We start from the raw sequence: 72,089 nt of genomic DNA on the forward strand, positions 1-72,089 counted from the left end.
ATACATTACTTAATTTCGGCAATTACACAGATGTGTCGCATGCAAAGGGTGACATACAAAATAATCAATCTTCTTCAGTATAGACAATCTCAAGTCTCTGCTACATAGAGAGTACAAGCGAAGAAACCAGAATTGAGGCCGGCCGAAGTGGCCGTGCGGTTAAAGGCGCTGCAGTCTGGAACCGCAAGACCGCTACGGTCGCAGGTTCGAATCCTGCCTCGGGCATGGATGTTTGTGATGTCCTTAGGTTAGTTAGGTTTAACTAGTTCTAAGTTCTAGGGGACTAATGACCTCAGCAGTTGAGTCCCATAGTGCTCAGAGCCAAACCAGAATTGACGCCGCTATCTAAATCGCGAATCTTTAAGCTGCTCTTGAACTGGGCCGTCACCAGTCGGTCGCGGCTCTTATGTCCTCTTCACATGGGGTCGCTTCTGTAGCGTTGTCGTCCTGGAGGAAGGTCCGGTCAGCGTGCGATTGGCTGACATCTTCTCATAGCCGTCTCTTCTCTTCTGTTCGTAACTGGCGTGCCGGCGCTTGACTTTACGCCGTAACAGATTTTGTAGCTCATTATTATTTTTATGATAACGTGCTAATATTTAGAGTGGCCACCATTGACAGAACACACAGCAGCTGAAAATAACTTATTCTCTTCATGACTGATATTTTTGATTGGCTGGAGCCATGCATTCTACAATGTCAATTACGTTGTTGAAGCGTGCGTAGAGGAAGGATCTCATAACACAGGCCTACTCGTTGATCGACGTGGTTCCACATTTGTTCAGTATCGTTAATGCCTTGAAATTACGAAGCCAGCGAAGTATTTTGATGTTTTTATCTGGGTCTGTAAAATATGTTGTTTTGTGAAAGATACCGTTGTAGCGTTTTGAGTGATGATCTATTACAACGTGTCCGACTGCTTAAGCCGCAGTAACTATACGAGCCGGTGAGAAAGAGAGTTTACCCACTGTTGTGTACATAGTTCCGCGTAGTCAGTGCGTACACAACTTTCCCACTAGAGCGCGCCCCGCTAAGCACAACAGCGGAGGCGCAGCGCTCGTCCGTCTCCGCGCTACGAGATGGCGCTGCCTTAGAGACGGACAAAATTCTGCTTCCGCCGATCCGCGTATTAATATGTAACGCAGCCAATGAGATTGCTGCTAATGTAGAACCTTTTCTCCTCGCGGATCACACTCGCGCAACGATACTTGAACGCTCGAGGCATTATAACGAGTGTACAGACCTCCGATTAGTCAGTCTGCATTTGTCTGCACCAGTCTGTACCAGTCTGTACCAGTCTGCATTAGTCTGCATTTGTCTGTACCAGTCTACAGTCAAGTTTCAGTCTGCGCCTAATAAGATTATCATATTCCTGTACATAGCCATGAAGATAAATGTATAGACACTGTTGTCAAGTATCAGAGAGATGTGAGAATACGATTAACATACCAAGATCAAAGGAGCTTCAGATTGTCAGTTGTAAATAGCATCCAGAACCAAGTTAAGTTATTTTTATGCTTGTTATTATTTTAATAAATGTCTGTCAAAATTAATCAAGTCCTGTTTAAAGTTGGTCACCGTCAATCTGCTACACTAAGCGTGCAAGTGGCATTTCTATCGTCTGACCGAACGGCAGAAGATAAACACGCCACGATAAGACCACGAGACATATTGCTGAACTCGCCTACTTCGTTAGAGCGACAAGTCAAATAATCTGATGGTGTGTGTACCGAAGGTCTTACAGTACGCACACCACACCCACCCCACAAGTAATAGAAGTTCAGGGAGTGTGGGAAACATATGAGATTATGCCGCGTTGTCCTGGATCATCGAGAGATAGCAGGGAATTCCCCATCAGATTTTGGGCTAAGGCGATAACTTATAGTATTAACATGTAAAGGTGAATACATCAACACACTATTCTGATAATGCTGAAGACATTATCCACGCTGGTTTCTATATAACTACAATTTCAAATATCTATAGGCGACTTGCAAGGAGTTACTATAGAAGTTATTGAATGTTACAAGTAACTGGCGGTCTTCAGTTACCAAACACGAAAGAGCGCTTAGTGGGCAGACAGGAAGTAGTTATGATAGGCCTCTACCGAGTCTAAAATTAGCTTAATCCAGGTAATACATGTGCTCTGCAAGTGGTTACCTCGTTTAATTGAAAGTGAGTTACACTTTAACTCTGCCTCATAATACGTTTCGACCTAGTCTACTTCCCTCATCAACACCGTGAAGCTGTTTTAAAGGTTATAATCAAATTTCGCCATCGTTATTGTGATTACTCATTTTGGACTGAATCTCTTATAAGGTCGATTGTGAAAACGCATTTCCCTCATTTTGGATTTAATTAATAAATGAGGTGGCATCCCAGCCCTCGGAGATGAATCTTCGTTGGTACATGCAGACAGCATTAGAAGAGACAATGTAAGCAATTGTACACCAGATGACATAGGGAATCATCGAATGAAACTTGCTACAATTTACTCATGTGGTGCCTTCAATGTAGCCCTCTCTGCGCAACTTTCGTACATTACAATGTGCTTTGTTAGTGGTTCAAATGGTTCAAATGACTCTGAGAACTATGGGACTTAACTTCTGAGGTCATCAGTCCCCTAGAACTTAGAACTACTTAAACCTAAGTAACCTAAGGACATCACACACATCCATGCCCGAGACAGGATTCGAACCTGCGACCATAGTGGTCGCGCGGTTCCAGACTGTAGCGCCTAGAACCGCTCGGCCACAGCGGCCGGCGCTTTGTTATTGTGTTTGACGTTGTAATGTGTCATCGGAGGACCATATGATCTCTTTTATTTAACTGATAGGTTACGCTACATTGACTTTGAGTCCGGGATCACAAACCCGTCCATTTGCTGGAGTTGTCAGAAAACAAATTAAAACCAAGTAAAACATAACACAAAGTTGACTTTGACTCTCCTGTACCATTGCCCAGGAGTAGAACATTCGAAGGTGGTCAGAGTTGTGATCATGTACAACGATACGCTGGTGCACTCGTCGAATGAAATAATTATTTACTGCTTCCATTGTTGCCTGCTGAAGAGAATTAGAAGCAAGCACGAAGCGTTCCTGCATGTCCTCTGGAGTTGTTGGAATATCGCGATAGACAACGTCTTTAATGCATTCCCAAAGAAAAAAGTCCAGGGGATTTAAATCAGGAGACCTAGCAGGCTAAGTAACTGTTCTTCCTCGACCAATCCATCTGGCAGGATACCTTCGGTTCAGAAAACGACGTGCACGCAAGGATTTATGTGCTGGACATCCATCGTGTTGATACCACATGAGCATTCTGGTTCTTAGTGGCACTTCATTCAGAAGAGGAGGAAGAATTCGTCTGAGGAAGTTGGCATACGCTGTTACGTTTAGACTACCATTGATGAAATAAGGTCCAGTAATTGTAGTACCAAGCGTCCCACACGAAACGTTAACTCGCCATTGACGCTGATGTTCCACCTGTCCAAGCCATCGTGGGTTGTCGTTGGATCAATAACGCATGTACCTCGTATTTACCGTTTCTTTGTTTGAGAAGGAACATTCATCGGTAAATAGAACACTGGAGAAGAAGTTCGGGTTGGCGAGGATTTGCTGCTGTGCCCACTGACAGAACTGTACACGGTAATGAAAATCATTCCCATGTAATTCTTGATGTAGGTGTATATGGTAAGGATGGAACCGGTGACGTGTAAGAATACGATGTACACTGGTTTTAGGAATGCCAATATCGTGTTCAAGCAGTCGTGTGCTCACATGTGGATTCATAGCAACGGAAGCTAGAACAGTAATTTCGGCAGCATCCTTTGTTCGAGTGCTACGACGATTGCGTTGTCATGGGTTGGAACTTCCCGTTTCCTGAAGCATCGCAACAAGACTAGAAAACATCCGTCGGGAAGGTGGGTTCTTGTCAGGATACTTTGTACAGTTACGCTGGCTGCGTAGCATTTCGCCAACCTTTAACAACAACAATTGATGTAAACTTTGCTTTTTTGACATTTTGCAGACATTTTAAATATTGAATTAAAATTGTGACAGTTGACAAGGATCACTGAAAAATTCAGATGTGCTAAGTATTTCATTTGAGGCTCCATTGTGCCTTACAACATGTATGGTATAGAAATCGAGCTTTCCACATTTACTAGTGAACGTTCATGGTTTAACCACTGTGCGGGCATGTGTGTGGTTGTGAGGTTGTGTGGTGTGTGTGTGTGTGTGTGTGTGTGTGTGTGTGTGTGTGTGTGTGTGTGTGTGTGTGTGTGCCACTCATTTAATTTTGGAGAAATATTTTTGAATAAGATAGAGTAAAAAAATAGGCTGTTTCGTTTTAATACCACTTTAATATCGGCTGGAGAGGGGAGGGGTGTGGTGCATCATGTGATGCTGATGACATCGCTGACAAGGGGAGTGGTGTTTATTCCCTTCTTGGATTGGGACATGATTGCCCCTGTATGTTGACAACTCATACTAGCACTAGCATCTCAAGTCAGTGCTATCACAATATTCATACCCCATCTAGGAACATTGTGAACCACAACGGCTATATGTATACAATTCACGTCTTTCACAATATTTTTGAAATATAGTTTTGGCAAGATATAGTTAACAATGTTTTTAACAAGTTTTATGTTAGTTTCTATGGGGACATCGATCCACAATAAAAGATACACAATACACATATAATGAAGCTAATGAAAGAGATAGATTTTTTTAACACTCGGAAGACATAGAATTGAACGCGTGTTACAAACTCAAAGAAATTTCCTGTCTTCGTCAGTGACTTTTGTTTTACAATCGAAATAAGCACACTGCCACACTGCAATATGTCCCCATACCATGTGGTTATAAATAAACTGAAGGTGTTCCGAGAGCTGCAGCGTGGGCTCTATACGTCGCAGAACGCTGAAGCATAGTAGGTATGTTCATTAACCGGTGCTGAGCTGAAAACAATAATAGTTCCACGCTCTGCCACAAGATGAAAATATGACGCTGTAAGTAGTCACATTGTGGTGTTGATGCAAGAAAAGGGAAGGAAAGATCAAACACATGATATCGGTAGTTCTGGCGATTTTTTAAGGATTTAGTCCCAAGATACTACTTTAGTTCAATATCGTCTCTCAACTCATCCGTAACACAGCGTGGTCGACAGTACTCACCGCCTATTGTCTGTAATCAGAGCGATAAGACATTGTATGCTATTCTTCTGACCAGGAAGAGTAATCTAGAAGGCAACACATCTTGGAATTACTTAAAGGTGATGCCGTCGTTACAGAAAGCTTCTCAAGGCAAACCTTTTGCCTAGTAAGCGATAACTGGTGTCACAAAACCTTGAGAATAAATAGTGGGAGAAAATCCCTGTGCTTCCATTGTTGGCTCTATCGCTTGCTCTCCAACCCAAAATGATGACACCGTGTTTCATCTCCCGCAAAACTACGCGATAGGCATTGATGTTCTTCATCGTGATACCGTCCCAGCTGCCACAGTGGTGTCGACATCCAGTTCAACTTCTGCTCCTTCGTCAGACTGTGCGGGAGGCACTGTGCAATAGCTTTCCCGAACTTCAGATGCTCTGTCATTATGGTTTGTGTGGAACCGTAACTGGTGCCAAAATGATCCAAATGTCTTCTACCGTCCGTCGTCGGTCATTTCTCACGGCAGCATCCACTGTAGCGATGACAGGAGGCATAATTACAAGATGAGGCTGTCACGGTTGTCTGCTGTCTTTCAGTAGCACCCGACCTTATCGAAGTCGTTTATTCCACGTAAACATTCCCGCACGTGACACACTGTGTTCACCAAACATAGCGGAATTGCGCTTCCTGACATTCCTTGTGCATTCAAATACCGCACTACACCTCGCTGTTACTCTTTCCCGGCGCCATACTGCAGTCAGGAGCACATTCGACTCACTGACCTCACTTCGCCCACGTTTAACAGATACATCGCATACCGGTGAACGTTCGCGCTGTTCTTTTCTGAATCCCAACAGAGGACACTTATCTACAAATACACATACACACACACACACACACACACAAAACACACTCCTCTACACACAAACACACACACACAACCATACTCTCTCTCTCTCTCTCTCTCTCTCTCTCTCTCTCTCTCTCTCTCTCACACACACACACACACACACACAAGCGAGTGCGCTTGTTACTAACGTCCATGCCATGCTCGTTACATAGTGTCTGGTTTTCTTTCGACTGCTCCTTGTAATGTATTTCAGAACGTTACCTCTAAGGGCCACCTAAGCGCCCACTGATGTGAAACTTAAACAGGATCCGAGGCATCTCACCGCATGCAACGTACCAGATCCAGACCTATAACTCCATACACAGCCAGAAGACACTGACTCCATCTCCCGCCGGTACCGACTCCCTACGTCAAAATGCTGCTGGACCCATATGTAGATGGCTCGCCGGCCTCTGTAGCCGAGCGGTTCTAGGCGCTTCAGTTCGGAACCGTGCTGTTGCTACAGGAGCAGTTTCGAATCCTGCCTCGGGCATGGGTGTGTGTTGCGTCCTTAGGTTAGATAGGCTTAAGTAGTTCTAAGTCTAGGGAACTGATGGGCTCAGATGTTAAGTCTCATAGTGCTTAGAGCCCTTTCAACCATTTTTGTAGACGACCCAGAATCCATCTTCCGTGATCCCAATTTCCACACAATATCCATGTGTATAATCGGTCCTAGGTGCCGATTAAAGGGGATAACGCCGTTGTATCGCAGCCTGTCCTCTCCAACAGCCTGCCATGGACGAAGCTGCTGTAGGAGTGGTTTCATACCCTGGCAGCACGTCAAGCTTGCGACGGGAATGCTACCGTTGTTCATAAACACGCTATAACCAACGAGGCTGCAAATTAACACGACAGTTACTGTTGTCATATGAAGCCATTCCTGTCGCGACGTACGACCGTCGGTGAACGATCCTGTTCCCCCACGGATTTCTCTGGAAAAGTTTCTCGGAGTTGTTTCTTTGCGGCTGTTGAAGTTCTTAGCTACTGAAACGGATTTCACTTTGTAGCAGTATTCACTTCGTTAATGCCATTGCTCTAACCAAGTGCTACGAGCTACTGCACCGATCTCGTAAACACGAGTTATTAGTTTCCTGTCAAAGCATGACATAAAACACTTGCTATTTAATCTACGTGACCGTTTACCATTACACTGTGAATATGAAAAGTGTATTTCGACTGCTGAACAATGGAATCCCCGGTAGCTGAGTGGTCAGCGTGATAGACCGTCAATCCTAAGGGCCCGGGTTCGATTCCCGGCTGGGTCGGAGATTTTCTCCGCTCAGGGCTTGGGTGTTGTATTGTCCTAATCATCATCATTTCATCCCCATCGACACGCAAGTAGCCGAAGTGGCGTCAAATCGAAAGACGGTGTACTCGACAGGAGGCCCTAGTCAGACGACAATCATTTACTTATCACCCGGACTCCTCTATTGAAGTGTGAAAGACAGCTCACCGTTTCTACATACATGAAGACCTGGCCGTCAAGGTGAGCAGCAGTCTACGGCTGTATACGGATTAACTATGTTAAATGGGAAGGTGAAGTCTTTGAGTGACTGTAGGGGGATGCAAGGTGCCTTAGAAAAAAATTGTTGTTGGTTTAAGGAGTGTCACCTTGCTCCAAATGTAAAAACATATAAGCTAATTCAGATGAGTAGGAAAAACAGACCCATATTATTCGAATACAGCAATAGCTGTGTGCACATTGACGCACCCATGGCGATAAAATATCTAGGAGAAAAATTGCAAAGAGATACGAAATGGAACGAGCGCATAAGGACGGTAGTAGGGTTGGCAAATGTTCGACTTCGATTTATTGGGAGAATGTGTACTTCATCTGCTTAGGAGATGTATAAATTACACGCCAATATACTTTCTCATTCTCGGGTTCTGCTCAAGTGTTCCTGACCCCCATCAGCGCGGACTGAAGGAAGACACCGAAGCAATTTAAAGATTGGCTACTAGGTTGTTACTGTTAAGTTTGATCAAAACGCGAGTGTTACAGATATGCTTCATGAATTGAGATGAGAATCCTTGTTTGGAAGACGACGGCCCAGACTGGTGATTAAGACGGGCTCTTAATTGCCAGTTGGGCTGCTTCTAGCCTTCCCAACACCGGGCTGCCCTGCCATCATCCAGATGCAGACAAATTTTAAAAAAAGGGAATGTTCACTGAATAAACATCTTAACTAGGAGCCATGAGTAGCCATGAACTTTTAACATCGTTCCACCTGATGATGCGGCTTTAAGTTGCGAAACCGGTTGTGTATCAATAAAACAAGAAATTAACAGCTGTCTGCGGGATTCTTCTTAACATCATCCCTCTTGTCTGACGTGCGTAGAATATTTATTTTCTTCTTATCGTCTTCCTGTGTAATAATTGTATAATCAGAAAGACGCAGTATCTCTAACATTTAGGTAAGTTCCAGTGCCCTTTTGTTTTATCAATGCATTCTTTCGATAATATTTTGCATAATTCCTGGAATTCACAATACAGTGAGATAAATTGTAATAAACTAAAGTGAGCTAAATGCCAAACAAGTTCTATATTTAACAAACACGTCAACAAAGCTGCACACTGCCAAATATTTTGCCAAAGCAGTCAAGTTTGACAAACCGTTTGATCGTTTACCGGGGCCTTAAGTGGTGCCTGAATACCTATGGCTGGCTGGGCGTTGAAGCTTTGTGCACCTCCGACACACTAAGATTCTGTACGCTGTGTGTGCCTGTGACTCTAATAGACACTATAAATTCTTGGGACAGCGCGGGTACAACGGTCCTGTTGATATTATACATTCATGCCTTGTAGGAAGCCAAAAGAGTTCCACTTCTCCATTTACAAAGTCTTTTGGTCTGAAAGACAGGTCATAGTTTTGTAAGGGTTTGCCAATACGCTTCAGTTGTTCCTGATACTCCGTGTTCCAGGAACTCTATCAACAGCCCACTCTGTTGCTTCACATTCACAGCAACCATTCCATGCTTTTTCTGAATAAACACTTCCAGATTTCATTTTTATGGCTCTATTGCACGTATAGTTCCATAACTTCCACATGTATCTAAGGAACACATACTTCATGACAAGAGGCGAGATGCATCTGTCACTAAAATTACATTCGCTGATCGCTCGCTGTAAGTTTTGTGAATCTGTGCCATTATTTTTGGAAGGGAAATTGCACAGAGTTTCTCATAATGCGGTTTCTGCATGAAAATGCAATGGAAAGTCGTGCAGGACACCAGATGACACTCCGTAGAGGGTTGACTAATTGTAAAACGACAGTTATTCGCAATTTTGTATGCACACGCTCTGTGAGGTTTTCTGACCGCAACTTCTCTTTCCAAAGCTCGCATTTATACGTCCTATGCACGTGTATGACACTACTACCTTAGTTTTCCTACACATGTTGTTAAAGGCTCATAACTCCCATGGTGATTTTAAACCACACTACGAGGAATTACGAACCCAAGACAGAAAGCTCGTATCACTAAGGAACTTTTTTCGTGGGTTATTATTAATTGTGGTCCTACGTAGCGATTGAATGGCAGTGGACGAGAAGGCTATTACGCAAGCGCTCTCGTGCACCACTGGAAAAAGTCGTGTATGAGGACACTGAAGGAAGTTGAACTTAAAAAAAAAAGCATTACCGCTGTTTAAGATTTCTGTATTTAACGAAAACGTACAGTCAGTACGCTGCAGTTTGGCCCATTTCGCATTTCGCTGACGCTAGGATCCCTTGTCCTGCCTTCCGGCGGAGAGAAGGAGCTCTATCTCAGAGTTCATATATTTTAATGAAAATTCTCATAGAATAGGTAGCCTACACAATTCATGGCCGAAAAACTGTTCCGAGCCAAGACTCCACGACTGATAGTTTTGTAGCAATGTCAAAACTCTTAATTCTTTCCTTGCTGTAGTATACGCTGTTTTGCAATGGGAGATCAAATCACTGACAGTACCCTTCGCGCAACAGGGTTGTGTATTTTAACGAACGTCTTAACTCGTTGCAACATGAAACCAGAACAAAATACCCCCACGTTGAAGAACTTCATATTTTTGTATTACTGTTTTTTGGCGACCGAGAAATCAACAATGATAGAACACACACTACGATCCGGCCGAGATGTAGAATGAGCCAGCTGTGGCTACGGTGTGCGGAGCGTTCCGTCCTTCACTTAGAAAACTATGGGAAATGCAAATCAGAATAGCTAGCGTAGGATTCAAATTACGATGCTGGCGAGTCACGTGGCGTAACGCCAGCCGTAACAATTTCACCTGAGTGCGATGCGGACATCGTCATAGCAGGAGCTCGCAATCTGGTTTGCTGTTGGCGCTGCGAACTGAAATTGCCAGCGGGCGGTGGGACGCAGCTGCTCCGGCCGATCCAATACATGACCTCGTTAAGCGCCGCGGTCGTCACGTACCCAAAAATTAGCGGACGTTTAATTGCTACACTAGAGAAAGAAAGTTTAATCCCTGAGTTACCGGCTCCCGATATAAGCGCAACTCCTCCACCGTGTTCATTTACACATAAAGTGTGTCACATGGAAGAGTACACATTGTTAGCCCGTGTCCTTTTGTTCGCAATTCGGCATGCTCTCGTCCTCGATACTGGGAGAGGTGGGTTAACTAGCCTGCCTTAGCTCTTGTTACACGTTATAGAAGCAACATACTGGAATTTCTCCCTGCGTGTTCAACGGTATTCCAGCCATGAGATCGAAGAGATGTGAGCAGAGAATAGTTGTGCTTCTAAAGCCACCTTACGGTATTCGGCGCAGCTACTTTTTACATTGCTATCATTTCGTCTTTTAGTTTTCTAGTCGCGAATACTACGCGCGAACAATTACTGTTGGCAACCGTCCTTACGAGTTCACGTTTCTCTGATTCTGCCGTCATGCTTATTTCATTAGATTGTGTTGCTCGATTCATCTTCGGAATTGCCACTTCAGAATCATACAGTAAGTCTCACAGTGACGCTCAATGCATGTCTTGTAGAATCAGCATAGAGTCAGCATCTCCGTGGTGCTATGATGCTTAATAAGTGAACCTGTCACGAAACGTGATACATTTATTTTGATCATCGCTTCCTTCTGTACTAATCCTACAGGATAAGTATCCCAGACTGACAGTACTCAAGAATACGTGGAATGAGGGTCTTGCTATCTGGCTTCTCCAAGAGCCAGTTACATTACCTAATTAATCACCAAATACAGCTCCGCGGCATTTTCCACTCCTTTACTTTTTCCTGTGTGATCATTCCATTTTCAATTTCTCTGAACGCATACTCCTGGATATTGTACGGAGTGACTCGTTCGAGTGACAGAATGTCGCCTGTTTAATTGCAATACACCTGCAACAGAGACGCTATAGTACGAATATGAGGGAAGGCTATTTTCCATAATTTGCCCCATTCACTCAAACGTGTCAGACTAAATATTTATAGCTAGTGGACGCTTGCAACACAATTTCCTACATTTTACCACTTAGTATTGGCACTGTGTATCTACTGTGAAAGATTGTTCACAAAATTTTTGAAGTTCAACGGCTCAACTGCAACAAAATGATGAGCGACTGAGTGATAGTTCGGTTGGAGAAGGCTGGAAGAGGAAACCGTCTGTAGCATGTTTCAGAAACTGTCTCGGCATTCACCTTCAGTGATTTAGGGAAACCTCACAGTATTTTAATCTGGATCATCGTTCTATCATTTGAGTCTAACTCCTACCGAAAACAACCGTAGTCCCATATGCAAAGTGTCATCTTACTCGGGAATAATTTTCTTAACTTTATAGTTTTATTATTTTTGTACTCTTTTATGTGGAGTTATTAGCTCAATGGCGTGACGTTGCACATTTGTCCACACGTTTTCCACAAGTTTTATGCTAGAAATGTGACACAATATACAGACTAACAGCGCAATCAAATCACTTAATAAGCATAACGTTTACATCTGTAATAATAACAATAACAATAATAATAAAAATAGTAATAATAAAAAGTATTGGAGGACTTAGCGAAAGCAGATATTCGTAGCTTTAAAGCAACAAGTTGAAAGCTCACAGTTACGCTCAGTTCCATCGTCATACACAAAGGGCGTTAAGTTAGATCTGCATCTAGCAATAAACAACTTGTGCAATATGCTTCTAGACACTGAAAACGGTTCTCGAAGAAGCTTGCAGAGGATAAAGGATGCTCCACATCATTGGTCTCGACATACACAGCTGAACTGCCAACAAAGAACTCGTAAGAAAAATTTATTGACTGATTTTTCCTTCACCTTCTATGAGAACATACAGCTGACTGAAAGTCACCCTTATAGTATCTCACGGAAAGTATTTTGTACTTAACGACTAAGGATTACGATGGCAACTGAACTTAAGGAAATGGAAAAAAAAAGAGGGGCACATCCTGAAGATGGAAGCTACTGAAATATGCAGGAAGCGGGAGTCAGCAGCCTAATGTTGCACTGAACTTTTGGACACCACATACCTTAACAGACATTAGTACACCAGCATCCTATTATTAAACACAAATTATTGCAAAAGTTTATGTTTCAAATAAGATTTCTATCTTCGTGGTCCTTACGATAAATGTACTTTGGCCATAGTAGAATCGTTCAGTAGTCAGCCTCACACGCCATTTCTCATTTTCTCAATAGCCCCTCGCGAAAAGAAAATATTCTTCACTCCACCAAATCCCGTTTGAGTTCACGGAGCATCTTCGTAATACTTGCAAGCTGATTAATCCTACCGGTTACAAATCTAGCAACACGCCCTTGATTTTCTTCAAAGTCTTCTTTTATTCCGTCTTCATAGAGATGTTACACACATCGAGCAGTATTCAAGAATGAGTTGCACAAATGTTTTATACGCTATCTCCCTCATACATTGGCGGGTGAAAAATCGCAACACCAAGAAGTAGTTTCCGACATGAATGTAATATGATAGAACTGTTTCTACTCCTGAAAGATGATATGTAATCAGATTTCGCACCAGTCGCATAGGAGTAGCGCTAATACCATCACTATGAGGATGCAGATCAAGTTTGATTTCAAAACACGCTGTAACGGTCGTGAGCGTTAGTTGCGTTTGAGATTGGACGTGGTGAGTTTATGTTAGTGAAGGACGAATTTAAGACGACAAAAACGTCATTATCAACACTCACTGAGTTTGAGTGAGGTAATGTAACAGGACTACGAGAAGCTGGATGTTCCTTCTGCGGTATTGTAGAAACACTTGGCAGGAATGTAAGCACTGTACATGATTGCTGGCGGCGGTTGTCATGATAATGTACTGTAGCAGGAAGACCAGGCTGCGAACAGCCACATGTCGCTACGGAGAGGTAAGTCCGTCATGTTCGTGGTGTGGCTCTAGCGCATCGTACTGCATCTCCAGCAGAAAACTGAGCAGCTGTTGGCACCACAGTGACACAAAGAACTGTTACAAGTGCATTACACTGATCCTAGAGCACCGCCAATGGCGACTTCACTGATGTCAAGTGAGAGCTCATTGGAGGGCAGAGCTGAGGTCTGTTGTGTTCTACACTCCTGGAAATGGAAAAAAGAACACATTGACACCGGTGTGTCAGACCCACCATACTTGCTCCGGACACTTCGAGAGGGCTGTACAAGCAATGATCACACGCACGGCACAGCGGACACACCAGGAACCGCGGTGTTGGCCGTCGAATGGCGCTAGCTGCGCAGCATTTGTGCACCGCCGCCGTCAGTGTCAGCCAGTTTGCCGTGGCATACGGAGCTCCATCGCAGTCATTAACACTGGTAGCATGCCGCGACAGCGTGGACGTGAACCGTACATGCAGTTGACGGACTTTGAGCGAGGGCGTATAGTGGGCATGCGGGAGGCCGGGTGGACGTACCGCCGAATTGCTCAACACGTGGGGCGTGAGGTCTCCACAGTACATCGATGTTGTCGCCAGTGGTCGGCGGAAGGTGCACGTGCCCGTCGACCTGGGACCGGACCGCAGCGACGCACGGATGCACGCCAAGACCGTAGGATCCTACGCAGTGCCGTAGGGGACCGCACCGCCACTTCCCAGCAAATTAGGGACACTGTTGCTCCTGGGGTATCGGCGAGGACCATTCGCAACCGTCTCCATGAAGCTGGGCTACGGTCCCGCACACCGTTAGGCCGTCTTCCGCTCACGCCCCAACATCGTGCAGCCCGCCTCCAGTGGTGTCGCGACAGGCGTGAATGGAGGGACGAATGGAGACGTGTCGTCTTCAGCGATGAGAGTCGCTTCTGCCTTGGTGCCAATGATGGTCGTATGCGTGTTTGGCGCCGTGCAGGTGAGCGCCACAATCAGGACTGCATACGACCGAGGCACACAGGGCCAACACCCGGCATCATGCTGTGGGGAGCGATCTCCTACACTGGCCGTACACCACTGGTGATCGTCGAGGGGACACTGAATAGTGCACGGTACATCCAAACCGTCATCGAACGCATCGTTCTACCATTCCTAGACCGGCAAGGGAACTTGCTGTTCCAACAGGACAATGCACGTCCGCATGTATCCCGTGCCACCCAACGTGCTCTAGAAGGTGTAAGTCAACTACCCTGGCCAGCAAGATCTCCGGATCTGTCCCCCATTGAGCATGTTTGGGACTGGATGAAGCGTCGTCTCACGCGGTCTGCACGTCCAGCACGAACGCTGGTCCAACTGAGGCGCCAGGTGGAAATGGCATGGCAAGCCGTTCCACAGGACTACATCCAGCATCTCTACGATCGTCTCCATGGGAGAATAGCAGCCTGCATTGCTGCGAAAGGTGGATATACACTGTACTAGTGCCGACATTGTGCATGCTCTGTTGCCTGTGTCTATGTGCCTGTGGTTCTGTCAGTGTGATCATGTGATGTATCTGACCCCAGGAATGTGTCAATAAAGTTTCCCCTTCCTGGGACAATGAATTCACGATGTTCTTATTTCAATTTCCAGGAGTGTATTATGAGTATTTGTTTTGTCTTGGTGCCAGTAATGGCCGTGTGTTGGTTAGAAGGAGGCCTGCTTTGAAGGCCTGTAAACTGCTTGCTAGACACACTGGACCTACACCTGGAGTTATAGTCGGGGATGGGATTTCGTATGACAACAGGAGTAACCTCGCTGTTATCCCACGCATTCTGACTGGAAAAGTGTACGTAACCCTGGTGATTCGAGCCGTTGCGTTGCCGTTCATGAACAGTATTCCCGGAGGTGCTTTCCAACAGAATAACGCTAACCCAAATCTCCTGTCAAGCATATCTCAGACACCATCAGACGATGATTCCAGCATCACCCGTAAACAGCATTAACCGTCCCTGTGTTGACCAACCAAGGACAACAAGCATCGAACTCCTTCCCACAGCCTGAAATCCTGCACCTGTACAACACAATGTATGCACGTTTGCATGCTTGCATTCAACAGTATGGCGGTTACGCCGGTTATTAATATATTAGCATTTCACATTTGCAACTGCTTATCTCGCGCTTACATTAAACTGTGAACTTGCAATGTTAATCACTAAGATATGTTACCTAGATAAATGTATTCCCAAAATTTCATTACTCTACATTAATTAATTTTCGTTGTTGTAAATTTTCGTCTGCGTCAAGCTGCACACCAGAAATGATGTATTCGACCATTACAGGATTGTTTTTCCTACTCATCTGCACTAACCTACATTTTTCCTCGTTCAGAGCAGGATGCCACTCACTACCCCAGTTAGTCATCTTCTATCCCCCTACAGTCAATCAACGACGATACCTTCCCGTATACAACAGCGTCATGAGCAAACAGCTACAGATTGCCGCTCACCCCGTCCGCAAGATCATTTATATATTCAGAAAATAAGACCCGTCCTATTACAGCTCCTTGGGACACTTCCGACGATACTCTTGTCTCTGGTGATCTCTCGCATTCGAGGACAACGTTCTTGTTTCTATTACTTAGAAGTCTTCGAGTCTCTCATACGTCTGAGAATCCATAAGATTTTATCTTCATCAACAGTCTGATGTGAGGCTCAGCGTCATAAACTTCTCGAAAATCTAGGAATATGGAACCCTTTCTGTTGTCTTTCGTCAGTGTTTTGCAGGATGTCTTGCTAGAAAAGGGCAAAACTGAGTTTCACACGAGTGATGCTTTACCAGCGGAAGTCTTGCAACAGGAACTGGTAACTCTTGAAACAATAGCCCGAAATAACAGATATGAGCCTGAAATTGTGAGACGGCTCTATAACAAGAAAGTAAACAACAACAGAACGACGACAGCTTCTACGTTACGTATCGTGCCAGTTGTTACTTCGTCTCCCATAGTACCTCTTCCTTTTATAGCCAAGTTTCTATCAAATTGGGCGTCTTTTAAAAAATCAGGGATTTAAGACTGTTTTCCCAATAATAATAGTCTTCAGAATAATCTGATTCATAGTTTATCAAGGTACAAGGAGCATATTCCGAATAAAACTGGAGATCGCACATGTGGTTCGACATTTGCTGAAAATTCTGTGTAATTGGCTCATGCACCCATAACCCCCCGCCCCCTCCCTACAATACTCAGCTCTTGCATTGTGAAGTAAAAGGTGCAAGGTTAGACATTTTAGAGGAAATGCAAATTTTTAAACGTTTACTACATGACAAAAACAACCTTCTTAACGACCAACTGCAGATGCGAAATAGATGCTTCTTTGAAGGTTTACAACCATTATTTCTTCCACTGTAATGTTAATGCGGGGTATACTTTACCCTTGCTAACATATGTCTGTACTCCCGTAGGTTGAATAGCTAGGTATATTAGTTTGACACCGTAAAAATATTTTTGGAGCCATCTATGACGGTGTCTATTAGTTATATAGGAATATTCAGCTACCTAATTAATATTTCATTATTATATATGGTAGCAGAGTAAATGGTTAATATTTTGCGTATTGAACACGTTGAACATGCACACTGATGGTCAACCGACATTCGGTATGCACGTTCTACAGTTAAGAAGGGTTTCAACACTTGATTTAATTAGTGGATAATAACTTCGTCGGTCAGTAGCATGTACGTGTGGTAACCGGAATGACGATCACCAAGTCACTAACCCATTATAGAATATAGGTGCTACCAAATAAGCCTTCAGTATGACCGATTGTGGTCAATATATTACATGTATATGACAGCAGTGATGCCATCACCTAGTCATGCAAAACGTTTTATTAACATAGTTAATGGCAGTCATATCCATATAAGTATCAAGGGAGGGTAACGTCACCTTGCCACAATCTGCTGGATACGAAGTTTTGGTTCAGACTAGCAGGATCAGTTTGAATTGATCTTACTCAATAACGTTTAAAGTTGTCTTTTGGAGCGTTGTTCGCCAAATCACGTCATAATTAAACATTTTCTCATCATCCTCACATAGTTTAGACTACTTCTTTAAGTACTTATTGACCTTTGTCGGTCAGTTATTTTAAGTGTGTTGACCAGAGCGATATTCGCCAAGTTACACTTTAGCTTTGAGCATAATTGACCTCTGTCGGTCAATAGTTTTAAATGTGTTGAGCGGAGAGATGTTCGCCAAGTCACACTTTAGCTTTAAATATAACTCCACTGTAATTCCCTACGTTCAAAGGCAGTGGTCACCAGGCCCGAACTATGATGACAGTGTTCCACACAGTTTTTACAGTATGTGTGTGGATCACCTCCATGAAGACTCATAACAGTAAATTCGTCATGAAGCTCAATCCGGCACGTGCATTAGTTTATTTTGACTTGATTCTAGATAATTTCAGGTCAAATATACTAATCTTGAATAATGACCATCTACCTCATATGGCCCATATTGCCGGATGTCACAGATTAGATGTAAACTTGTTCATAAATTCATTCATGACCATTCGTATGCTAAGTCAATAAGATGCTCATGATTTTACTGCAATACAGCGAGCGCCACTACTGCCAGCCAAATAAAAGATTCAAAGTACGGAAGGCACTAACTACTGATAGGCATAGTTAGCAAATGAAAGATTTTAATAGAGAACAAACAATGTATTTACCTTAATAGTCATAATATATATAGCAGTTCATGACATCCATTCTTACAAATGTACTGTTTCTGATGGATACATCTCCAGATTATCCATTCTCAAAAATCCGCCATCTCACTTCCCCACATCCACTACCGCTGGCGGCTCACCTCCAACTGCGCAACGTTACGCCCTGTTAACAGACGACTGCCCAACACTACAATGGCAGACAACAATGCAAACTAGTCATAGACTGCACACAGCACAACCAGTGATTTTCATACAGAGCGCTACGTGGCGTTACCAATAAGAAAACCTAAACAGCCTACTTACATAGCCCCCATGCTCCCCACAAAAAATTTTACAAATTGTTTTGGGCAGTGGCCAATACAGATTTGAAAAAATGTTTCATAATCATAATTACAATAACAAAGAAATCAAATGTACAACTTATTGATACAATGTTGATCGAAAGCTAAAATTTTCTCACAGTCCATAGAGACAGTCCCGATCATTCATCACAGTAAAATTGCAGTGTTTTTCTCAAAGAGTCTTGCGGACAATATAGCAAGTCCATAAACCACCACTTGTGCACTCACCAAGTTTTTGGAATCGTCCTTAGAACCAGCAATGCTGTTAATCAGTCCCTTGCTGAATTATTAACACTTGTCAAAACACTAACAGTCCCTACTTCTCACATATTGCCCAAAGACTATGACCAACAGAAATGTGTGCTGTGAAATGTAACTTACAAATTACTTAATTTGATGAGCTGGTGTCAATTACAATTTTAGAACATAAGAATACAATAACAAATGTACAAAATACATTATTAAAAAACATAATACAGACAATATTTGTAGCAAAACAGGCTTTACAAAAGAATAGAAATGAACATGCACATCAGTGTTACATGAATTATGACATAAGTACATACAGGTACATAAAGATCAGAATAATTTTTGAAACATCAACTTCACATATGAGCAACAAAACAGTACAGATAAATAATGTCTAAACATCTTTACAAAGTTAATAACATAGTATTAGAAAAATTCTACAACATAACTCTCATCAGATAAACACATAAAGACAGGAAAAACACAAATACACAAGTGTACACAAACACATAGCAGAATAACACAAGAGGAAAGGGCAGGGTATGTTTTCAGTGTAACATTTGGTCCTGCAGTCCTACCCAAAACTTCATTCCGTAGATCTTTCGTCTTATTTCAACATTTGTTTCCACCAAAAAAATCCTATCAAAGTATGCTTTCTGTATTTTTTTCATATAACTTCTCAATGCATTTCTTCCAATTCATCGCAACTCATTCTCTTATATAGTCTACCCCCTCTTAAGCTAACTTAAATCTACTGAGCTCAGATGCTAAACTAAGGGACGAGCCAATGCAGCAGCACAAAACAATTCATACAAACAGCAATGACAAAAAAATGCAAATTGGCAAAGGAAGCAGCATTAAATGTAATAACTTATATCTAAACATGACAAAGCTCAAGCAGAATAAATAGTACAGTAAAAATGGCCATGTTTAATACCTATGTCACATCTTAACACTAGAGTGATGCATCACGATAACTTACTCTACCAAAAAAATTACCAAGTAGTTGAAAAGAAAATTATGTATGCAGTTACTGTTATTAATCCCTCTTATTGTTCTTTCTATTCCAAGTGCTCCTTTTTCGAAGAATGTGGATCATAAAATTATTATTTAGTAGATCTGTTGGCAGAAAGTGTTCACATTAGCAAATGCACTTAATTTTATTTTATAAAACCAATGCTGCAACACAGCTGGAAACCAGATATTAAAAAAATTTGCAATCTCTCAACTAGAAAGACAATAGATGTAAAATGCTTCTCATCATTTCATTAGGCATTTTAGTAAATATCATAAATTAAGAGCTCCACAGTGTAATCACATGTCTTCAAGTTTGAGCGTGTCGTATTTGCGATGCCTTCGACAAAGAAATGTCAATAGCGCGGATAATGGCCTCCCTTTTTTTTCCACCTAATGGCTTTCTTTTGCCAGATGACAATCTCTCAGCTGGGCGCCCAAAACGCATTACGTCAAGGTCACTTACCTTCCTTACCGAAATATTTACGACAGCAGTTTCTGCTACAGTGGCAGTCACATATAAAAAAATTCACAGGTTGAGAATTTTGGTTACAAATGTGTAGAAACAAAATCCTGTAAATATAACAGTGTCCAAAAAATTTTCGTCGGCATTGTGGTACATTCACGCATTTACACACATTTCATAACTCTTAAAGTACGATTCTTGGTTTCCACATCCTTTTTCACAAACCAGAGTCCCTAACCACCACTCATTATTCCTTACTTTATTACACATATACATATTCATCGACACATATTCAATATTTCATCATAATAAATATGTAGCATAATCAAATTATCAGCTTATTGATCATAAACATACCTCAACAGCATAATACACATTGTCATCGTAATAATAACATCATACCAGATCAATCACATCTCAAAATTGTCGCAGCTTCTTTTAATAATTTCAAGACCATAGAAAAATTCTCTGCTCATTTCAATAGTGTCATCTACCTCAAACGTACTTTAAAATCATGATCCCATACCAAATATATCATTCAAAGCTCTCATAATATCACAATGGTTCCGAAAAAATATGAACAGTTCACAAAGTACAGACAAAATACAATTTCGTAAGTGTGAAGTTATCCAACGGTGTAATTACGTAAACATCTGTCACTGATGTAGTAAAATAAATATTTGTCTCTTTCAGTTAAATGATCAGATAGCTGTGTAATTTATGTGTTAGAGAAATATGGTACCGATGTGTAAAGTTGTATAAGCAAATACCATATTAGCTAGGGCTCCTCGTGCATGCCAAACACATGGTACAATAAGTAAGCGTGTACCCCCCTGAGGATTAATGTAATTATACCCTCAGGTGTTACAGATTACAGCAATGGAATATAATGTATCACGGAAAACTTTCTTTGTGATTCAAAAATCTTGAAAAAAAATGGTTCAAGTACAAAATTAATCAATCAAATGCGTGTCCTGTAGCGCTAAATGTGCGTCTTGCTGTAAGATAATTCTGTGGAAGTGTCGTAGTTATCGTCCTCTGCAAGCAAAGTTCTGCTGAAGCCAATGTACTCGCCTCATCATAAACAAAAGTGAAATGCTTTGCATGTAGATATCGTAGTTATTACGTACCTTACCGTGATCAAGAAAGTACTATAATGTAACGTATTGTTGTGCTAGGGAAAAGGCTGTCTCATTGTAGCTATACCACAAAAGTTACTACTAAAACATGTTTTACTTTCCAGAATAATACATAAAATCTGTGCAGATATAAAACAGATACACCGCAAAAGCAACAATGTAAATAGTGTCACACATTAGTAGCGTCATGATATAATCGTGTAGCTATCAAGTAAACTAACCACTGTGTCATCTGGTATCTCTCAGAAAGTACATTAAATAAAGAATGTCTTTTCAAGTAAACCAAAATGATGCATTAAAATCCCATTAGCAGTATATGTTCTAAGTATGTAAGCCTTATAGTCGTTACATAATCGTGCAACTAACAAGCAAGAATGTACAAACACAATAACACTGTGTCGTCTGTTCACTATAACAATGCATTCGTAATTACTGTCTAAATATGTTCCCTAGGTTCTAGACTGGATAGTTAATTTTAAAACATAGTTGCATGTTAACAGTTTCTAAGTGTGACAACGCGTACTAGAAATGTGAAGTGAAAAGTTTTATGGAAAAGACAAAGTTAAAAAGCAGATTATCTTTCAATAAACGGTTTTACGTGTGAAATGTGGTGTATACCTTTACTCTTCCTAGTACGCAGAGTTTCAACTTCAACGCAATTATCATGTGGTACATGTCGGATTCTGTAAGGTCCATTGTAAACTAGAAAGAATTTGTGACTCAAGTGTTTCTTCTTATGTAACAATGAATGAGCTTTAATGAGAACTTTCTGACCAATTTATAATTTCTTTGCATTTGCTTTACCGTGTAGTTTTCTCCTTTTGCCTGCTGCAGATTTTATATTTTTAATAGCCAAATCAATTATCTCTTTGTGTCGAAGTTAACGGGTATTCGGGAAAGGTACAAGCTCTCTGATTTGGTTCGGTTGTTCTTCATTCTTCAGTACAAGAACAGGTGGTAAAGCAGTGGTGTCCTGTTGCTTTCTGTGACAATAAAGTCTGCAAAGCTTATTCATTTCTTTCATAATCCGTTCAGACGGGTTACAATATGGTGAGTACAATGAAATAAAAACAGGTTTGATTTTATGATTCCGAAGCATGCGTGACCAAACAGCAGATCTGAATTGCGGTCCGTTATCTGAAATGACTTTAGCAACGTGGCCAACTTCACGTCAGAAATTTTTAACAAAGGCGTTGGATACAGACCGTCCAGTGGCTTTACATAACGGAGTGAAAGAAACAAATTTTGAAGTAAGTTCAACAGCGACTAGAACGTATAAAATCCATTCGATGTTCTGACAAGGGGTCCCAAGAGATCAACAGCAGCAAATTCTTTTAATTAAGAAGGAATGATATGAAACAACGGAGCACGATGTGAGGTAGTAGATGGTTTCGTCTTTTGACAAAGTTTACAAATAGACAAGACTCTTCGAATTCTATGATAACATTTTTGTGGACCAAAATGTGCATAGCTGAAATGAATATACCAAATGAGCTTATTAGCAAACTCGTCAGGAATGCAAAGTACCCATAGCGTGTCATCAACAGTGCAGCGTTTGAACAGTATGTTGTTTCTAACCACATAATAATGCCAAATCTGAGTGTGTGTCTTTTCATGCCATTTATTTTTGATATCTTTCCAAATCGGATTTTTATCTTGTTCATGAGCAATGTCCTTTAACGATGTGGTAATGAAGTTTTCAAAGGCGACTTTCTGAATGTAAAGAATACTGAAATTTTTCTCGAGGTTGCCTTCTGTGTTACTTTTCTCAAGCCCAACTGGCGCGCGTGACAGTGCGTCCGCAACAATGTTCTCCTTGCCGGGAATGTAGACTATTGTGAAGTGGAATTCTTGCAGAAACAATGTCCAACGTTTTAACCTGTCACGATTTAATTTTGAAGACATAAGAAATTATAATGCACGATGATCACTGTATACTTTTAGGTGCTTACCAGAAAGAAAGAAACGGAATTTGTTAAATGCCCAAACGATAGCTAAATCTTCTAATTCAGTAACTGAATAATTTTTTTTCAGATTTTGTTAGCACTCGGCTAGCAAAAGCAATGGTTTTCTGAACAGTAGTGTCATTTTCTGTGGCTTCTTGAAATAAATGGGCACCAAGACCGACTTTAGAAGAATCCGTGCTAAGGCAGAAACCTTGTGACAGATCTGGATGAGCTAATATTTGCAGCTTTAAGTAGCGATTCTTTCAAAGACTTGAATTCCAACTGTGCTTGTTCGTCCCAGTTCCAAATAGTATTTTTTCCAGTGAGAGAGCAAAGTTTTGGTGTAACTAGAACTTGCATATTCAGAAAACGACGGTAAAAATTTACGAGACCTAGAAAACTGCGGACTTGTTTTCTTGTGGATGGAACTGGAATGGCTCAGATTGCTTCTAACTTTTCAGGATCCGGCTGAATGCCTTCAGAAGATATAATATGTCCCAAAAACTTCACATTTGTCCTCCCGAATTCGGACTTTTCCAAGTTAACTGTAATTCCAGATTCTGCAAAAATATGTAACACGCTGTTGAGGATGCGATTATGTTGTTCCCATGAGGCTTCTGCTATTAGAAGATCGTCCACGTATAAGGTGATGTGACGTTTTAAGAACTCAGGTAATATGGAATTTAGACCGCGAATGAATGCTGCCGAAGAAATGTTCAAACCAAAAGGAAGTTTCCGAAACTGATAACAAACGCCGAAACAAAGGAAAGCTGTGTATTTTCTACATTCTGGATGAAGTTCGATCTGATGAAAGCTGGATCTGAGATCAATAGAAGACAACACTTTTACACCATTAAAATTTTGAAGAAGTTCTTCCAACGTTTCCGGCCTGTCTGTTTCAGGAATGATGATAGTATTGATTTGTCTCGAATTTAAGACAAGCCTGATCGATCCATTTTTCTTCTCAACAACATGTAATGGATTGTTGTATGAGCTAACTGCAGGCTCAATAATGCCCTCGTCAAGCATAGATTGTATTTATGTTCTAACACGGTCCCTATAATGTGCCGGAATTACGTATGGTCTAACACAAAATTTAGTATGCTCACGAACACGAAATTGGTATTGAAATCCCTTGATTGTTCTTGTTTTCTGAGTAAAAACTGTGGAATGTGCTTGTAAAATCTCAAAAAGGTCCTGCCTATAAGTGCCATTACAATTCTCAATTGTTTGAATTTTATTCTGAATTAACTCATTAGTATCAAATGCGCCGTCGATATCATCCCTGTCAGTACTTGCAGAGTGATTGTTAGTGTCAAATTTCGTCGAAAATTCCGAACTGTTGTCTAACAGGAGGTAACGCCGATTAATTTCTTCGTCATGGTTTGAGAGCCAATCTTCAAATTTCAAAGCTATTGACTTACTTTCTTTCTCTAAACGTATTTCAGCATCGTGAAAGTTTAAGATTGCTTTGTATTCATTAAAAAAGTCTACTCCCAATATAATTTCCGTCGAAAATAATGGAACAATAAGAAAGTTCGTAGAGAAGCTGTGGCTTTGGCAAAAGAATTCTAAGTTGGTTTGTTGGCATACATTTACACTTTTTCCAAAGATTGCACCTTGTAATTTAATCTTATGTAAAGGAAGTGTTGGGCAATCGTTCGATTTGTTGCATTTGATAAAGGCTGTTTCACTAATTACTGAAATGGGACTGCCAGAGTCAAGTACTGCCGTAAATTTTACGTCATTTACCGTAATGTGAATCACAGGATATGCAATGTTGTTATGTTTTACGTCATGTTCCTGGAGTAAGATGTCCCTAATGTCTTCCATTTTTACGTAATTACTAGCTACGGCAGCTGCGTCGTCAGTTTCATAAGTACGTTTTGTGGCTGCCAGTGGTATGAGTCATTGCCTATTGTGTCTTTGTTGGCGCGCGTCGTTATTGGGATTTGGAGACCTAACTTCTACAAATTCACCTTGTCGAGAGGGCCCTGCCCTGTTTGAATCCTGCCAGTTCTGATGCAATTCGGCTTTGTCGTTACGATCGTATCGTCTGTCGTCATGTCGGTAGATTCCATAGTTTCTTTCTTGTCGGTCACGTGGTGGAGAATTTCTCCCTGAATCGTTACTGCGCGCTGGACCATTGCGTCTAAAGTTATTCTGTCTCCCTTGATAATAATTATTTTGGTTCCCATATTGTCTGTTTCTCTGATTGTCTCTGTGATAGTCACTACCGCGGAGAGGTGATCTTTCCCTGTAATTATTACTACTCTGCCAACGGTTGTCATACGGTTGGTGTCTGTTTTGGTCACGATTTGTGTTGTGAGAATAGCCTTGTCGTGTCCAGTTATTATTTCTTTCATTGCGGAATTGCGACGGATGAACCTGTAATTGTTGTGTTCCTGTTTTCGCATTCTGCGATTGTCAGTGTCAATTTCTAATTCTTGTAAGAGTCCCTGAAAAGCTTCAATGTCGTCTTTGCAACGTCCTGCCAAAATAATATGTCGTAAATGTTGAGGTAATTTGATTAAACAAATGTGGATGTGTTCTGAGGGGCTGTATGGGTTTGACAGGTACTAATTCTCGTGCAACATGTCTTCAAAATATTTCACAAGACTGGAAAATTCAGATTGCTCGAAATGTTTCATCATTATGATGCTATGTTTTACTCGGTCTTGTGTAGCTTGAGACCAATATGCTGAGAGGAAGGCATGATAAAATTCTCCTTCACTGTGACAATCGTGAATGACCGATCGCATTCTTTCAGCTGGTTCATTCTCTAAGTAGCCACACATAAATTCTAATCTGTGCTCTAATGACCAGTTGGGAGGAAAACAATGAGAGAATTGATGAAGCCACACTTGTGGATGAATGTCGTTGCCAGAATTCTTAAATGTTTTGAATTTACTTGTAGTAATAAACAGCTTATAGTCAAAATCATCATGTCGGCGAGTTGCATGTCGGTCATTGTTACGTCGTTTCGGCGGTTCCATCTCAAAATTCGGTGTACCTTGTCAATTTCTTTCATAATTTCCGAAGTGCCCTGTGTTATTATTTAGTGGCTGTTCCGTATTTCTATGCCCCTCTTCCCGTATTGGAGCGCGAGTGTCCTCTAAAATATATAATTCTTGTATTACCTGTGACAACTGATCTTGTACTTCCCGAATTTCTCTTTGGTGTTGCGTATTAATTTGATTCTGATTTTGTTTGAATTTCCTAATTTGTTCGCACTCTTCTGTGTCGTTAAATACTACCGGTTTTGTGTCATTCAGATTATCATCTACCTTCGTAGATAAATTATTTAGCTGATCCGGAAGTTCAATTACTTTCTCTGATAATGAACTAATTTCATCCATGTGTCTTTCTGAACCGATTTTCAGAGTATCTACAGTGTCCCTTAAGTTCCCCTGAGTTTTTGCAAGTTGCGTAACCAAATAGGTAGATGCAACTGAGTCAATTTTAACTCGCAAGGTCTCATGATTTTCATGAACAATAGTTTGCAGTTCTTTTATGGCTGCTTAGTGATTCAGTAATGTATTTTCTTGCCGCGAAAAAATAGGTTGAAAATGCTGACAAATTTGTGTTTTTACGTCATTACAGACTTTTTGACATTTCGATTCAATGTTATGTAACTCAGTAGTTAAATCTTCATGTGTTTCTTCAAGCATGGTGTCTAACGTTTGAAGCTTTTGCTGTGTTTGTCTCTGATTTTGTTCCATTGTGTCTAACTTTTGAAGCTTTTGCTGTGTTTGTCTCTGATTTTGTTCCATTTGTTGCATTAATTGCAATAATAATGTATTAATGTCTGGAATCTGTTTCTTTAACATTTACATTTTGACAAGCAGAAAATCTGTCTTGACTCATTTGAGAAAACGGTGAGGACCCAAAACCTAAGTCTACAGTATTTGCAATATTGTGTTTTGTCATTTCGGATTCCTGAGGCGAGCTGTTGCCGACCGATCGATCGATAATGCTTCCGTGTTCACTACTTGTCTCATTGTCTACACCATTATTTGCCGCCCGCTCCATTTCCCTATGCACAATTACCAAATTACTACTTCGAATGTCTGTTAATTCATTACACAGTGGTGCTAATAAGCTACGCTCGTCGTCACTATTATTTCTCAGTTTACTTTGGAGCCTAGTGTTACCTTTTTCACACGCCATTATTATCACAATATTTCACACGATAACACAGAAAAGCACAATTTGAAGAGCAAAAATAAGAGAACACATTAACATAGCACTGAAAATAATATCTCGTTAATTGCTAGTGCAGCTGCGAAATACTTGGTGCAAATCTACCTGCATGCCACAACTGTTTTACTGTACAACAATGAAAGACTGCAACTACAAAGGAGATTCTCTCTACAATTACGCGCTAGCAATAAACAATAGCTACACTAATTACACAAATTACAAGAGAAAAATCACAAGATTCCAGTGAGGTATCCTCGGCTAAGGGTCGACATATGAAACGTCCCTTTAGAAAAATTATACATGACTGTGCTTAAACTGACACACAATATATTTTTTTAGCGCAACGCAATCTGACTTTCAATAATCCGTACAAAAGAATGGCCCTGACTAACATTAACCTATACCTTTCATGAATCACTTACCGCACAAAAATCTTCGTTACTCCAACTACTGCAATACAGCGAGCGCCAATACTGCCAGCCAAATAAAAGATTCTAATTACTGAAGGGACTAACTACTGATAGGCATAGTTACCAAATGAAAGATTTTAATAGAGAACAAACAATGTATTTACCTTAATAGCGCCCGCATCTCGTGGTCGTGCGGTAGCGTTCTCGCTTCCCACGCCTGGGTTCCCGGGTTCGATTCCCGGCGGGGCCAGAGATTTTCTCTGCCTCGTGATGGCTGGTTGTTGTGTGCTGTCCTTAGGTTAGTTAGGTTTAAGTAGTTCTAAGTTCTAGGGGACTGATGACCATAGATGTTAAGTCCCATAGTGCTCAGAGCCATTTGAACCATTTTTGAACCTTAATAGCCATAATATATATAGCAGTTCATGACATCCATTCTTACAAATGTACTGTTTCTAATGGACACACCTCCAGATTATCCATTCTCAAAAGTCCGCCATCTCACTTCCCCACATCCACCACTGCTGGCGGCTCACCTCCAACTGCGCAACGCTACACGCTGTTAACAGCCAACTGCCCAACACTACAATGGCAGACAACAATGCAAACTAGCCACAGACTGCACACAGCAGAGCCAGTGATTTTCATACGGAGCGCTACGTGGCATTACCAATAAGAAAGTCTAAACAGCCTACTTACAAAGTAAATGCTTAACATTTACGTCTCAAATCATTTTTAGATCTAGTCACAATAATGACGATGTTGGCTTTATATTATCCTTCCCACTCCTAAGTTCTTTTTAGGTGATTAAACTTCGTGCTTAAGCACAAAATTTTCCTACACAGGCCATACGTTGTAAGCACGTGATGTCTTCCTCATATCACGAGGAACGAATACTTCGTAAGTGTTAAGACAATCGATCTAAGTACGTTCGGCACAGGATAACATATATGCCCTTTTCCTGAGCTGTATCTTTCCTTTATTTCACTTAACTAATAAATTCAAGGCCAGTAGTTACGTCTGCGTCTCGTCCCAACGAGTATCCATTACACAGTTTATGCGGAGGCGCAAGGTATTGTGTCCGCCTAGGGGGATCTCATGACGCTACGGTCACTTGCAGTACAGCACTCGTGGTTGCCGCATCGCGGTCGCGAAGTGGGGCCGAGGCAGTTTCAGATACATTTTTACTCTCTGGCGATAATTTATGGATTTGTAGTTTTAGCTCGACGATGTCCACTATGGACAAACGGCAGTTACTTTTATTCTTAAGAAGGTTGGATTATGACGACTTAAACCTGGAAAAATCCAGGTAAACTTTGCAATTGAGGCTTTCAGTTTTTTAAATTAAAATTAATATTTATACAGTTGCTGACAGGGCCTCGAAATGTTGGAAATAGTTATAATTGATATTTAAATATGTATGCAACTTTATGAAATTAGGCGACTTTGTCTGAAAATGCAATGGCAGTACGTATTTTAAAAAGTTTTAAAGTGTTTTAAGTCATTTGGTTAGAAACCTCAGAAGTTACATATGTAACGTTCGGGTCATAGTGACCCGACAGGAACATAATTGCTCTAGCTCCAAAATTCTTTCTGGTTGTCTGTTATATTTTGAAGTAGTAACGAATTTCATTGCTCATACTTACTCTCAACATTCAAGAAATCAACAAATTCTGTGCATTTACAGCTATGGTCTTGTCATTACTACTTGTCAAATATTCGAGTCATCCATTGTTCCTGCTCAGTTTGAATTGTCATACTCAGTTCTCTATCGTTTGTGATCAGTCTCAATTGCCACATCACGACCATTACATCACTTACTGACATTTAATTGGAAAAAGTACCTCAACAGATGAAAGATCGATTTACAAGTTCGGAGGTCAAGCCAATAATGCATTTGAAGCGAGTGTTCTGATGACAGTGACGACAGCCCAGTGTACAGACTTCTATTTCTAAAAACTAGAATACAGAATAGCAGTTGTAAGATCCAGCACAACACCCCAACCTACCAGCTTCTAGTGTCATCAAGAGTTCCCCGGGATTTACCAGGTATGCGAGCAACAGAATAAGTGATGTAATCAGTTCATTTGTACCTATTTTGCAGCGTTTCAGAATGAAATAATAGCGATGTCCAATATTGAGAGACACGAGTTTATGGTCAACAGTAACCAAACATTAATGATTCTGTTTTTCACGCATACTTAGGACTCTTATTCCTTGAGGGTATATATGAACGTTTGTGGGGCGAGGATACTGGTCGAGCAATCATGTCAGTTGTAACATTCTGTAAAATACCGCATATAGCTCGAACAGCCCGTTTTTGAGCCAAAAATACCCTTTTTGAATCGGAAGAATTACACCAAAAAATAATACCATACGACATAAGCGTATGAAAATATGCGAAGTAGACTACTTTTCGTATTGAAGTGTCACTTATTTCAGATACTGTTTTAATGGTAAATAAAGCAGCATTTAGTTTCTGAACAAGATCCTGAACATGGGCTTTCCACAACAGCTTACTATCTATCCGAACACCTAGTAACTTGAACTGTTCCATCTCGCTTATAATATGCCCATTCTGTCTGATCAAAATATCGGTTCTTGTTGAATTGTGAGTTAGAAACTGTAAAAACTTGGACTCTTATAAAATGGACTTGAAGGAAAATATTTCTGGAAGAGCTTGTAAAGTCACTAGTAGCAGAGCACATTGCATCAAACAGAAGATTCTCTGAGAATGGTCAGGAGCATTAAAGACCGCGAAGGGATGGCAAGTGTGCCCAAATCAGTAACAACTAGAGACCCTAATAAACGAGCAGACTGTAAGTTCTGTCCTTCAATCAGTGGCAATAAAACAAACATGTTCTGGAAAGTGTATAAACATACGTGCAAAACACGCGTCATCTACTTGAGTCCAGACTGCAATGACTCAGAAGGAAAGGAGATGATATGGACGGATGAACAGATGGATGGATGTGGAGAACGACTTTTTGATCGAATTGTCTGTTATTTCTCATTTACCCTGTGTGAACATTAAAATAAAACATTTATTATTATAATTATCACTATTATTATTAACGACATATTGTAATACAACAGAAATGTTGATGGCTTACAACTGCGCAAAAAACTATGTTTGAGTATAATATTTTTTTAGAATTTTCTTATATTAGGTTATATTGACCCAAAAAGTACATTTGTGTAGTAAGAGTGACCAGAAGAGCAGGGTTAACAATTTATGCAAGGGTGCTGCAATGTCACTGAGGTCCTTTACAAATTGGCGATGGTGCCCTACTAACCTAAAGAAAAAAATACTTTTCCCCTTCGTGAAAATCCGCATTCATCTGACTGAACTTCATCCGATGTTCCCTTAGTCTGTTGAAAATTTCTCGAAACGTTTCATTACATTCTAGCGAGGAGCTTCCATAACAAATAATATCGTCAATATACGCCAAGCATTTGTTTCCCTGTAACCCTGTCACTGAAATGTAGTAGATGCTCCTTTCAATTCCATTGGCGTCCTCCTGTATTCATAGTGTTGATATTTGGAACTGAAAGCTGTTTTCCCCCTGTCCTGGTGGGTCCATTGATATCTTATTATAGCCGCTTTCTAAATCCTCGGTGTAAAAATACTTGACCTTCCCTAAATGCTCCAATATTTCCATGGTTTCTGTAAGAATGACAACCTGTCCCCTTCCAAATCAAATACATCATACTTTCACTGTATAATTTCTCCAATACATATTTTTCTTCTTATTTTATGTGTTCTTCCCGCAAAGCTTCTTGAACCTACACAGCGCGATTTTTGGTACTCTGTGCTTGTCCTGACGCTTCCGGTTGGAACATTCTTTCTCTTCTTCCAAGTTCCGGGTATGCCCTGTCCGTGACTTGCTCAGTGTTTGCTCGCACATGATATTTTTACCTTGTCACACTCTCCCTATAACAATACATTATAGTCCTCAACTATGGCGTAAAATTGTGTCATCACCATTCACGAATGATAAGCTTCGAGTTTGATAATGACTAGTGGTGTTTGGACACCAGATATGATCATTTATCATATTTTTATGTTTGACAAATGATGTACGTATTTATCTCGCAAATACACTCCTGGAAATGGAAAAAAGAACACATTGACACCGGTGTGTCAGACCCACCATACTTGCTCCGGACACTGCGAGAGGGCTGTACAAGCAATGATCACACGCACGGCACAGCGGACACACCAGGAACCGCGGTGTTGGCCGTCGAATGGCGCTAGCTGCGCAGCATTTGTGCACCGCCGCCGTCAGTGTCAGCCAGTTTGCCGTGGCATACGGAGCTCCATCGCAGTCTTTAACACTGGTAGCATGCCTTGACAGCGTGGACGTGAACCGTATGTGCAGTTGACGGACTTTGAGCGAGGGCGTATAGTGGGCATGCGGGAGGCCGGGTGGACGTACCGCCGAATTGCTCAACACGTGGGGCGTGAGGTCTCCACAGTACATCGATGTTGTCGCCAGTGGTCGGCGGAAGGTGCACGTGCCCGTCGACCTGGGACCGGACCGCAGCGACGCACGGATGCACGCCAAGACCGTAGGATCCTACGCAGTGCTGTAGGGGACCGCACCTCCACTTCCCAGCAAATTAGGGACACTGTTGCTCCTGGGGTATCGGCGAGGACCATTCGCAACCGTCTCCATGAAGCTGGGCTACGGTCCCGCACACCGTTAGGCCGTCTTCCGCTCACGCCCCAACATCGTTCAGCCCGCCTCCAGTGGTGTCGCGACAGGCGTGAATGGAGGGACGAATGGAGACGTGTCGTCTTCAGCGATGAGAGTCGCTTCTGCCTTGGTGCCAATGATGGTCGTATGCGTGTTTGGCGCCGTGCAGGTGAGCGCCACAATCAGGACTGCATACGACCGAGGCACACAGGGCCAACACCCGGCATCATGGTGTGGGGAGCGATCTCCTACACTGGCCGTACACCACTGGTGATCGTCGAGGGGACACTGAATAGTGCACGGTACATCCAAACCGTCATCGAACGCATCGTTCTACCATTCCTAGACCGGCAAGGGAACTTGCTGTTCCAACAGGACAATGCACGTCCGCATGTATCCCGTGCCACCCAATGTGCTCTAGAAGGTGTAAGTCAACTACCCTGGCCAGCAAGATCTCCGGATCTGTCCCCCATTGAGCATGTTTGGGACTGGATGAAGCGTCGTCTCACGCGGTCTGCACGTCCAGCACGAACGCTGGTCCAACTGAGGCGCCAGGTGGAAATGGCATGGCAAGCCGTTCCACAGGATTACATCCAGCATCTCTACGATCGTCTCCATGGGAGAATAGCAGCCTGCATTGCTGCGAAAGGTGGATATACACTGTACTAGTGCCGACATTGTGCATGCTCTGTTGCCTGTGTCTATGTGCCTGTGGTTCTGTCAGTGTGATCATGTGATGTATCTGACCCCAGGAATGTGTCAATAAAGTTTCCCCTTCCTGGGACAATGAATTCACGGTGTTCTTATTTCAATTTCCAGGAGTGTAGATCACTAGCCGGGAGTGCTGCAGTTGCGCTGTTCTTAGTTGTTAGTATTGTAGTAAATTGGAGGACAAAAAAGTTTGACTCCCCTGATCTCATCCAGCGTGAAGGAGAAATGGGACGGCTTTTCAAGCATGGAGTGTGGGGATACACAGGCAGTGCGCCGTGCTCACCGATATAATGAGTGGCGCAGGCACACGCGGGCGTCATACCTCAATTTATGGCGCGACCGCCATTATCTCGCTGACCGGCTTCGCCTGCTGCCAGCTACCTCGTGTCTGTATCTCGCGGGATGAGCCACCGTAGAACGTTTAGGTTTTTGCGGGAAAATCAATAAAAAAGTTACACCTCCCTTTACCCTGCAGCGCCGAGTTTCCGAGAAAAGCGAAGAACGACTCACTCTAAATTTCGTAGCCAACGGCAGTTCAGCAAAGCGCACGTCTAATCTCACTGCGTCGCTTTCCATAGGAAACGAGTCATCCGTGACGAAAATAGCCCTGTTGGACGAACGTCACTCATTCAGAGGCTGCTGAGGTAATTAAAATTTTGCAAACGTATACCAAAACGAAACGTACAGCAATTATAGTAGATCAAGGAATGCTCGATCGCACCTAAATATGAAAGGAATTTGTTTCTCACTAATATCCTGAAGGAAAAAAAATCACCACACAAAAAATAATTATTGTAGAGTAATGGAATTTTGGGAATACATTTATCAAGGTAACATATTTAAGTAACTAACACTGCAACATTACAGGTAACTGAATTCGCGAGATAAGCCATTGCAAATGTCAAATTCTGGTACATCAGCAACCAGAGTAACTGTGAGACTATTGAATTCAAGCATGCAAACGTGCATGCATTGTGTAATACAGGTGTTGCATGTCAGTTTGTGGACTGGAGTTCCATAACTGTCTGTCGGTCAACACAGGGACGGTTAATGCTGTTTGTTGATGATACAGAAGATCTCGTTCGATGATGTCCCGCATGTGCTTGACTGGAGACAGATGTGGTGATCGAGCAGGCCAAGGCAAGATGTCGACACCCTGTAGAGCATGTTCCTTACGGCAGCGGTATATCGGAGACCCTTATTCTGTTGGAGTACATCACCTGGAATGCTGTTCATGAAAGGCAGCACAACAGGTCGAATCGCTAGATTGACGTACAATGTTACAGTCAGGCTGCATGGGATAACCATGAGATTGCTCTTGTTGTCATACGAAATCGCATCCTGGACCAGTGTGCCTAGCATGCAGACAGGTTGGTTGTAGGTCATCAACCGCGCCCTCACTCTAGAAACAACACACGGTCATCACTGGCACCAATACAGAACCAGCTTTCTTCTGAAAACACAACAGACCTCTAGCCTGCCTTCCATTCTGCTCTCACTTGACAAAACTGAAGTCGCAAATGGCTTTCGTTTTGGCGGTGGTTTGAGGTCGATCGGTTGCATGCTACCGGGCACCTGGCTCGGAGCTGTTCTTGAAGTAACCTATTTGTTTTGCCACTGAGGTGCCAGCTGCTGCTCAGGTTGCTGCTACAGATACAGTACGATGCGCCAGAGCGATTCGCCGAAGACGATGGTCTTCCCTTTCGGTACTGCCAAGTGACCATCCGCAGCCCGGTCTTCTTGCGACCGTACATTCTCGTGACCACCGCTGCTAGCAGTCATGTACAGTGGCTATATTCCTGCCAAATCATTATTCGGTATCGCGTAGAAATATTGAGCTTCTCGTAGCGCCATTACACGACTTCGTTCAAATTCAGTGATGGTTGATAATGGCGTCTTTCTCGCCCCAAAGGCGCTCTTGTCAAACATCATATCATAACGTCCAATCTCATAGGTTATTAAATAAAATCTTATTTGCATACTCATGGAGGTGCTAGGGGCGCCATTCGTACTCGACTGTTGCGAAATTTGAACAGAAATCATCTTTCTGGTACAGAAATACGCCTATTAACTTTCATTTATGCCCCACAACTCCATCTTGGAGCAGCGACTTTCTTCCATCATTGCATTTTTGGCTTCCCAGAAAGAGAAGTGATTCATTTCATAAGATTACTTTAATGCTACGTTACTCGCAACTGTTAAACAGAAGATCTCTTACATGTTCGCTAACCCCTCAAACGAGGGCGTTAGTGTGACTACAGTTACTTACAACAGTCGGAAAATAGTGCACAAGGCACGCTCTTGAGTGTTGAGTTATTGCAAACCTTATCGTGATGTATTACAGGAGGCATTGGAGATACAGAGAGGCTTGCCGCCGGGCTTCTGTCAGGCTGTTTCAGTTAGTACGGGAGAGTTACGTATATGCTAAATGTTGTTACACAGGAATGATTGGAAATCAGACGACATCATTTTTTTACGAAACGGCTTTAGACCAGTTTAAAGAACTATTCTCTTGTACAATGTGAGGAAAAGAAGGATTCTCCATGTTCTATGCCAGATATTAATAGATAATGAGCACATGGAGGTGCAACGACAGTATCTTCTTTTTCTGTGCACCATATGAACAGGCGCAACAAGGCAAGGACCACAACTCACCCACAAAGAGCTCACCTGTAAATCATTGTCTCGTCAGTTCTTACGTATTGTTCGTCATTCTGAGAATCTTGCCAAATTTGTTAAAGAAAAAGGCAGATGAGAATGAAAGACTAAATGCAAACTTTGTCACGTTTCTTTTTCTAGTGAAAAGTGGTTTAGAAATAGTCATCAGATTCAAAGTGGAACTGCTGAAAAAGCTGTGCTTCTTACTTTTAAAATTTCTGAAGCCCACATTTAGAACGTGAGGGAGAAAGGGATTGTTTCTTCCGAAATATATTTGTTTAAAAATCACGAGAATAAAACAATATAAATTCGAGCGTCTAGAGAAGGATAACGGAAGATTTCCTTTCTGCAGTGCATCCACGTATTAAGCTTTGAAGAGGAAAAGTGTGACGGTATTTCACGTAACATGTGATACACTCCGTAGCGTCGTCTGCATACTGCTGATGTAGAATAGCTATACAGATGTACCTAATACGTGTGTAAAATATGTGGTAATTACTCAGATATAGATACTGAGCAGTTCTTAGTTGAGCAGTACATCACGTGAAACGCTCTTTAATGCCTGGAAATTTTCATCAAATGAATATGGTATAAATTTCTTCAGAATTGCCATAAATAGTTGAATGAACTCACTAATGACTAAATCCCTTAGAGCTACCAAATTTTGGGCATAATCGTTCGTAGGTTTCAGCTGCTGATCTAAATAGTTTCAAACATATAGTATTGAAAATGGTCGTGTGATTTAGAGGGCCAATCGGAATGCGAAAAGGTGCCTGCTCCTAAATTTAAAAATTAATTCAATATGTCAGCTATCTTTCGTACAAATCTATACATGACCTAACGTGCACTAAATATGGTGACTCCAATTTTTCATATTAACTTATTCGAATTTCATATCGTTGATTACTTAATTTCAAATATCACAATAACTACTATAATCCGAAAAATAGGCAGTTCACAATGAATCTTAAATATGAGGCTGTAAGATGCCAAACAATCATCTTGTATTGACGAACTGTTTCTTTATAATTATACGAGGAAAGTAGCAGAGCGCAAGTACGGTAATACATTGACTAGTTGGTTGACCGGTGGCCCTTAGTGCGGCTGCAAGACCAGATAACTGTGATTGTCTTTGTGGGGAGTCAATAAGCAGTTTACTAGTATTCTTTGTTTTTTCATACTAAGACTCCACTGCCAGTTCCTCAGAAGGCGTGGCATCCAGCACCAAAGATGCAACCTGCGTAACAAATAACACGTGGTATTCCTTATGGAAGATGGTGGGATCGTCAGCTTGGACACCTAATGGAGGTTAAATTACTATTCAATATTTACAACTATTACATCCATTTTGCACTTCAGATAAGTTCACTGGACAAAAACTAGATAACCCCAGGGGACATTACGCTAATGTGGTGAAACACCACGTAAGTTGATAATCTGACTGGATAGCCATACATGTTATAGTGCTGCAGCCAGGACGGGAAGGTGCGTCAGTACCATATATTGAATCCGCTCAGTGGATTAACGATGGTGTGCAAGCCAACTGGGATGTAGTTTTTAGGCTGTTTCCCACATCCAACTAGATGGATACAGGACGTTTACCCAAGTCCCGTCTCAGTTACATTACTCACAAGCATTCTGGTCTCTTTTGCTATTCCATCTCTGGCAGTACCGAGGTGGCGCCGGGAAGGGCATCTGGCCACTCCTTGAATTCTACATGCCACATTTCTTAATAATCATGCTGAACCTGCGCCGACGCGGGGCAAAGGAAAAAGAGAAACAAAATAGTAGATCTTAGTTGACGGATTTTGGGTTAAACGTTTTATTGCAGATGTTATGAATTGTACAAAGCTACAAACTGCGTCAACAGGCGAGTCAGAAAGTGTGCAGCTGAGGGCACAAGCATGAATTAACGATGATGTAATAGAAAAGCTTCGGAGGACAGTAAAATGGAGGTAGAAAATGGTTTGTCTTCTCAGCCCAGGAGGATATTACATGTCTCCAACATGTATGCTGTGCTTCATTGAGTGAATAGGTAACTTTTCCAGCAAACACTGTTGGTCTTTTCTGTTCCCATATATCGTATAAAATTCTCTAGCACTGTGATATTTGATGCGACTGGTGAAAGTATATCCTTCTTCTTCTTCTTCTTCTTCCTCTTCTTCTTCTTCTTCTTCTTCTTCCTCTCCTCTTCTTCTGCCTCCATCTGCTACCATGTGTGAGATCTGACTAACACTTTCTGTTATTAGCTTAAACATTTCAGAGGGAGACTCTTCCCACTGCAGCCTTACCAATATTAACAGTTGTAAATTCCAACAAATATCCTTCTGCACCTTGATGACATTACGTTTTATCAACATGCTTCTGCATACTAAAGGAACTTGGGGACTGTTCACAACTTATGGTCTCTGGGACAAGCTGTGGTGATGCCTTGTTATCCTCATTAACTCAGTCTCAGATTCATGTCAATGTACTTGCTCATTAATTTCCTCAATCATGGGTTATACAGCTCAACCTATACAGCTGTGAACCCAACCATTTCTATTAATCGTGTGTGGAAACTTCTGTTCCCTCTACATGTGCCTCACATCACTGGATATTTTCAGCTGTTCCACCTTCGATTCATACATCGTGCCCTTCATAGCTGCTGCCTTGATAATGCTTTCTAATTCCGTTAACGTTGTATTGATTGTTTCAACATATGCCTCACTTCACCGGATTCTGTCACTCAACTGTTCCACCTGAGGTTCACCTTATGCAGCAGCTGTCTTGACACCACTATTAAATTGTGTTAATTTTGCGTTTACTGTCGCGATTTTTCTGTCGAAGTTTAAACCTACATTGTTGGTTGCTTTTCATCCTATTGGAATGGACGCATTACATAAATGCAAATTTATCCATAGCCTACAGTATATTAACACAGGTACGAGGGTTGTCCATAACATAAGATTCCCAATTATCTTCCACAACGAAAAAATGTTTCTTATCATTGAATAATACATGTGTGGAAAGTTTAGACTTTTATCTTTCTTTCGACATAATCGCCGTAGAGATCAATGCCTTTTGGCATGTGGTGTACCATCTTCTACATATCTGCAACACAGAACTCTCCCGCAGCACCACAAAAGTAACTTACAACCTCCTGTTTCAGGTCCTCTCCCGTTGTTAAATGCATCTCACCCACGTGTTTTTTTTTTTTTTTTCAATTCAAGGAAGAGATGTAAGTCACTTGGGACTTTTTCTGGGGTATGCAAATTTATTGATGAGACTGGTTTTGACACAGGTGATGTGCAGACGAGCATTGTCCTGTTGGTAAAGCACTCCCTTCGCGAACCTACCTCTCCTCTTGTTTTGCATAGTGCGACGCAGGTTCTTCAGTGATTCACAGTAGCGCTTCCACAGATTGTTGTACCAGTAGACAGGAATTTGCACAACAGAAACCCCCTCCAGTTCCCAAACACACTCACCATCACTTTGTCGGCAGATCGTGTTTGTTTAAACTTCCACAGCTTCGGCAATGGCTCTGAGCACTATGGGACTCAACTGCTGTGGTCATTAGTCCCCTAGAACTTAGAACTAGTTAAACCTAACTAACCTAAGGACATCACACACATCCATGCCCGAGGCAGGATTCGAACCTGCGACCGTAGCGGTCTCGCGGCTCCAGACTGCAGCTCCAGAACCGCGCGGCCACTTCGGCCGGCGGGACTTCGGCAATGCCGAATGTTTCCACTGAGAGAATTGTTGTTTCGTTATCAGTGTTGTGTAGTGGCCCCAGTTCTCGTACCCAGTGACGAAAGAGTCCAAGAATTCCTTGTCATCATTTGCGTAGGCCTGAAGAAATTGCGGGTCACTTCCACACGTTTCCATTTGTGAACATCCACAAACATTCTTGGGATCTACCTTGCACAAACCCCGGCTTATGTTAAACGGTCTGTCAAAACTTTGTCAGTGCTTGTCTTTCAGACATCAGGGGTAGTCTCATAGAGCTCCCAATCTGTCATCCTTCCATCCTTCAGCACTGCTTCTTTCACTTTCACAACAGTTTCATCCTAAACCAATGGCCGTACAGAACGCTTTTCATCATCGAAGTCTGTACGTCCGTCTTTGAATTCTCTGCACTGACACATATTGTACGCACATACACGTATCTGTGTAGGCTTGACACAGCTGAGGATGAATGTGCACCGGCGCAGTCTTTTTTGCACAAAGAAAAACGAAACACAGAGTGTAATTCGCACCTGGTGTGGAACGCGAGTGGGACCTCCTTCTCAAACGGCTACCAAGCCGTGACTGAGCGTCGCAGACAGCCCACTAGGGAGGGAAACTGGGAATAGGGAGAACCAAGCTACACGTCAATGTTGCCACATTCTCCTTAACAGCGTTCGTCGCGACTGCAAGTCCTTGGGAACCTTATTTTACAGATAACCCTTGTAGGTATTGGCACACTAACTTTTATGCAGAATATTCAGAATGTTTCATCTACACTCCCGGAAATTGAAATAAGAACACCGTGAATTCATTGTCCCAGGAAGGGGAAACTTTATTGACACATTCCTGGGGTCAGATACATCACATGCTCACACTGACAGAACCACAGGCACATAGACACAGGCAACAGAGCATGCACAATGTCGGCACTAGTACAGTGTATATCCACCTTTCGCAGCAATGCAGGCTGCTATTCTCCCATGGAGACGATCGTAGAGATGCTGGATGTAGTCCTGTGGAACGGCTTGCCATGCCATTTCCACCTGGCGCCTCAGTTGGACCAGCGTTCGTGCTGGACGTGCAGACCGCGTGAGACGACGCTTCATCCAGTCCCAAACATGCTCAATGGGGGACAGATCCGGAGATCTTGCTGGCCAGGGTAGTTGACTTACACCTTCTAGAGCACGTTGGGTGGCACGGGATACATGCGGACGTGCATTGTCCTGTTGGAACAGCAAGTTCCCTTGCCGGTCTAGGAATGGTAGAACGATGGGTTCGATGATGGTTTGGATGTACCGTGCACTATTCAGTGTCCCCTCGACGATCACCAGTGGTGTACGGCCAGTGTAGGAGATCGCTCCCCACACCATGATGCCGGGTGTTGGCCCTGTGTGCCTCGGTCGTATGCAGTCCTGATTGTGGCGCTCACCTGCACGGCGCCAAACACGCATACGACCATCATTGGCACCAAGGCAGAAGCGACTCTCATCGCTGAAGACGACACGTCTCCATTCGTCCCTCCATTCACGCCTGTCGCGACACCACTGGAGGCGGGCTGCACGATGTTGGGGCGTGAGCGGAAGACGGCCTAACGGTGTGCGGGACCGTAGCCCAGCTTCATGGAGACGGTTGCGAATGGTCCTCGCCGATACCCCAGGAGCAACAGTGTCCCTAATTTGCTGGGAAGTGGCGGTGCGGTCCCCTACGGCACTGCGTAGGATCCTACGGTCTTGGCGTGCATCCGTGCGTCGCTGCGGTCCGGTCCCAGGTCGACGGGCACGTGCACCTTCCGCCGACCACTGGCGACAACATCGATGTACTGTGGAGACCTCACGCCCCACGTGTTGAGCAATTCGGCGGTACGTCCACCCGGCCTCCCGCATGCCCACTATACGCCCTCGCTCAAAGTCCGTCAACTGCACATACGGTTCACGTCCACGCTGTCGCGGCATGCTACCAGTGTTAAAGACTGCGATGGAGCTCCGTATGCCACGGCAAACTGGCTGACACTGACGGCGGCGGTGCACAAATGCTGCGCAGCTAGCACCATTCGACGGCCAACACCGCGGTTCCTGGTGTGTCCGCTGTGCCGTGCGTGTGATCATTGCTTGTACAGCCCTCTCGCAGTGTCCGGAGCAAGTATGGTGGGTCTGACACACCGGTGTCAATGTGTTCTTTTTTCCATTTCCAGGAGTGTATATTGGCCTACGTTTAGTTTCCTCGTTTTATAAATACCCTTAAAGCCAATTTCTCCAGCAATCCCCGCATATGGTAACAAATTCATCGAATAGCACGACACTTTCTACATGTGCATGGTAAATATGCTTTAAATTTACATTGTCCTGTTGAAAGCGGTACCAGTGCCTGTATTAACCCTGACCAACTGCTTCAGGATCCGGGAGTGTGTTTGGTTCAAATAGAGTGAATCGATTTGCATATGGCGACCTAAACAGTAATACTTTCGTATACATCTGGGTTTGGCACTTGACGATGTCAAATATAAATACACTCTTTGGTTTTACTTTTTCAAGCAGTGGAATACTGCTGCTTTGCTGAATATCTGGTACATGACTCTGTCAGTGCTGCGCAAAATCTCCTACAATAGCTGACATTTGGGCTGGAATAGGGGTTTTAGAGGAATATATACATGCGCAAAGTGGATCCCCTGAGGATGTGTTAACAGTGACAGAGTAAAGATTGGTCTGTCTGTAGTCTGAGGATACAACAATTAAATCATGTTGAAACATCCCCTTAGAAAAATTAATGAATTGCTGTGCTGATAAACCTCTTACGTTATTTGATTTTCAAACAGCTGAGCAGAACTGAACGTACTAAGACATTTCGAACAGGACTGTCTTTATGAGAACAATTTTTGCTTTTGACCAACAGTGTATCAATAAGTGTGTGCATTTGATATCATTGTTATTGTAATTATGAAAATGTTTTTCAAATCTGTATGGGGCACTGCCCAAAACAACTTGTAAAATTTTTTGTGGGGAGCATGGGGGCTATGTAAGTAGGCTATTTAGGTTTTTATGTTGGTAACGCCACGTAGCGCTCTGTATGAAAATCACTGGCTGTGCTGTGTGCAGTCTGTGGCTGGTTTGCATTGTTGAAATTTTTGCTATTGTAGTGTTGGGCAGTTGGATTTGAACAGCGCATAGCGTTGCGCAATTGGAGGTGATCCGACAGCAGTGGTGGATGTGGGGAGAGAGATGGCAGAATTTTGAGAGCGGACGATCTGGAAGTGTGCCCATCAGAAAGAGTAAATTTGCAATACTGTATATCATGAACTGATATAAACATGATGACTTTTGAATATTATTGAGGTAAATACATTGTCCTCTATCAAGATCTTTCATTTGCTAACTATGCCTATCAGTAGTTCAAATGGTTCAAATGGCTCTGAGCACTATGGGACTTAACTTGTAAGGCCATCAATCCCCTAGAACTTAGAACTACTTAAACCTAACTAACCTAAGGAAATCACACACACCCATGCCCGAGGCAGGATTCGAACCTGCGACCGTAGCGGTCGTTCTGTTTCAGACTGTAGCGCCTAGAACGGCTCGGCCACCCCGACCGGCTATCAGTAGTTAGTGCCTTCAGTAGTTAGAATCTTTTATTTTGCTGGCAGTATTGGCGCTCGCTGTATTGCAGTAGTTCGAGTAACGAAGATTTTTGTGAGGTAAGTGATTCATGAAAGGTGTTGTGGGTTGGCAGGAGAGCCAACACTGTGTTATTAGAGGAAGCTGAACGGCACGCGTTTTAGCTCACGCAGGCTGGCGTGAGGTCTGGAACAGGACAAGGAAATTAAAATTTAGAAAAATGGACGTAGCTGGTGGAATACTTAACTTTAATCCATTAATGATGAGCGTCGCTCTTCACTGTACATTATTCACAATATCAATAGTAACTGAACATGGCGCCTTGCTAGGTCGTAGCAAATGACGTAGCTGAAGGCTATGCTAACTATCGTCTCGGCAAATGAGAGCGTATTTTGTCAGTGAATCATCGCTAGCAAAGTCGGTTGTACAACTGGGGCGAGTGCTAGGAAGTCTCTCTAGACCTGCCGTGTGGCGGCGCTCGGCCTGCAATCACTGATAGTGGCGACACGCGGGTCCGACGTATACTAACGGTCCGCGGCCGATTTAAAGGCTACCACCTAGCAAGTGTGGTGTCTGGCGGTGACACCACAAAAGCTATAGGTTATTGTTAGTCAGGGCCATTCTTCTGTAGGGATTATTGAAAGTCAGACTGCGTTGCGCTAAAAATATTGTGTATCAGTTTAGTGTTGATCAGAATAAGTAAAAAGAAAATGTCTGAGTACGTTCAGTTCTGCTCAGCTGTTTGAAAATCAAATAACGTAAAAGGTTTGTCATCACAGTAATTCATTAATTTTCCTAAGGGGATGTTTCAATGATTATTATGTGGAACGAGTGATCAATTCTTCTTCTTCTTCCACTTGTTCTTCTTCCAGTTTGCTGTATCGTTGCTGGAGCAGTAGGTTACTAAAAGACTCTTGTGATGCGAATGTTTGGTCCACATGGTCATGGCAATGTCTACCCATTCACATTAGCGTACATATTACAGGTATAGCTGTTAAATATTTTTCTTATTTGTAAACACTTACATACAGCTTGGTATATGCATAGGCTTAACTAAGATCGCAGTTGTGTGCCTATATCTGGCATATTGGGCTCATATATTGCTACCTGTATAGATGCAGAACATGGGTAACAGAGCTGAGTGATAGTTTCTTCTGACAGGTGAAGAATTTGGCCAGATAACTACAACAGATGACTGCGTAATATTTCGTAGAACTAGCGGATGTGCGATTGCTACTTTAGTCAACACTCCACAGCATGCCACATTGCGTAACTGTCATACAATAGATTCTTAAATATCTGCTCCAGCATATGTGAGTACTCTCTGTTGTTAATATTTTATTCTTCAAGGCAGTCTGCTGCTATGGCTGTATCTTCTCCTTGGATTACTGACAGTGAGTGAACATTTCTTTGAAACAAAGCAGAAATATGTGTTGACATATCAGATACTCAAATCCTTTCGTCCAGGGTTAAAATCACTCTGATGTCACTAAATCGTCGATTTTCGAATGTAAGCCCCGGGTGAAACTGCCGGTTCGGTATCGTGCTCGCACGGATGCAAGTACAGCCACTGTTGCTTTAACTGAAGTTAACATTAAACAAGATAATTACCATGTCATATTCTGCAACAGCTTCGCCTCACCTGCTATGTGCCTCGAACTCGTTGCCCTTTGACGGATCTCTCAGGACTGAATGACCTGTCTATCGATCACTATTAATGAATATTATTTTCAGCAGTGTATGCGACATTTTTACCAAATTTGTCACCTTTAGTTACTGTATAAATGATTGTTATTGTTAACTTGTGTGAGGGCAGTGAATGTATGCTGCAAGTTGTGACCAAGATGCATCTCTGAATACAGCCATTACTTCGCTCTTAGGGCAGAACAGTGACTGCACAACTTCGGTGGATTCAAGAAATCATCTTAACCCAGACCTTCTGGATATTCCCTAATATGTTACATTACTTCAGCTGGTGGGCTATGGTTCCCAAAATGAAGACAAAGATCATATTACTGCCAATAAATTATTCAAGTGGTTGAAATCAAGAAATATTTATAAAGTACTTTCAGACATTTATGTGAAACCTATTGAATGATGTCACAGTTTGAATGCTGTAGATTATTATTTGTTTCCAGCACAGTTTATACCTTTGCCATGTGATTCCTCAGCCAGATTTAACTTGGTGACTCAAGTGTTTAAAACTGATACGTTTGTTTCTGGGTATGAATCCTGCTATAAAATTTATGATATGAAGGCATAATGCCTGACTGATAGACCTCCTCTTACTGAACTGCATTGTGTTGGTTGTAAACAAGAAAATAAACAATTATTTTCTTCTCAGTGTATATTCTGGTAAATAACAATATGTGAAAAAATTGCACAGCTTAGCATGTAAATTAGATTATGGGAATTTTTAGAGAAAACATGCTAGTCAGTTAGCTACAGTGGGCGCATCTTTTCCTGAGCTCTTATTTCATATCTAACTACTGCTGCTGTCAGATGCGCAGCAGCAGCTTCATGCTCCAGCCATTATAAAGATGGATGGCTTATTGGAAGTGACAGGAGTTGGCGGCTGGACGTGATACCAGCAGTGGGTGCATGCAAGCTCTATCTTTTAAGACAGGGAAGAATAAATAAGTATAACTTCGTACGAAATATGTTGTGTTTTTTATGCAATTTGTACATTCATTCTGTAGCGCAGTATTTCACAAATAGCTCTCTTCTACAAGACTTATTTTTTGCCTGTACAGCATTTAATCTAACAGTCGGGACTATGTAAATAGGAAGCCATCTGTGAAAGCCGCCTCTACATACTTTATAGGAGCTACACTTATACATATTAGTACGGGGGGGGGGGGGAAGGGAATACATGCATTTATATTCTGCTCCAGTTGCGTCCTATTTAAATAACTGTTACTTAAATAGACAAAAAAGTACTAAATGCTCTTCTTACATGTGGACACCAATGGCACGGTCTGTTTGCTATGATCATTAAGGCACAATATAGATTATTTACTTTTACCACAGTGCAATGTCTTAGGTATATGTTCATGTCCCATGAGCATAATTCAAACATTGCCTCTCCCTACATATCAGCTATGGACATCTTACGCTCAAAAATTGAAACGTCAATAGGATGTGTTATAGGTCATATTCGCTCACCACATTCTTCGCATTATGCATCATCATGCTCCGAAGATAGTCCAAATCATACGCCCATATGTTGTGCGTTTTCTACTCCTGTAACTTCTTCATGTTCATTGTCAGATGCTAGGCCTACAAATGTTCAAATGTGTGTGAAATCTTATGGGACTTTAGTGATAAGGTCATTAGTCCCTAAGCTTACATACTATAGGTACAGAGTACTATAGGTACAGAGAGCTGGCTTAAGCCAGAGATAAATTCTGCCGAAATTTTTACAAAGGTACAGACGGTGTTTAGGAAGGATAGATTGCATGCAACCGGTGGTGGAGTGTTCGTCGCTGTTAGTAGTAGTTTATCCTGTAGTGAAGTAGAAGTGGATAGTTCCTGTGAATTATTATGGGTGGAGGTTACACTCAACAACCAAGCTGTGTTAATAATTGGCTCCTTTTACCGACCTCCAGACTCAGCAGCGTTAGTGGCAGAACAACTGAGAGAAAATTTGGAATACATTTCACATAAATTTCCTCAGCATGTTATAGTCTTAGGTGGAGATTTCAATTTACCAGATATAGACTGGGACACTCAGATGTTTAGGACGGGTGGTAGGGACAGAGCATCGAGTGACATTATACTGAGTGCACTATCCGAAAATTACCTCGAGCAATTAAACAGAGAACCGACTCGTGGAGATAACATCTTGGACCTACTGATAACAAACAGACCCGAACTTTTCGACTCTGTAAGTGCAGAACAGAGAATCAGTGATCATAAGGCCGTTGTAGCATCCCTGAATATGGAAGTTAATAGGAATATAAAAAAAGGGAGGAAGGTTTATCTGTTTAGCAAGAGTAATAGAAGGCAGATTTCAGACTACCTAACAGATCAAAACGAAAATTTCTGTTCCGACACTGACAATGTTGAGTGTTTATGGAAAAAGTTCAAGGCAATCGTAAAATGCGTTTTAGACAGGTACGTGCCGAGTAAAACTGTGAGGGACGGGAAAAACCCACCGTGGTACAACAACAAAGTTAGGAAACTACTGCGAAAGCAAAGAGAGCTTCACTCCAAGATTAAACGCAGCCAAAACCTCTCAGACAAACAGAAGCTAAGCGATGTCAAAGTTAGCGTAAGGAGGGCTATGCGAGAAGCGTTCAGTGAATTCGAAAGTAAAATTCTATGTACAGACTTGACAGAAAATCCTAAGAAGTTCTGGTCTTACGTTAAATCAGTAAGTGGCTCGAAACAGCATATCCAGACACTCCGGGATGATGATGGCATTGAAACAGAGGATGACACGCGTAAAGCTGAAATACTAAACACCTTTTTCAAAAGCTGTTTCACAGAGGAAGACCGCACTGCAGTTCCTTCTCTAAATCCTCGCACAAACGAAAAAATGGCTGACATCGAAATAAGTGTCCAAGGAATAGAAAAGCAACTGGAAACACTCAACAGAGGAAAGTCCACTGGACCTGACGGGATACCAATTCGACTCTACACAGAGTACGCGAAAGAACTTGCCCCCCTTCTAACAGCCGTGTACCGCAAGTCTCTAGAGGAACGGAGGGTTCCAAATGATTGGAAAAGAGCACAGGTAGTCCCAGTCTTCAAGAAGGGTCGTCGAGCAGATGCGCAAAACTATAGACCTATATCTCTGACGTCGATCTGTTGTAGAATTTTAGAACATGTTTTTTGCTCGAGTATCACGTCGTTTTTGGAAACCCAGAATCTACTATGTAGGAATCAACATGCATTCCGGAAACAGCGATCGTGTGAGACCCAACTCGCGTTATTTGTTCATGAGACCCAGAAAATATTAGATAAAGGCTCCCAGGTAGATGCTATTTTTCTTGACTTCCGGAAGGCGTTCGATACAGTTCCGCACTGTCGCCTGATAAACAAAGTAAGAGCCTACGGAATATCAGACCAGCTGTGTGGCTGGATTGAAGAGTTTTTAGCAAACAGAACACAGAATGTTGTTATCAATGGAGAGACGTCTACAGACGTTAAAGTAACCTCTGGCGTGCCACAGGGGAGTGTTATGGGACCATTGCTTTTCACAATATATATAAGTGACCTAGTAGATAGTGTCGGAAGTTCCATGCGGCTTTTCGCGGATGATGCTGTAGTATACAGAGAAGTTGCAGCATTAGAAAATTGTAGCGAAATGCAGGAAGATCTGCAGCGGATAGGCACTTGGTGCAGGGAGTGGCAACTGTCCCTTAACATAGACAAATGTAATGTATTGCGAATACATAGAAAGAAGGATCCTTTATTATATGATTATATGATAGCGGAACAAACACTGGTAGCAGTTACTTCTGTAAAATATCTGGGAGTATGCGTGCGGAACGATTTGAAGTGGAATGATCATATAAAATTAATTGTTGGTAAGGCGGGTACCAGGTTGAGATTCATTGGGAGAGTGCTTAGAAAATGTAGTCCATCAACAATGGAGGTGGCTTACAAAACACTCGTTCGACCTATACTTGAGTATTGCTCATCAGTGTGGGATACGTACCAGATCGGGTTGACGGAGGAGATAGAGAAGATCCAAAGAAGAGCGGCGCGTTTCGTCACAGGGTTATTTGGTAACCGTGATAGCGTTACGGAGATGTTTAATAAACTCAAGTGGCAGACTCTGCAAGAGAGGCGCTCTGAATCGCGGTGTAGCTTGCTCGCCAGGTTTCGAGAGGGTGCGTTTCTGGATGAGGTATCGAGTATATTGCTTCCCCCTACTTATACCTCCCGAGGAGATCACGAAAGTAAAATTAGAGAGATTAGAGCGCGCACGGAGGCTTTCAGACAGTCGTTCTTCCCGCGAACCATACGCGACTGGAACAGGAAAGGGAGGTAATGACAGTGGCACGTAAGGTGCCCTCCGCCACACACCGTTGGGTGGCTTGCGGAGTATGAATGTAGATGTAGATGTAGATGTACTTAAACTAAATTATACTAAGGACAAACACACTCACACATTCCCGAGGGAGGACTCGAACCTACGCCGGGATCAGCCGCACAGTCCATGCTAGGCCTACATTCTCACGTTCAGAACAACTAGAACTTATATGTTTTGTTGTCTGCAGCTCGTGGTCGTGCGGTAGCGTTCTCGCTTCCCGCGCCCGGGTTCCCGGGTTCGATTCCCGGTGAGGTCAGGGATTTTCTCTGCCTCGTGATGACTGGATGTTGTGTGATGTCCTTAGGTTAGTTAGGTTTAAGTAGTTCTAAGTTCTAGGGGACTGATGACCATAGATGTTAAGTCCCATAGTGCTCAGAGCCATTTGAACCATATGTTTTGTGTTGAGAAATAACAGTAGTCTTGTAGGACCTAGCTGAAACTTGGTGAGCTGTAAAAGTTCGTACAGTGGCTGCTACTGTGGGGGCGGTACCGAATATTCAAATTATAAATTGGGGAGACCACCTATAGGCTTCTGCTGCCGTAGCATCATGGACTGTAGTATTTTGAAAGCCTTAGTGTCTTCGTCCAGTAGTTCAGCTACTACAGGACAGGGGCACACTGCAGTGCTGCTGGAGTATATAACAAAACGTTACTATAATCGAATGTATTTATGGAATATTAATAACGGTATCAAAATATTATTAAGAGATACAGACTTCCAAATCTAACACTCTTATTTTCTTATTATTCCTGAAGGCCCTAGCTGAACCTGGCTGGCCCATTATGGTGATCCTTTCACAGTGACAAATAAACTCGATTGAGGAGAGTTTACACAACTGTGTTCATAATCTAATAAGGGTAAGGAATGGAGAACTCGATTATTGTTCGTCCAGGGGTTTCCCACATTTCTGTTGGTCCAGGGAGGAGAGGGGAGGGAGTATAGGTACGGCAGGTTTTCCCCTGGGTTACCCTGAATATACCATGTGCAACTGCCAGTGAGATACCGTATAATGGGGGCCGATATGGAGTGACCTTTAATATAACCAGCCCAAGTTTTTAATCTGGTACCAGAATTCTTTATCAATGTCTTTGAGTGAAGTTAATTATCTTGGCTTGAACCAGCGGTAATAGGCTGCTCACATGCAGACAGTACAGGCCTACTAACCTTCCCATGTATTAGCTGTGCAATTTAGACAGCATATGGCTTCCAAGATATCTCAAGAAAAGGCAAGCAACGGCTACGTTGAACACATTCTTTATCAAGGCAGTTTAGAAGTTCCATCCTATTCAGAGTAGCCGAGACTCGTCTGAAAAGGTGATGTTTTGTTGTACAGTGTCATCTATTATTGTCGTGAGAACAACTTTCAGTGCACCTGTATCTGTTGCCACAGCTAGGGAAACTTAAACAATGGTCACCTTGTTAATAGTCTATGGTGCTTCAGCAATTATAACACTGTCCGCGTGAAACCTTGCTTTGGTGGAAACAACCCCATATCCTAACTCAAGGTCAGCTTGGTTGTACGATGCTGCGTGGCCAAGCGAACAATGCGGCAGTTCTCTCGGGCGCTAGTTGCATGGAGCTATTGAGATTTTCCTTGGTGTTGAGTATCGTCCTCCCGAATCTACCTATACCATAGTTGCCTGACACTCATGGATCCCAACGAAGGTGACCACAAATATCTCGCAACGAGAAAAAGTAGCCTCGATAGCTTACACTCCTGCCGCCGTCGAATTCCGACATTTGCTGGTAGATGTTTCTGTTTCTTGCTCGAAGTGTAGCACTATCTTCTCACAAACAACCTTCACTAAAATCTAATTTTGTGTGATAATCTCGGTGTACAGTCATTCCTCATACAAGTAATTTAGGTGGCGATACTCATACTTACTCTATGCGGTTGCACTGAAATGCAAACCATTTCCATTTTGAAGCATTAGTTCTCTTCGTGCCTGACTGATGTTTGTTGCAAACCGTCTGTGTGTTGTTAGAGTTTACTGTCTAGCAGTATATACTGAATGGTGGATGTATCTTACCAGGCTAGTTCTCTTGCCTCAGTTGAGTACAACACTAGATTTTCTCTCTACCGATCACTTTCTGGCTTTTACATAGCTGTCATTTTGACGTTCGTACGAATATTTAAATGGGAAGTGCAAAACAAGCATCCTCTGGCAGACACCACCTCTCGACTCTATAGCTTATTTTCAAGCGTTTACTGATAGTATGCAAGATCAGAGCTTCTTAGGAAACTTGGTCCAACTGATAAGCAAAATTTTACGCTTGAACTAACTGAACTCACTGTCATTTCATTCAGTCTGATTCTTGTGACGCAGAACAGATTTTGATTGTAAATACGAGTTTGACTTCGTTTGAATATTGCTTTAAGCTCTTTTTAGCTCAGTACTGTCAGTGATAAAGATTCACTGTCCAGTGCAAAGTGCTGCATTCTATTATCGAAAAAGTTATGAAGCCTCTCAGTTTTCTCTGAAATAACTCCATATGAGTGTATCTTGATCTTGCAGACAGAAGACAGCGACGGGGTCAGGAAGCTACGAGTAATTTCCGTACCCCATAGCATGACTACCACCATTCTCTCCTTAGGTGAGGTCCTTTTTATGCTCAGTAAGGTATACACTGAGGTGATAAAGGTCATGCGATACCTCCTAATGTCGTGTCGGATCTCATTTTTCCCGGAATAATGCAGCAGCTCTACGTGGCATTGACTCAACAAGTCGCTGGAAACCCACTGTAGAAAATTGAGCAATGCTGCCGATATACCCTTCCGTAACTGAAAAGGTATCAGAGCGGCAATTCTGACGTTGCGGTTGATAATGGAAGCAAGACTAAAGAAAAATCAAGATACGTTCATAGGATTTATCGACCCGGATACAGCGTTCGAAAAGGTAAAATCGTGCAAGATGTTCGAAATTCTAAGAAATATGGCGGTAAGTTACAGGGCGAGACGGGTAATATACAATATGTACAAGAGCTAAGAGGGAATAATAAGACTGGACGACTAAGAACGAAGTGCTCGGATTAAAATGGGTGTAAGACAGAGATTTTGTCTCTCACCCCTACTGTTCAATCTGCATATCGAATAATCAATGCTGGGAATAAAAGAAAGGTTCAGGTGTGGGACTAAAATTCGAGGTGAAAGGGTATCAGTGATACGATTCGCTGATGACATGACTGTCCTGAGTAAAAGTGAAGAGTTGCATGGTTTCTTAAATTGGATGAAGAGTCTAATGAGTATAGAAAATGGACTGAGAGTAAATCGAAGAAAGACGAAAGTAATGAGAAGTATCAGAAATGCGAACAGCGACAAACTTAACATCAGGATTAATGGTCACAAAGAAGATGAAGTTAAGGAATTCTGCTGCCAATGACGGACGGAGGAAGGAGTACATCAAAAGCAGACTACCACTTGCAAAAAGGGAATTACTGGCCAAGAGAAGTCTACTGGTATCAAACATCGGCCTTAACTTGAGAAAGAAATTTCTGAGACTGTACGTTTGTAGCACAGCATTGTAAGATAGTGAAACATGGACTGTGGGAAAACCGGAACAGAAGAGAATCGAAGCATTTGAAACGTGGTACAAAAGACGAGTGTTGAAAATTACGTGGATTGATAAGATAAGGAATGAGGGGGTTCAGCGCAGAATCAGAGAGCAGAGGAATATGTGGAAAACGCTGACAAGGAGAAGGGACGTGATGATAGGATATCTGATAAGACATCAGGGAATGACTTCAATGGTTCTTGAGGGAGCTGTAGATGGTAAAAACTAAAGAGAAACACAGAGATTACAATACATCCAGCAAGTAACAGATGGTGTAGGTTTCAAGTGCAACTCTGAGATGAAGAGGTTGGCACAAGAGAGGAATTCGTGGTGGGCCGCATAAAACCAATCAGAAGACTGATGAAAAAAGAAATAAAAGAAAATTGCGGAAGTGATTATGGTGTAGGATTTTGTGCACGAACTGACGTCTCGATTATGTCACATAAATGTTCAATAGGATTCTTGTCGGGTGATCTGCGTGGCCAAATTACTCGCTCTAATCGTCTAGAATATTCTCAGTCACGAACCGTTGTGGCCCGGTGACATGGCTCATTGTCCTCGGTAGAAATACAATCTTTGTTTGGAAACATGAATTTCATGAATGGCTCCAGATGGTCTCCAAGTATCCCAAAAAAAAACATTTCTAATCAGTGATCGCTTCAGTTGGCCACAGGACCTAGTCCATCCATGTAAATTGAGCTCACGCCATTATGGATACTAGCTGATGACTTGGATCCATGACTTCGTGGGGCGTGCGCCGCTCTCCAACCCTACCATCAGCTCTTCCCAATTGAAATCGGAACTCATCTGAAAGCCACGGTTTTCCAGTCATCTAGGGGCCAACCCATTTGATCGCGAGCCGAGGAGAGGCGCTGCAGGCGATTTCATGCTGTTTGCAAAGGCAGTCGCGTTGGCCGTCTGCTTTCACAGCTCATTAACGCCAAATTTCTATGCATTGTCCCAACATATATGTTACACGTACGTCCAAATGGATTTCTGGGGTTGTTTCAAGCTTTATTACATGTCTGTTAGCGCTGACAATTATACGCGAACGCCTTTGATCTCGGTCGATAAGTGAAGGGCTTCGGTCACTGCGTTGTCCGTGGTGAGGAGTAATTCCTGGTAGTCTTGGCAATTCTTCACACTGTGGATCTTGGAATATTGAATTCCCTCACGATTTTTGAAATCAAATATCGCAAGCGTCTGGCTCCAACTACCATTCAAAGTCTATTAATTCCCATAGTGCGACCAAAATCATGTCGGAAACCCCTTCACATGACTCAGCTGAGTACTAATGACAGCTGTGCCAATGAACTACCGTTTTATACCTTGTGTACGCGATACTAACACCATCTGCATATGAGCAGATCACTATCCTAGCCTTTTATCACTCCAGTGTACATCCTTGGCCCAACAGTGATTCCATTCCTTACATGCCTGGGACCATCATCCAAGTGTAGAAGCCATAGTACTGTTCAAAAGGATAAACGTTCAGTTTCCAGTCACAGGAGCAACAACTGAGCATATCTAATTCGAAATTTTCGCACAACCGAGACTCACACTGGTTCCCTCTATTTCGTCCGTCCAAAATTCGGCGAACTTAAGTTGGGTTGCTGTTTTCAGCTCATCAGCACATGGCACCGAATATTTCATGCCGCCCAAATACAGTACTTCATATTCATAATTACCAGACCGCAATAAGGATATAAGTCTATGAAAGAATTTCAAACGCTGGTAACTGTCGCCTGTCATCCTACATTCCCAAAAATGCATATCGCATTTTACAGTAATGTACATGTTTCTCAAGAGGAGAAATACCTTTAGCTTTACTCTGCATTTCCTAGCGCCTCATACTTTAGAGCAGCACTGGATTCTGAGTCTAATCTGTAGTTACAAAATTTTTCGGGAATACCTATCGGAACATGTGAGGTATGTCGTGCATGTCAAATTGTATTCGATGGCTTGCTGACAGGACTTGTATAAATGGAGATAACAGTACATACACACTAAAAAAATTAAAAAATTCGCTAAATTGGTCTTTTGGCGGGCACAGTCAGTAGTCTTGAAGTATTTGGATAGACCTATGTATGACGAACTGAAATTCTCCTAAGATTGCCTCTACGAGTATCATTGCTAATCAAGTGCGAATATGAGTTTCTAGAAAATCAAATGGGTAACATTGGACTTGTGTTAAACGGAGACGAAATATGGCTCCAAGCGTGTAAGGAAAGCAAAACGTGTTTAACAGTGTCGGATACGAATATTTTTTGTTCTGTGTATCTTGTGATAATGATGATATTGCACCAATTTTAAGTGTGCAGATAACATTTGATTTATAGTACCGCTTTTTTCCAAAACGAAAGATTTATTATGGCATATTTGTTAAACGTGACATCAGTGACGGCAGACTGCTAAATGTAGTTTAAGTGAACCTCCCATTGTTTGTCCGTTATGTACTGATTATTATACACACATTGTGAGATCACTGCGGTCTTCTATGGTCTTAAGCTACAACCAGTTTACACTTACTTCACCCTAAAAGTCTTCTTTGTATACGTATGGTGTTACAGTGAATATTTCACGGGGTACCACGATTGTGTGCATAAGGAATATTTTCATGATGTATTTATGGGTAGCATCTTCTTCCATTGTTCTAGGCATGCCCTTACATTCAAGCAAACAGCGTTTCATCTTTAAGCCTAATACATACTGCCACGATCGTCCGCAACTTGACGAAATGACGCATACTCCACTCCTGGAAATGGAAAAAAGAACACATTGACACCGGTGTGTCAGACCCACCATACTTGCTCCGGACACTGCGAGAGGGCTGTACAAGCAATGATCACACGCACGGCACAGCGGACACACCAGGAACCGCGGTGTTGGCCGTCGAATGGCGCTAGCTGCGCAGCATTTGTGCACCGCCGCCGTCAGTGTCAGCCAGTTTGCCGTGGCATACGGAGCTCCATCGCAGTCTTTAACACTGGTAGCATGCCTTGACAGCGTGGACGTGAACCGTATGTGCAGTTGACGGACTTTGAGCGAGGGCGTATAGTGGGCATGCGGGAGGCCGGGTGGACGTACCGCCGAATTGCTCAACACGTGGGGCGTGAGGTCTCCACAGTACATCGATGTTGTCGCCAGTGGTCGGCGGAAGGTGCACGTGCCCGTCGACCTGGGACCGGACCGCAGCGACGCACGGATGCACGCCAAGACCGTAGGATCCTACGCAGTGCCGTAGGGGACCGCACCGCCACTTCCCAGCAAATTAGGGACACTGTTGCTCCTGGGGTATCGGCGAGGACCATTCGCAACCGTCTCCATGAAGCTGGGCTACGGTCCCGCACACCGTTAGGCCGTCTTCCGCTCACGCCCCAACATCGTGCAGCCCGCCTCCAGTGGTGTCGCGACAGGCGTGAATGGAGGGACGAATGGAGACGTGTCGTCTTCAGCAATGAGAGTCGCTTCTGCCTTGGTGCCAATGATGGTCGTATGCGTGTTTGGCGCCGTGCAGGTGAGCGCCACAATCAGGACTGCATACAACCGAGGCACACAGGGCAACACCCGGCATCATGCTGTGGGGAGCGATCTCCTACACTGGCCGTACACCACTGGTGATCGTCGAGGGGACACTGAATAGTGTACGGTACATCCAAACCGTCATCGAACCCATCGTTCTACCGTTCCTAGACCGGCAAGGGAACTTGCTGTTCCAACAGGACAGTGCACGTTTGCATGTATCCCGTGCCACCCAACGTGCTCTAGAAGGTGTAAGTCAACTACCCTGGCCAGCAAGATCTCCGGATCTGTCCCCCATTGAGCATGTTTGGGACTGGATGAAGCGTCGTCTCACGCGGTCTGCATGTCCAGCACGAACGCTGGTCCAACTGAGGCGCCAGGTGGAAATGGCATGGCAAGCCGTTCCACAGGACTACATCCAGCATCTCTACGATCGTCTCCATGGGAGAATAGCAGCCTGCATTGCTGCGAAAGGTGGATATACACTGTACTAGTGCCGACATTGTTCATGCTCTGTTGCCTGTGTCTATGTGCCTGTGGTTCTGTCAGCGTGATCATGTGATGTATCTGACCCCAGGAATGTGTCAATAAAGTTTCCCCTTCCTGGGACAATGAATTCACGGTGTTCTTATTTCAATTTCCAGGAATGTATCTTTGCTGAAAGGAAAGTACATTTATTTGAATCACTTTTATACCTACTGTTCAACACACGTAGGTAATGCGAAATTAGCAACTTTTTAACCATCGACACTGTAACACGTATGCTGCTGGAACAGGTATATAGTAGGGAGGGGAGGGCAATGGGTTAGAACCCAGTGGCTGAGTCGCACACTCATATTTACGGTAACTTGTTAATTACTGGAAAGTATGGAGTAGACACACTTTCAAATATTACTTAGTTAGTTGCCCAGCCGCAAGATCGCCTGAGTCTACAATGTATAAAAGTCTTTCCAGGAATACCTATTACTACACCGTTGTAGAACACAATATATTCGTGTTGTACTAATGTAATGTAACTCTACTTCTCTCCCAGTTATCTGTTTCAGTTCACTGACACCGCTGTTTAAATACGATAGTATTCGGATTGTTTGCTCATAAATAGTTACTATCGTTACTCGACTTCAGTTAATAACTATTATTTATGTTAAATAAAGTTAAACGTACTATAAACATCAACAAAAGAGGTAGAATCTATCCTGGCAGCTGTGAGAATTTGGCGTTACCTCCTTTCAGGTAAATTACATGCTTGTTAATGTGATTGATATGAATGCCACCTGTATTGCGGTTCTGTCAATGTAATTTCAACGGAAAGCAAGCGTGAAACAATGTGTTGATTGCCAGTTGTTTTCGTATAGAATGAGGCACTCATGAACTGCCGTAATTTGTCGTTAAATTCAGCTCTTTATCAGTTGAAATACAATTATGTATCTGGATTGCCTGAAAATCTGAATGCTGCTGACATCAGCTGCCGGCTGTATATCAGAATTCAATTTTCTGTGACTGTATGTTCACCAAAAATGAATCTTCCAGAGATAATGCAATGTTTCCTTCAGTGTAAAATTTACCTTTTAACTTCCGTATTTTATATATGTATACTCATAGTCATCATTCTTCGTACACAGATTCTGTATCGGCAGGTAACGACTTATGTTATTCAGCTCCTCTAACTGATAATTTTATATCAAGTAATATATTTTTGCTGCCACACGTAGGGGAAGGGTAGCATAATAGTGAGTGCCGGAATAACGGCTATTTGAATTTCTGCGTCCGTAGAGTGATAACATCGCGTGGCAACAGCCAAAGGTGTCATTGTAAACCCCCCCGATATGCATGGTCATCGGCCAGAGCCGGGATATCGATTTTTCTCGCAACCACGATTTGTATGGTTTTGAGATAATCCGATCAATGGGAAGTCCCCATTCCTTGTAATATTAAAAATTAACTAAACGAGTAACATTTTTAATATGAGGAATTTTTTTCAACGGGTGGTTATTTAGTAACAAATTCGCTAGTCAATGAGTGCTTCCAAAAAAACTATTTTTGTGGAATCGTGCATAGTCCGGCCAATGCCCGGAATACCCACCACAGCGGCAATTATACGCGCCAGGAACTAATAACATTTTATTTCGTTTGTAATGTTCTTTATGTGAACAAAGTATTGAATATGCTTTTAATAAGTTTGAATCACAGTAATTAATAATGTCAATAATTAATCACTACAGCAAATACCTAGTAATAATGACGAGGTCTACTTGCCACTCTTCAGCACGGATATAACCTGAGCTATTAATTGTGTGGCTAAAGCATTTTCTGCTGCACGCAAAACCCACAAAAGTGAGCCGATGTTGCTGATCCTGGACAGTCATTAGAATCACAACAAAAACACTGAAATTATAGAATTTGTTTTTCTTCTTCTTTTCCTGGCCTTTATCACGTATGTTCATAGGGTTAGCATATTATTTTTATGTATTTGGCAATTTGAGTGGTAGAGTGCGGCCGGATACACTCCCTAACGCAACCCAATCCCCCCCCTCCCCCCACATCACCACCCCAGCTACTTATTTGGATCACATTTTTGTTCTTGTTTTGGTCTGTTCCACATTTTGAGTACGTTTTCAGTATACTGAGATGTTATTCTATTGAATGTTTTTTCTGACCACTGAAATTCTGGTAGTCATTATGTAGGCCGGACTCTTTTTTACATACTCATGTTCTTTTCAAACTGTGTACATCCGGGCATAAATTACACATATCTTTTGATTTGAATAGCTGCACACCTCTCTGCATTCGGTTTAGGAAGTATTTCGTATTGCGTTGTATCTTTGTCTAACATTTTGTTTATCTAGGTACACAGAGATTTCGGAAGGTAAGATACACATGTCGTCCCACGCTAAGGTCATTGCGCAACAAGAGTGGTGGGTTATTAGAAGAAAGAATATGTTTTGCGTTTCCTGTAGACATAGTTCTGGTGCGCTCCGAATAATACATGCATCACAGTGTGGGAATGAAATTTTGCAACTGGGAGCGTATGCACGTAAGTGCGACACTACGATTCTTCGTGACAAACGTATAAATCATATTCAAGAATAGCACAAATGAACCATAGTGTTGGTAGACCTTTTGGATGAATACTCATTTATCACTTTGTTCATTGCAGCAAAAGCATCAAAATAACCACTGGTTTTATTGTAGTGGAGAATAATATGGGTTTGGACCTCTCAGTTTTCTGTGCCACGATTGTCATCATGGTGTTTAGAACTCAAATGCATTAAAGCCTTGTAATTTTTAGGAACGTATGACACTAGTATTAGATTTTTATTGGATGAAAACATGAAGAAAATTTTTGTTTCAGTGGCATTGGTTAAAGATCAGGTGGGATTTGCGTAAAAAGTTGTCCATTGTTATACGATGTCCTGTTCCTAAAACAGATGTCAGATCCATCACAACTCTAGCGCTCTGAAACATTTCCGGAGATCCTTATTGCCCTGCGTGTACTTGCACATACAAGTTGAAAGTATACAGGTCCCAACTATCATCTCGTTTCTAGCTCGTCTGGAATGCATGTAAACACTGAATGAACATTTCCCACTAAAAACCACCGATTACTCGTTCACTGTCAAATGGCTAATTGGATAATAGCGTAAACCACATTCCTGTACAGCGGTTGCAAATGTGAGGAGTGTTCAATTAGTAATGCAACATATTTCTTACTCTGCCTGTTTCGGTTGAAAAAATGCGGAACTGTTATGAGACATCATTGAGTGTTCCTGATTTTCCTATAGTTTTACGAAGTTCCGACAGGTGAGGGAGCTATACATACCCATCGAAGTGGCGTCTGTAGCGGAGGTATGTTCCAAGCAGAGAGCTATCATTGAGTTTATTTTGGCGGAACACAAGAGCATCGCAGACATTCATAGGAGCTTGCAGAATGTCTTCTGAGACCTAGCAGTGAACAAAAGCACCGTGAGTCGTTAGGCGAATCGTCTGTCATCATGGAAAAAAAGTCGCGCCAACCTGTCCAATCTCCTGCGTGATGGCTAGCCGCCCTCAGCTGTGGTACGCTTAGGAAACCGAAGAAACGACTTCTCCTTCTTCATGACAACGTAAGGCCCCAAAAGAGTCTGCACACCCGATTCTACCTCACAAAACTTCACTGAACTGTTCTTCCTCATCCAACCTACAGCAAGGATCTCGCACCTTCCATCCTCCATATGTTTGGAACGATGAAGGATGTACATAGGGGGAAGTAGTACAGGGAAGATGGAGAGGTTGTTAACGCAGCAAGACGTTGGCTCCGACGGCGACCAGAAGAATGTTTCCCCGCGGGCATACAGGCTCTCCCAGGAAGTTGGCCTAAGGTCGTCGCACAGAACGGAGATTATGTTGAGAAATAGGGTGTTGTAACCGAAAGCCTGGGAAATAATATGGTGTACTGGAATCCTGAATAATACCAACCTTCTTTCAGGAAAAAAGTGTAGCATTACTTACTGAACGCCCCTCGTATTTCTCTAAATGCACAGAATTTGTCCACTTATTATAGTTCCTCTCTAGTGATTATGTCGTCGAATCTAGCGAATTAAAGAGTATTCCTCGAAAATGAAGCTGGGAATATTTTCCTTTGGTACATGGTGTCCGTGGACCATAACGAAGAATGTGGTTCACGTTTGGATTTCAGTCCTACTGTACTTACAGGAAGCCCTATAAAATCGAATATTTCGGTTGTTCGGATCCTCTTACGGCGCTTACGAGGATGAGTCACATTCCATAAATTATGAACGGTCTTGGTTTTCGATTTGTGTATTTTACAACTTTGTCCACTATTTTAGGTGTAATGAAAAATAGGAAACTCAGACATGCACGACCCGTCCTCACATCTTTATATCCACCACTCCCTCATCTTCTACCTTCAAACTTCACAGAAGCTCTTCTGCTGAACTTGCAGGACTATCAATCCTCGTACAAAGGATATTACGGAGACGCGGTTTAGCCACAGGCTGGCAAATGTTTCGAGGATGAAATTTTCACTCTTCAGTAGGTGAGCTTCTAAGGCTTTCCATCCCTCCAACAGCGCTGCTGGCTGCAGTTACATGGTCACTGGTGCGGTACGTTTCCACCCACATCCCCGACTTGCTGTGTGTGATTTAAATCGGGAAATGGTCAGACCCGCCCATTTATCGAACATCCTCTCGTTCCAAAAATTCCCCCACTTGCTGGTCGATGCAGTCATGCGTTGCCGTACGTAAGAGGGAAGTAAGGGCTGAAAACACTCTGGAAAAGACCACATGCGGAAGGTGTACAGAGGCACAATAACGTTGATCTGCGGTGACAACGCATGAACCTGTGTTCAGTGTATGCCGCGTTTAGAATCTGAAGATGGTCACTGTAAGGCCGAAACCGCTTATGACTGTGTCATAAGAATAGTACTGCGTCTGTAAATAAACAAAAAAAATTTAGAAAATATTGAATCACGCACTCCATTGGCAAATGTCGTTTCTTCCAAAAGAGAGCGCGAAATTAATTCAAAACAGCATTTTCCAGAAAAGTACAGTAACAGTAGGGAACAATGTGGTTTACAGCAAGGTTACGTACGTCAAACACAAAAGCAGGCCAAGCGATAGCGTCACATTACGCAATACCACAACCAGTAGCACGAGTACGGACAGGTTACAGTACGGTATCTCACGAGCCAGAATTGCTTTCTAGACAATATGCAGAACCGGCAGCAGCGGGTGTTATGCACCCATATTGCGCAATGAAACTTGCAACTGATTCTGCAACACAAATGTCACACAATGAGCAGCCAAATTACACACGTTTTACACAGGATTTGATGCAAACCTAGAGCAGAATTTGAGTTTCCAAAACACAGAAGGTACATCGCAGAACGAAGTACGAAACTTTGATGGTTATCACTTTCTTACAGTGACCAAATATCAGCACTAGAAGGAAGACACAAGTAGTCTGCGCCCTCGCACGTTCATAGATCAATTCGAGGTAGGGATACCAACACGCTGGCCTGTGGAGCATAAATTAGATTTCATTCGTGTACACATGGAGTGAAGTATAGCGGAAACTATGCGAAAGATAGTAGAGACTTGTGATTCGTATGAATCGTTTCAAGCAGCCTTTATTGCCTGATATTGGTCACCGGAGGCACAAATGAGAATAAAGTATGGTCTATTGCAAAATGTCTCATTTGAAAAGTCGCGTGGGAAAACCGCAGTCAAATTCTTCGAGAATATGGCTAAACGAAATCAATATTTAGACAGTCCATATAGTGGCGGTGAATTAATCCAAATATGCTAGACGAAATTACCGATGAGATATCAACAGGCATTGATAAGACGAGGGCGTGACAATGTTGAAATATTCAAAGGTATTTTGCGAGAGTCGAATTCATGTATGAAAGACGTTGGGAGTCAGGAGAGAAAAACTTTGAAAGGACAAGTAATAAGAATGACAGTACTGGCAGTAATGGTAGACAGGTAATGGGCTTGAGTTTTGAGAGAAATTGCAATAATTACGAAGGTGGGAACAGTGTAAACACGAGCGCACAACGTAACTAATATGGCTTTAATAATAATAATAATAGTTGGAACAGGACAAACAGGGACGACAGTCGCAATGGCAACTGGAAAACTCTGGAAAACCGACAGCCTGATTTCAATCAGCGATCGTCAGGTCCCTGGAGAGAAAGTTGGGTGGGGGGGGGGGAGGGGGAGGGGAGGTGGTGCTGGAACGCAGCCACAACCAAACACGTCAGGGAATTACAGGAGAAATGAACGGCAGATGGAGGTGGAATTACGACCACCAAAACCACGGAAGCGTACATAATGACTAACATCCGGTATTGCAGGGGTTCGAGCAGATGATATACCTTTTGCAGAGACGGACAACACAGTAAACGTAGCGATAAATAGGTTAAGATATGTGAATTTTAAAATTTTCCTGGCGAATTGACTGTTCAAACAAATTTCGGGCTTGCAGCCGGTCGTCGTTCAATACTTCGCACGATATTTCAACTTCCTTACTGAGACCTTTCGTAGGCAAGTGCTCACATCACATACGAAACTCAGCTGATTTTATCAATAGACTGGGGGCTCTTCGTCTTAGCAGTGTAGACCTTCCAGTAAGTTTTGATGTGGTCTCACTTTTTACAAAAGTTCCTCTTGCAGATTCTTTGACACTGATTGGTAACATGTTTCCTGTTGATATCACTGCTTTGTTCAGGCACGCACTTTCCTCAACTTATTTTATGTTTAATCAAGAATATTTTGAACAGACTGACGGTGTCGCCATGGGTAGCCCCCTCTCTCCTTTGGTCGCCAACCTTTTTATGGAGGACTTTGAAGAGAGAGCGCTTGAATCAGCTGCCCTGAAGCCAACAGTTTTTTGGCGGTATGTGGATGACACTTTCATAGTGTGGCCTCATGGAGAAGATAAATTAATGGAATTTATACATCACCTCAACTCCATTCTTAGCAACATCCTGTTCACCATGGAAATAGAGAAAGATGGTTGTTTGCCTTTCTTGGATGTCCTGGTTCGAAGGAAGAATGATGGTTCTCTAGGGCATTCAGTTTACCGGAAACCCACTCATACTGATTTGTACCTGCAAGCATCGAGTTGCCATCACCCATCGCAAACCATGAGTTTGCTTAAAACGCTTGTTCATAGAGCTCATACTGTCTCAGATCTAGATAGCTTATCTCAAGAACTCGCCCATCTAAAGACAGTATTCAGCGAAAATGGGTATTCCATCCGGCAGATTAACAGGGCACTAACAGTTAAAACTAAGAAGCAGGAAGTGAATAAAGAGGAGAACATGCCGGAACAATCTTTAGCTTTTCTTCCTTTCGTTGGCAACACTTCGTTTAAAATAGCGAGAATCCTCCGAAAATTTCAGGTAAAAGTGGTTTTCCGCCCACCATCGAAGATTGCGGACCTTGTGGGATCAGTTAAGGACAATCTGTTACTACGAAAGGCCGGAATTTACAAGATACCGTGCCAATGTGGTATGGCTTACATAGGTCAAACCACACGCACCGTGAATGAACGCTGCACTGAACATCAACGTTACACCCGCCTTTTGCAGCCAAGCAAGTTCGCTATTGCTGAACATTGTATTTCTACTGGACATTCAATGGAGTATGAGAAAACAATGATTTTGTCTACAGCAACGTCTTTCTGGGACTCCATTATTAAAGGATCCGTAGAAATACGACTGGCGGAAAATTTGTTAAACCGTGACAGCGGCTACCAGCTGGACAGTGCATGGAATCCCATCATCTCCACGATTTGCTCAAATCGAAGACGACAGAGTGCGTCGACGGCCGTGGCAAACAGCAACGCAGAGGGCGACTGAGTTCCGCTATTCCACCAGCGAGGGCGCTGCCGGCGGGCAGTGTTGGTTCAAGTATCAAGTTTTCGACGCATGCGCAGAATAGTTACAGTACGCTATATATTGCGGAGCGGAGAACTTACGCCAGTCTGCGACGGCTCACCTGAAGATGACTGGCAGGTGCCCAGTTGAAATATCGTGCGAAGTATTGAACGACGACCGGCTGCAAGCCCGAAGTTTGTTTGAACAGGTTAAGATATGATGGTCAGTGATCGAAACTGGAAACAGGGACGAGAGAAGGTTCGTCAGAAGTATCAGGACCGATATATCAGATGGGAAGGAAGTCACAATTGAAGTGTTGGGACGAGACAGAATGGACAGTTATGGACGACGAGAACGTGGTCCTAGCTTTACCTGTTCAATAAACAAATGACAATGCGGAAGCGTTGAGGTATACGGCGCAAATATTTTTGATTCTGAACAGTCAAAAGACGATTCTGAGCAGGATAATATACATTCTAGTGTAAGTCAGAATACACTTGATCAAGACGACAAGAGTAACCCACCAAATAAGGATAGTATAGATCCGAGAGGAAAAAGGAAAGTACAAACACGTACACCTAACCAAAAGTTTGAGACATTACAAGATTTGCTAAGATCCTTCCATCGCACTTGTAGAAGACAAACACAAAGAGTCGGAAGCGTTATGGATACAGCGAATCGAACAGAATAGAGACGATCAAGTAGATCATAGAGAGGCAAATATTAGGGCACATATTTCGGCCAGGGTGGAAAATTAATCAGACTGGGAAGTATCTGAACAGACCGACAAATCAGAGTCGAACGAATATAATTTTGGTACATATGATGGCATAGTACGGTTGTATCACCAAGAATATGTCATCATCAAGCCAAATACAGAAAACAGCGTCGCCATAAAAGACGATTTAGCTACAAAGATGAATCTGCAACCTTCAGTGGCAGACAACAAACATGAGAACGAATTATTGACTGGGGGTGCGAGTACAGACACACCTAATATACAATTTAATGAAACCATAGAATCTAAGCGAGAGGTACTATCACAGTTAAAGTACAGTTGTCATGTTTTAAAATCCAAATAAAACACCATCAAGTGAATGTGTGACGACCAAACACATTTAAAAGAGAGAGCAAGGTGCCAGAATGAGATTTTAAAATCGAGATTGGCTAAGGTATCAGCTGATCTGAAAGCAGCAAAAATAAAGTTACACGAATTATAAACGGGAAATACTTCTCCCCAGATAGTTGAACAGACACAAATAAATCGATTAAATTACGATGAAATTGAGGAGACATTAATGGAGGAAGTTAAAGATGATAGCAGTTAGGAAATAAGGCCGATACTGCGTGTAACAGTAAAAGGTATTGGCGTTAACGCGATTATAGATAGCGGAAGTGAAGTGAGTTAACGGCAATATCGGAAACGTTATTTAATCGATGTAATAGTGACAATGAGTTGTTAGAGTTCAAAACACGCAAGGTTGAAGTACATGGTCAAATTATAGGACGTTCGTCGAACGTCACAAGGAAGACAAGACTTACATTTGACTGCAAGGATCATATAATAGAAACCAATTTCGTCATAGTACCGAAAATCTCAGTCGATAAGATTATCGGAGCTGATTTTCTTAGTCAACAGAAAGCGGTATCAGATATGGGCAGAGGAACTCTCACTTTATGAGAAATTACTTCAAAATTTGAAGACAACCTGAGACACGAAGAAATTTGTGGAAATTACACACAGTTACAAAAATGATTGGTTCCAATGGCTCTGAGCACTAAGGGACTTGGCATCTATGGTCATCAGTCCCCTAGAACTTAGAACTATTTAAACCTAACTAACCTAAGTACATCACACACATCCATGCCCGAGGCAGGATTCGAAACTGGGACCGTAGCGGCCACGCGGCTCCAGACTGAAGCGCCTAGAACCGCGTTGCCACACCGGTCGGCACACAGAGTTAGAGATGCAAGTAGATGCTTATATGGCGTCTCAGGATAATCCTCGATATCTAAGGATAAGTGAATCAGAGCCTATGGACATAGAAATACTTGAAGAAATTCACACAGAGATCGGAAAAAATACGAAGTCCAGAGGGGATAGCAGATCAACAAAGGCGGGATTTAGATGCACTATTACGCAAGCATGCTATTCTATTTGAACCAAAACTGGGAGCAATCAAGAATTTTCAATACAGAGTCGAGGTTAAAGACCACAAACCTTTTAGTGTATCTCCATACAAACTTCCATTGTGTGACCGATCAGCTGTATTGTTAGAACTAAACAAGATGGAACAGGAAGGTGTTACTGAAGAGGTACCATCAATTTATAAAGCCCATTACGTGTTGTAGAAAAGAAGGATGGAACGATACGTTTAGTGCTAGATTCCAGACACATTAACACAATCACAATTCCAGAAACAGATCATCCCGAGAGACTAGGAGATTTACTAAAAAAATTTCATAATGTAAATGTATTCTCATCATTCGATTTAGAAACTAGATTTTGGCAAATTTAACTAGAGCCAGAATGTAGGAAGTATACTGATAGGTAGGTGTTCTAGATATAAAAGATTCCCTTTCGGTTTGAACATCTCATCCACAGCTTTTATTCGAGGTTTAGGAAGCATTTTACTTAATGAGCTACAGGAACGATTGGCATGTTATGTAGATGACATTCTCATAGCTGAGTCATCATGGGAGAAACACAATGAAGTTCTGGATACATTACTGCAAACACTTAAAGAACATGGGGTAACAGTAAATTTGAAAAATCCACATTTGGAGCGCAATAGATAAACTTTTTGGGACATGTCATATCTGCACAGGGAATAAAACTGAGTCTAGATAAATAAGAAGCAATAAGAAATTTTGTAACGTCATATAAAAGGAAGACATTCACAGGCTTTTTGGGACTAATAACATATTTTAAAAGGTTTATTTACATAGATAATCCAGATATACCACGGTTATGCAGTTTAACTGGTAAAGTCACTCTGTTGTGGCCACATGTACTAAGCGTTGCTTCACGCAGTGGAGAATGGCAAAACAGAGGCATGCTGGCGACTGAGGCGTTGCGAAGTAGGCAGGCACAGATAGCCTTGCTGACAGCAGCAGTCTACCAACAGACTGACGCAAGGATGCACACAGACTGAGTGCCGAGCGAAGCCTGGAGAGTGCTGAGTAAGGGTAAGTGAGGCCAGCACGCTAAGTTATGCTGCATTATACTATGGGAGTAATAACAAAAAGCTACCACCGAGGGTAAAAAAACGTCCTCCTGCTGGATATAAATAGTGGGGCGCAGGCAGCAACAGATGGAAGCCATTAGGAAGCTCGGATCTGAGGATGGACGTAGTCCATGTCCGAATGTTCAATCTTCATAGGTGACGATTACGGAAGTCGGTTCCAGCTTGCAGGAGTCATCCGTTCGCCACCAGACGTCAACTTCAGCTCTGGAGGTCGGCCCGAGTTTGGTCGGCACCATGGCTGACTAACTACAGAGAGAACATCCAGCAGTACCGGCCGCAGCGCGGTCTTAGTCACAGGCGCCGCTAGGGCATGACGCCCGGACTTCATGGCAACCCGGCCCCACGGCGCGTGGTCCGTCCTTGACGGGACCTCACGGACATCGCGACAAACAGCTTCCCAGCCGGTTCAGCAGGCGTTGACAGCTGACCTCACGGCGACGCGGCTCGAGCGGCGACGAGTTCATCTCAACCACAGGGCGTCCTGGCTTCTGCGGAGCACTGGTGGCCTGAGGCTCCCGAGTGCGATCAGTGGCGCGCGTTGCGCGCATTTTCGGAGAATCTACACAGCAGCAGCCAGTCAGAGGGATCCATAGGGCTGGGCAGCGACGACGAGGGAGATATTGTAAAGAAAGTTCAACAAATAATTGTAAAACTCCACGCCATCTCAGTCTATGGCGCAGCCACTGTGTCCCCTGCTATCAAGTGGTGCAGAAGTCGTAACAACTCCATGGATATGGGATGAAGTTGCAGAACAAGAGTTTCAGAAATTAAAAAAGGCACTAGCGGAAGCACCAATTCTCTCATACCCAGATCTTACCCAAGATTTCTGTATGGCAACAGACAGCACCAAGACTGGTTTAGGAGTAGTATTATTTCAACATTACGAATAACATGGACATACTGTCCATAAAACCATTGCATTTGCAAGTCGCGTCTTATCAAAAATCGAGAGGAACTGGTCCATTACAGAGTTGTAAGCTTTCGCAGTCGTCTGGGGTTTCCGAAAGTTTCGATATTTCCTATTTGGAAGGAAAACTGTTGTATACACGTATCATAAAGCTCTCGAGTTTTTACTAACAGCAAAGTTGACACATGGTGGGCTAACAAGGAGGATTTTAATCTTGCAAGAATACAATTTCTGTGTAAAACACATACCAACACCTACAAACAGCTCAGCAGATTTTCTTGCACGATGTCCAAATGGCGCAACACCAAGTAAGTTCGGTACAGATCAAGACCAAGTTGGAATATATGATATAAGAGCGGTACCTTTGAGAATTACGTTACAACAGCGTTTTTATATGTTGCACACGAACAAAAAAAGATCCAGAAGTATTGAGGGTCAAGCATAAATGAAGGGACAAGAACTCGGTCGACATTCGTCAGCATTATCTGCTGAAGAGTGATGTGTTGTTCCACAGATGAGACTCAGGCACTAGTTTGTGGAAGTTATGCGGTCCTGATGAATTAATAAATAAGTATATATGGTACACTCATATAAGTAACGGAAACTCTGGGGCAAAGAAATGTTTCATGAAACTCAAAGAGATGGCACATTTCCCCAATATGGAAAGACGAATTCGTCAAGTACTTAAAAGATGTAAAGACTGCCAACAAGCCAGACGCATGACATTTCAGACCAGGCTACCATTATCATCAATAACACCGAAAAAACTAAAACATATGGCAGCAACAGATTTAATGGGACCGCTACCAAGAACAAGGAAAGGGAACACATTTGTTTTCGTGCTTATACAATTAATATCAAAAAATGTCACATTGACGCCTCTGAAAAGTGCAACAATTATTACAATTAGTAAAGCACTACACCGTGATTTCCTTAAACAAGTGGGACATGTGCTAAGATTAATTTCAGACAATGGGCCACGATATAGGTCAAAACCATGGTTAGCAAATTTGGAAATACACAAAATTAAACACATATTCATATCCCGCTAGAAACCATACGCCGAACGGACAGTGAAAGATAATGGAGCAAAATGGCTCTGAGCACTATGCGACTGAACTTCTGAGGTCATCAGTCGTTTAATGGAACATGATGTTGGTTGTACTGTAGCTCACGACACATGACATGGGATGCAAATTTACATCAGTTACAAAATATCATTAATGAAATGCCACATAGTACTATGCATTTAACGCCAATCATAGTACTCAAGAACAAAAGACCTGTGGATAGGGTAAGAGAAGTGGTACTGTTTCCCCCATCCAGAAAACCATCACACCAACACATCATAAAAATAGCATCGGAAAACATTACACGAACAGCTGAAAAACGGAAGGTTAGAGCTGACAGAGGTGTATCCACACTGAAATTCTCGGCGGAACAGTTGGTTCTTGTTAGAACACGTCTGTTATGAAATAAAGGGAAACAGACCTGTCACAAATTTTATCCCGTATATAAAGGACCTATGGTAATTAATAAAATAGGTCATGAAAACCCAGTGAAATTGGTAAACCCACGTACTGGAAAGAATATAGGTTTACATCATGTCAGCCTACTTAAAGTTTATAATGAATGACTTACAGTGATGACACAATAAATAGCCAAAAGAATAATCAATAGCCCACACACAATATAGGAGAATGACAATTATCTTACAGGTTGCAGCAGACGTCTTGAAGCCGACAGAGGAACTATAAAGAAGAAACTTTTCATCTTTAAATCTCATCACACTAACCAGTTAAAATAGTAGAGTAGAGCAAAAAAGAATGTTGTTGTTGTTGTTGATGATGATGTTGTTGTTGTTGTGGTCTTCAGCCCTGAGACTGGTTTTATGCAGCTCTCCATGCTACTCTATCCTCTGCAAGCTTCTTCATCTCCCAATACGTACTGCAGCCTACATCCTTCTGAATCTGTTTAGTGTATTCATCTCTTGGTCTCCCTCTACGATTTTTACCCTCCACGCTGCCCTCCAATACTAAATTGGTGATCCCTTGATGCCTCAGAACATTTCCTACCAACCGATCCCTTCTTCTTGTCAAGTTGTGCCACAAATTCCTCTTCTCCCCAATCCTATTCAATACCTCCTCATTAGTTATGTGATCTAGCCATTTAATCTTCAGCATTCTTCTGTAGCACCACATTTCAAAAGCTTCTATTCTCTTCCTGTCTAAACTATTTATCGTCCACGTCTCACTTCCATACATGGCTACACTCCATACAAATACTTTCAGAAACGAATTCCTGACACTTAAATCTATACTCGATGTTAACAAATTTTTCTTCTTCAGAAACGCTTTCCTTGCCATTGCCAGTCTACATTTTATATCCTCTCTACTTCGACCATCATCAGTTATTTTGCTCCCCAAATACCAAAATTCCTTTACTACTTTAAGTTTCTCACTTTCTAATCTAATTCCCTCAGCATCACCTAACTTAATTCGACTACATTCCATTATCCTCGTTTTGCTTTTGTTAATGTTCATCTTATATCCTCCCTTCATGACACTATCCATTCCGTTCAACTCCTCTTCCAAGTCCTTTGCTGTCTCTGACAGAATCACAATGTCATCGGCGAACCTTAAGGTTTTTATTTCTTCTCCATGGATTTTAATACCTACTCCTACCTTTTCTTTTGTTTCCTTTACTGCTTGCTCAATATACAGATTGAATAACATCGGGGAGATGCTACAACCCTGTCTCATTCCCTTCCCAACCACTGCTTCCCTTTCATGTCCCTCGACTCTTATAACTGCCATCTGGTTTCTGTACAAATTGTAAATAGCCTTTCGCTTCCTGTAGTTTACCCCTGCCACGTTCAGAATTTGAAAGAGAGTATTCCAGTCAACATTGTAAAAACCTTGCTCCAAGTCTACAAATGCTAGAAACGTAGGTTTGCCTATTCTTGATCTAACTTCTAAGATAAGTCGTAGGGTCAGTATTGCCTCACGTGTTCCCATATTTCTACGGAATCCAAACAGATCTTCCCCGAGGTCGGCTTCTACCAGTTTCTCCATTCGTCTGTAAAGAATTCGCGATAGTATTTCGCAGCCGTGACTTATTAAACTGATAAATCGGTAATTTTCACATCTGTCAACGCCTGCTTTCTTTGGGATTGGAATTGTTATATTCTTCATGAAGTCTGAAGATATTTCGCCTGTCTCA

The sequence above is a fragment of the Schistocerca nitens genome, chromosome 3 (genome assembly GCF_023898315.1).
Source record: "Schistocerca nitens isolate TAMUIC-IGC-003100 chromosome 3, iqSchNite1.1, whole genome shotgun sequence".
Taxonomy (NCBI): Eukaryota; Metazoa; Arthropoda; class Insecta; order Orthoptera; family Acrididae; genus Schistocerca; species Schistocerca nitens.